General features: G+C 38.2%; 4 protein-coding genes and 1 pseudogene across 7 annotated transcripts; 3 read left to right on the top strand and 2 right to left on the bottom strand.

The window, feature by feature from the left end:
• Positions 1 to 15,243: 15,243 nt before the first annotated feature.
• On the top strand, positions 15,244 to 18,501 carry LOC149847474 (NAD(P)H-quinone oxidoreductase subunit T, chloroplastic-like). 3 transcript variants are annotated; one of them, XR_016430620.1, is made up of 3 exons: positions 15,252 to 15,622; positions 17,732 to 17,877; positions 17,967 to 18,501. XR_016430620.1 is itself a non-coding variant. In XM_089998438.1 (2 exons), exons 1-2 carry the CDS (start codon positions 15,300 to 15,302, stop codon positions 18,385 to 18,387), a joined length of 744 nt encoding a protein of 247 aa, XP_089854564.1. In that variant the 5' UTR covers positions 15,286 to 15,299; the 3' UTR covers positions 18,388 to 18,501. The 3 variants fall into 3 exon arrangements, 1 of the variants encoding a protein (XP_089854564.1); XR_016430619.1 differs by having other exon boundaries at positions 15,244 to 15,622; positions 17,732 to 18,501; XM_089998438.1 differs by lacking the exon at positions 17,732 to 17,877 and having other exon boundaries at positions 15,286 to 15,622.
• Positions 18,502 to 22,801: 4,300 nt separating this feature from the next.
• On the top strand, positions 22,802 to 23,683 carry LOC149847475 (NAD(P)H-quinone oxidoreductase subunit T, chloroplastic-like). Its single transcript, XM_089994110.1, has 2 exons — positions 22,802 to 23,091; positions 23,263 to 23,683. Exons 1-2 carry the CDS (start codon positions 22,802 to 22,804, stop codon positions 23,681 to 23,683), a joined length of 711 nt encoding a protein of 236 aa, XP_089850236.1.
• Positions 23,684 to 42,769: 19,086 nt separating this feature from the next.
• On the bottom strand, positions 42,770 to 52,880 carry LOC149847476 (pyruvate kinase 1, cytosolic-like). 2 transcript variants are annotated; one of them, XM_089997040.1, is made up of 16 exons: positions 52,718 to 52,880; positions 51,089 to 51,185; positions 50,883 to 50,980; positions 49,054 to 49,209; positions 48,844 to 48,921; positions 48,632 to 48,763; positions 46,507 to 46,587; positions 45,558 to 45,626; positions 45,378 to 45,467; positions 44,752 to 44,896; positions 44,570 to 44,658; positions 44,192 to 44,287; positions 44,033 to 44,100; positions 43,839 to 43,938; positions 43,711 to 43,770; positions 42,770 to 43,007 (listed from the first exon to the last, which is right to left on the bottom strand). In XM_089997040.1, exons 1-16 carry the CDS (start codon positions 52,784 to 52,786, stop codon positions 42,855 to 42,857), a joined length of 1,581 nt encoding a protein of 526 aa, XP_089853166.1. In that variant the 5' UTR covers positions 52,787 to 52,880; the 3' UTR covers positions 42,770 to 42,854. The 2 variants fall into 2 exon arrangements, with proteins under 2 accessions (XP_089853166.1, XP_089853165.1); XM_089997039.1 differs by having other exon boundaries at positions 43,711 to 43,788.
• A 7,455-nt stretch (positions 52,881 to 60,335) lies between these two features.
• Positions 60,336 to 62,704, top strand: LOC149847477 (pentatricopeptide repeat-containing protein At5g16860-like). The gene is given in 3 exon segments (XM_089994111.1): positions 60,336 to 61,297; positions 61,299 to 62,051; positions 62,053 to 62,704. Coding segments are annotated over 3 exon segments (2,367 nt in total).
• Positions 62,705 to 64,286: 1,582 nt separating this feature from the next.
• Positions 64,287 to 69,588, bottom strand: LOC149847478 (protein trichome berefringence-like 7; annotated as a pseudogene).
• Between the last annotated feature and the right edge of the window lie 2,501 nt (positions 69,589 to 72,089).

Genomic DNA, 72,089 nt, shown 5'->3' on the forward strand with positions numbered 1-72,089 from the left:
TTAGAATGGTTGACAAATCTTTTTAACAAGATTTGGCGGACAAATAAGATGCCTAATGAGTGGAGAAAGAGTACTTTGGTGCTTCTATATAAGAATAAAGGTGATATACAAGATTGCACAAACTATCGTGGTATAAAACTCATGAGTCATACTATGAAACTTTGGGAGAGGGTGATTGAGTCTAGGTTGAGGAAGATTGTCATGATATCGGAGAATCAATTTGGTTTTATGCCTGAAAGATCAACTATGGAAGCTATACATCTTCTTAGACAACTTATTGAGAGAAATAGAGAGAGGAACAAAGATTTGCATATGGTTTTTATTGATTTGGAGAAGACTTACGATAAAGTACCTAAGGACGTTCTTTGGTGGACAATGATGAAGAAAGGTGTTTCTCTCAAGTACATTAGTATAATTAAAGATATGTATGAAGGAGTAGTAACCAATGTCCGCACTTGTGGAGGGGTGACAACCAATTTTCCTATAACGGTTGGGTTACATCAAGGATCTGCTTTAAGCCCTTTCCTATTTGCTATAGTGATGGATGAGCTTACGAGATCAATTCAAGAAAATGTGCCGTGATGTATGTTGTTTGCTGATGATATTGTTTTGATTGATGAGTCTAGAGCTGGGGTTAATGCTAAGTTAGAATTATGGAGACAAACATTGGAAGTAAGAGGTTTTAAGTTGAGTAAGAGTAAGACAAAATACATGGAATGTCGATTTAGTAAGCAACGAAATAGTGATGAGAGTGTAGTGAAGCTTGGTGAGCATGAAATACCGGTGGATGATTCTTTCAAATATTTGGGATCTATCATTCAAAAGTATGGAGAAATTGATGGAGATGTAAATCATAGGATAAAGGTTGGGTGGATGAAATGGAAGAGTGCAACTGGAGTATTGTGCGATCGTAGAATGCCATTGCGGTTGAAGGGAAAGTTTTATAGGTCGACTATTAGGCCCGCTTTACTATATAGTACGGAATGTTGGGCTGCCAAGAGACATCATATTCAAAAAATGAGTGTAGCTGAGATGCGTATGCTGAGATGGATGTGTGGAAATACAATAAAAGATAAGATTCGGAACGAAGAGATACGTAAGAAGGTAGGCGTTGCACCCATTGAAAATAAGATGAGAGAGAATTGTTTACGGTGGTTTGGACATATTCGACGCAGGCCTAATGATGCTCCAGTTAGAAGGATGGAGAAATGGGAAAATATATTAGTTAAAAGAGGTCGGGGTAGGCCTAGGAAGACATGGATGGAGGTGATAAGAAAGGATATGAATGCTTTGAACCTCACCGAGGACATGACATTGGATAGAAATGAATGGAGGAGAAAGATTCATGTGGAAGACCCATAATGATTTTCTTTGTTGGTTCATATCGCCGACCCCAATTGTTTTGGGATGAAGGCGTAGTTGTTGTTGTTGTTGTTGTTTTATATATATATATATATATATATATATATATATATATATATATATATATATATATATATATATATATATATATATATATATATATATATATATAGGGGTGGCAATCGGGTCGGGTTGGCGGGTTGGCGTGTCAGCATACCTCAACCCGAACCCGACTCGTTTATTAAACGGGTCAGCTGTGGCAAACACGAACCCGACCCGTTTAATAAACGGGTAACCCGACACGACCCGCCAACCCATTTAATAAATGGGTTGGGTCGGGTAAATGGGTTTTCAGGTTCGCGGGTCAGGTTGGCGGGTCGGGTTGGCGGTTGACGGATCGGGTTGGCAGGTAGGCAGGTTGGCGGGTCGGGTTGACGGGTTGACGGGTCGGGTTGGCGGGTTGACGGGTCGGGCAGTCGGGTTGACCCACCCGCCTAACCCGTTTATTAAACGGGTCAGCCGGGTTGGTGGGTTGGCATACCCCCAACCCGAACCCGACCTGTTTAATAAACGGGTTACGCGGGTCGACCCGTTTATTAAACGGGTTGGCTAAAGCCCAACCCGAACCTGCCTAAGAGGCGGGTCGGGTTGGCGGGTCGTGTCAGAAATTGCCACCCCTAATAGTAGACCATAGGTGCTTGAACATTAAGTGCTTGTGATACTTGATGGGGTTTTCAGTTTTTTTGTTTTATTTTTAAATTTTGACCGTACAGATGTGATCTATGTACTTGATTTTATAGGGACCGGGTTCGATTCCCACACATGGGTGAGATTTTATAACGTCCTAAACATCAATGTTCCAAAATATTTTGTAAATTTTTGAGATTCCAAATATCATTTTTTTCTTCAAAAATACATGATCCAGGTGTGGATTCCTGATAAATCTACCATGACCAACACATTTATAAGGTTGGAACTGCAAAAAAATACCAAAAAAGCAGAAAAACCCATTAAGAATGTATCGCAAGCACTTCAAGCACCTCTCTCTCTCTCTCTCTCTCTCTCTCTCTCTATATATATATATATATATATATATATATATATATATATATATATATATATATATATGACACATGAATACAACTTTCAGTTGGGTACATCTCTAGGTCAAACTTTATTTGCATCTATTCCTAAGCAACAATTTATATTTTTGTGCATTTATTTTAATTAATTTTAAGTAAATATTCATGAAAAAGGAGAATTTAGGGGTGTGCATAAGTCTTGTATCCAATGGGAATTTGGGTACATCTTTTGATGTGGATATTAGTACAAAAACGTATATCCTTGGGGTCAAATGAAATAGCTGGATTTTTTTTTTTCATAAGGGAAAATCACTATCAAACTCTATACCTGTGGTGCACCCCTTGACCCTAGAAAGTCGTCTTGCTTCGGCATAAGCAAGGAACCCTGACCACCCACCTAGTAGCCAAGACTCCTCTCACCATGCCAAACCCTACTTCACACTATCATAAAAGAGGGGTTTCAGATTCGAGTCTCGAGGAGGTACTACAACAAAACAGTGGATTAGCGACGACCTAAATTCATCGTTAATCCGCTGCTAATCCGTCACTAACCAACTTAGTGATGACTTAGTGACGGATATCTTCCATCGCAAATTTTTCGACGCTAATGAGCGACGAAATATATCTGTCGCCCATTCTGTCGCTAAGTAGCGACATACTGTATATGTCGCCTGTTCCGTAGCTAAATTACGACGGAATAACGAATGCAACATCCATCGCAAGGCCGTCGTTATTAAACGATGACTTCAGTTTGGCGACAACTTTATAGCCGTCGCTACCTTCAACGATAATATTAAATAGCGACGGATATATCCGTCGCTAATCTGTCGCAAACAAGAAAAAAAATATTAACAAAATATTTGAAAATTAAATATCGAGAAAAAATTTCTCGTGCTACAATTTATATTTTCTGTGAATAAAAAACAAAGTACACATAAAAAACATATAAAAGGAAACTAAAACAATTAATCGTTTCACTTTAAAATTCGCAAGTTTTAATTATTTACAATTCAACATTTATATTTTCGAAACAAAAAGAAAGTAGAACAAATTCAACACATTAATCTAATCATCGCCAAGATTTTATGCGTCTTCTTGTTCATTGCCTTGATCTGTCCCTTCAGCTCCACTACGTTGATTATCGCTAGCAACCTACACAAGAAAAGAAAGGTCACTATTGATAAATAAAATATATTGAAATAAATTATACACTATATGTGATTCTATCATGAATGATATGTGTTCTAAGGCAGTAAAAAAACTCTATATGTGATTATATCATGCTCATATGTGTTCTTAGGCAGTCAAAAAAACTCTATATGTGATTCTACCATGTTCATATGTGCTCTAAGGCAGGCAAAAAGCTGTATATGTGATTCTATCATGCTCATATGTGTTCTAAGGCAGTAAAAAAATGAATATGTAATTATATCATGCTCATATGTGTTCTAAGGCAGTCAAAAAAACTTTATATGTGATTTTATCATGCTCATATGTGCTCTAAGGCAGGCAAAAAACTTTATATGTGATTCTATCATGCTCATATGTGTTCTAAGGCAGACAAAAAACTGTATATGTGATTATATCATGCTCATATGTGTTCTAAAGCAGTCAAAAAAACTGTATATGTGATTCTACCATGCTCATATATGCTCTAAGGCAGGCAAAAAACTCTATATGTGATTCTCTCATGCTCATATGTGTTCTAAGGAAGACAAAAAACTATATATGTGATTATATCATGCTCATATGTGTTTTAAGGCAGTCAAAAAAACTCTATATGTGATTCTACCATGATCATATGTGTTCTAAGGCAGTCAAAAAACTTTATATGTGATTCTATCATGCTCATATGTGTTCTAAGGCAGGCAAAAAACTTATATGTGATTATATCATGCTCATATGTGTTCTAAGACAGTACAAAAAACTGTATATGTGATTCTATCATGCTCATATGTGCTATAAGGCAGTCAAAAAACTTTATATGTGATTCTATCATGCTCATATGTGTTCTAAGGCAGACAAAAAATTGTATACGTGATTTTATCATGCTCATATGTGTTCTAAGGCAGTCAAAAAAATGTATATGTGATTCTATCATGCTCATATGTGTTCTAAGTCAGGCAAAAACATGTATATGTGATTTTACCTTGCTCATATGTGTTCTAAGGCAGTTAAAAAACTTTATATGTGATTCAATCATGCTCATATGTATTCTAAAGGCAGTAAAAAAACTATTTTTGTGATTCTATTATGCTCATCTGTGTTCAAAGGCAGTAAAAAAACTGTATATGTGATTCTATCATGCTCATATGTGTTTTAAGACAATAAAAAAACTATATATGTGATTCTATCGTGCTCATATGTGTTTAAAGACAGTAAAAATATTATACTGAAATATTTTATAAAAGGTCAGTATTGATAAACAAAATATACTAAAATGAATTATATCCAATGCACCTAAGTTAAGGCAATCAAAGTGATATGAAATTTAATGACATGCAATCTATCACATGAAACTTTCATACCTGAGAGGCACCTGCAATCGAAGTTCCCCTGTTCAGCAAAAAACTGTTGAACTCAGCTCGAAGAACGTCGACGATGGTTTCATGGAAGTAGTCACGCATTGTGCCCTTAACGATCTGGCGTACATCATCACCGAAAAAAATAGGATGCTTAGACCTGATATCGACGAGAGAAGTCAGTGAGTCGTGACTGGAGGAAACAACGACATGTGAGGTGTTCATATTACTCCCAAACCCGAACACACGACCCTTTTTTGGTTGACCTGCTGCAATCACCCATGCTGCAGGATCAATTGATGGATGCTGAGTAGAGTCATCGCCATATTGCTCTACATCTGTTGCTCATATGCCTCCTACAAAATAATGTTTACAGTATGCATTAATAATTAAGAATTATAATGTTTATGATAACTTGTATATTACAATGATTATTAATAGAATAAATACATATCGTTGTCGTTCTCGCCTTTTCTGATACGAAGTCTCCCGTGGTCTTCCATTTATTTGTTTCAACAAACACATCTTTGTATGATACAATGCCTCATTTTTCTGCTTCCTACGAAGTTAAATGATAAAAGATTTAATTAACAGGTTTGCAACAATACTTATAAAATTGACAATATATATATTGATGAGTTACTATTTTCTTCAGGTGGCTCCCAAAAGTCTTAGATCCACCTGTGTGTAGATGGGCTTCGGGCATTTTCGCTCGATTTTGTGCAACCTTCGCAAAGCGATTTCAAAATGCATCTCCCACCCACTTGTCGCACATTCCCTTCCAATAATCTCTCTTGATAATAATAGGTCCATGGCCTTTTCACTGTAGTGGATCATCTATTCTGCTAGATGCTTTTTTTGTTGTAGTCTTCATATTGTGCAACATGTCTGCAAATCGATTGGCAGCCACCCTCTGCCACACCTTCTTTGCATCATGTTCCTCTATCGTAGTTGCGAAGCGATTCGAAGCCTATATATATTTTCAGAAAGTTAGTAGACATGACTATAACAAAAAATTAAATCTGAAACACATTAACTGTGACAAATAACTGTATACCGTGAATAAGGACCACAATATGTCTATCACCACTTTTGGATTCTCTTTCCATTGAGCGACCGGTTCTGGTAGATGTTGAAGAAGTGAATTACTAATCTCGTGTACTACTTCTTGTGACTCAAACCTCGTGTTGCACATGAATTGGTACACAGTAAATATCAATATAAAATATTTATAAGATATGCAATAAGTGAAAACAAAATACTTATGGTCGATTATCGATATACACTATTCGAATGAGTCTTCTTGTGCCAGACCGAGAAGACTTTGCATCTTGTGTTGGCTCCTGACTTATATGATCAACCGGTATAGGTGAGTCATGTATAGGCGAAACATCATCTGTAAAAAAATACGTTAGAAATTCTCAGAATGCGCATTTCAACTAATCAAGCATCCAATTAGTTAAATGATATACCTATCACAGGAGCCCGTGAAGATGAAGGCTGGGCCTGGCTACTATTGGATGAACGACCACTGTAAGCTCCATGAACCATATTCTAACAAATAAAAAATGTCATACAATATATTCAAATTGTTTCAAATCATTCACATCAATGCAATACATTTCAATATATTCAAATAATTCAAATCAAGTATTGCAATACATTGAAATCATTGAAATCATTGGAATACCTGCAAATCATTCATATCATTGCAATACATTCAAATATTTACATCAAGTATTGCAATACATTCAAATCATTCACATCAAGTATTACAATACATTCAAATAATTCAAATCATTGAAATACCTGCAAATCATTCACATCATTGCAATACATTCAAATCATTCACATCAAGTATTGCAATACATTCAAATCATTCGCATCAAGTATTACAATACATTCAAATAATTCAAATCATTCATATCAAGTATTGCAATACATTGAAATAGATGTTTGTATTACAAGATTTTGCTCACTAGCTTGAGAATTCTTCCTCATCACTTGTTTGACTTTCATATTCTTCTTCTTCTTCTTCATTGTTTGCCCATCCACTTGGTATATCATTTGGATCACATTCTTCTATGAATGTTTCATCGACCAATGGAGATATGACATGTATATCATGCACAACATCGTGACCATAAGAGAAGTCATAGATATAATCTAATTGATAGTAATCACTGTCTTCAGCTAACTTGTCTTCCTGTAACTGATCATACTCTGGGTATAGTTTGGACTTCACCTTGCAAACTGCCCACCATTTATTTCTATCTGACTTTTTTGTACTCAGATATGAAGTATAATAAACTTGTTAAGCTTACGAGGTTAATATGAATGGTTCATATGTTCCAAATCTTGATTTATGATTTACCTCCATAATGCCTGAGGCTTTGTCGAGTCATATTGCGGTTGGATCAAACGAATGACACTTGAATAAAGTTACCCTAATAGTTATGCCTAAGTAAGTCAACTCCATTATTTCCTCTATAACATCGTAGTAATCATGTTCATTTTCACCGTAGCTGCTACCCTTGACACACACGCCACTATTCATCGTTGATTTGTTTATACCGTAATCTTTTGTATAGAATCGATAACCATTTACGATGTACCCGTTGTAACATTGCACAACTTTGGTTGGACCATTTTGTAAATCACATATTCTTTGATCTTTAACATCACCATGGCGAACCTACACACAAACATAAACAATGATTCTGATCACGACCAATTAAGTAACTTAGTGTTGTTTACAAGTACACAATTTATGTGAGCGTCCTTACCAACTGTTTCAACCACTCCACAAAGTTAGTTTCATGTTCTTTTTGTACTTCTGCATCAATGAGATGTGAAACTTCTCTTTGCAACTCTAGATCAAATCATCTACAAACCACAAATACTTATATTACGAAACCATGTATGCACGTATAGAACATAAAAGGATTTATAATTGTGTTGCATCTACATATACTTACTCGATGTATGGGTCGATTGCTGAGCAATTAAAAAGAATATAGATATGCGTTGTGTCTTGCTCTCGATCTGTCAAGAGTCTTGATTGGCAACTACCAAATACATGCCCAAGTGGTTGAAATATCGCTTGTCAGCTACAGTAAATTGTTCTGTATGATCGTTACGAGGCGGACATGTGTAACATGTTGGAATGTGAGATTCAAACTACATAGATGCGAAATTTGAAATATCTTCTAAAGTGTATGCCTCACAAATAAAGCCTTCTACTCTGGCTTTATTACGAACCTTTTTTTTGAGGTCAAACATGCATCTGTCAAAAATATACATTTCAAATTTGAAATATCTATCATTGAAGAGACAAATATAAGAAAACATATACCTTTCAAATGGGTACATCCATCGATATTGCACAGGGCTACCAACCCTTAGTTCATATGGCAAATGTATGATCAAATGTTCCATAACATCAAAAAATGTTGACAGAAAAATCTTTTCTAGCAGACAAACAGTGGTGATGATAGAGTCCTCAAGATTCTTTACATTAGATACTATGATTTCGAATGCGTACAATGTTCTAAAAATTCCATTCTACTCAGACAATACCCCCCATATAGGTTTGTCTAACATATCATGGAATGCTAGGGGTATCAATCGTTGCATAAAAATATGACAATCATAGCTCTTCAACCCATATAACTGTCCATCGTCAATCTTCACAGCCCGAGCAATGTTAAAGACATATCCATCTGGAAATCTCAACCGTCTCAACCATTGACATACATGCTTTATTTGATCAGGTCCAAGCACGTACTTTGCCTTTGGTTTCAGTACTTTGCCATTATACTCTTTGAGTTCTAATTCTAATCTTTTACATATTACTTTTAAATCCATACGGGCCTTCGGATTATACTTCATTTTCTCTTTAACATTCATTACTATATTAAACACATTATCCAACACAATTTTCTCCACATGCATCACATCCAAATTATGTCATATCAATAGGGTCTGCCAATATGGTAGTTCCCAAAAAATAGATTTTTTTGTCCAATTGTGATCCTTCCCAAATCTAAGGAAGGGTGTCAGACTGTGGGCATCTGTTAATACATCTGAAAAGTATCGCATTCTTCTTAAAATCTCTATGCCAGACAATCTTGTGGATGGACCTTCCATTTCAGTTGTGCTTGCTCTAAACACATTCCTTTGTTGTCGGAACGGATGGTCGTTGGGTAGAAATTGACGATGACACTCAAACCAGCAAGGTTTCCTTTCATGCGTCAATCTAAAAGCTTTGGTATCCTCCATGCAGTACGGACATGCCAACCTCCCATGTGTGCTTCAACCGGATAACATACCATATGCAGGGGAGTCACTGATTGTCCATAGAACAATGACCTTGATATTGAAATTTTATTTTTTGTAGGCATCATACGTGGTAACACCGTCATACCACAATATTTTAAGTTCATCAATCAATAACCTTAAATATATATCAAGATTTTGGCCAGGTGAGGTCGGACCAGGGATCAATAAAGACAAGAAAAGATTTGGATGCTTCATACACAAGCTTGGTGAAAGGTTGTATGGAGTTACAAATACTGGCCGACATGAGTATTGAGTTGATCTACTCCCAAATGGATTAAATACATCTGTACATAGACCGAGTCTAACATTTCTCACTTCTATTGCGAAGTTCTGATGCGTACGATCAAAGTGCTTCCAAGCTTCCACGTCAACAGGATGCGTGATCTTGTCTTCATCATGTCGAACTTTATTTGCATGTCATCTTATGTGTTTAGCTGTCCTTAAAGACATATACAATCATTGCAATCTAGGAGTGATAGGAAAGTAGTGGAGCGACTTGTACGAAACTTCTTTTGATCTCGTGCTACCGTTGTCTCTTGTTTTTGGCTTGAACCGAGGATGCCCCACATGACAGACATGATATGTTGTTTTCCTGATCCTTGAAATACAACATGCAGTGATTTGGACAAACATTTATCTTTTTATACCCCATACCTAGAGCATTGACTATAACCTTTGCACGATAGAAATTTTGTGGCAATTTCTCATCTTTGGGCAACATACCCTTCACAATAATGCACAAACAATCAAAACATGATTGACTCAACTTATACTCAGACTTCAAATTCATTAGTTGAAGATTTGCAGATAAAATAGTGTGACTCTCGCAACCGTTCCAAAGTGGTTCATTAGTATCTCTAAGTAAATCATAAAATCTACTAGTTGCATCGTTTAGTGATTCTTCATCTACTGCAGTTGTTACATCACTAGGACCCATGTCATAACCCAGTTCTATTCCTGCGGCATCAAATATCAAATCCATATATGAATTATCGTGCACAACATTCACCCGTGCATCAAAATTGTTTCTAAATTCTTCACCATGAAACGTTCAATTTTGATAATCGCTCACAAAACCCTTCCTGTATAGGTGATGTCTAACGCCATGAGGTTATACAAATCGATTGTTCTTACAAATCTTGCAAGGACACCTAATCCGACCTGTAGGATCCACTGTACTGACACTTGCTGTTGCAAATTCAATAAAACTTTCAACACCATCCATATATTCATGCGATAACTCATTATCAACTATCCTACGGTACATTCAGTCACGATTTGCAGTCATTTTGTCGTATGATGTTACAAATAGTATCCTAACCAATTAAAAGAGAATAATCAGAATGTTATGATGAAGAAAATATCAAATTTATCATGCAATATATGATGTCATACAATCACAAAAATTATGATGCGCGCATTGATAACTTAATATTTTCATGTGCAAACTATTCATTACACGATACATTCACTTGAATCATGCTTTCATTATACAATTTCACATGTAAGTAATAAACAAATTGAAAGTAACTACATGCAAACATGGATACAATCACATTCAATATTGCAATACATAAAAAACATTCATATCAAAAAAATGTCAAACATGTACCTGCAACAAACACACTCCAATATCCTGCTAACTACTACCATGCCTAGCATGAAATCCGTACTCGAAAAATAAGAACACTTCTATTCTCATATATTTAAACAATGCTTAGCATGATGTCCAAACTCCAACAAAACAGTCCTAGATATCAACAACTAAGTGAGTGTGTGAACAATAAAGTGTTGCATCGAATAAATTAAATAACATGTGATGCGCTTGCATCACGTACTCATCACAGGTATTCACCCAATTTGCATTGATTTTGTAAGTTACTTACCACGGATGGCAGGGCACAAGTGGTATCCGTTGAGAAATTTGCAAGAGACAATGTGTTAAAATGAAGTCACCATCTGCTGAAATGAAAAAATCTTGCATTCGCCTTTTATCTAAAAAATGCGTCCCTTCCAGAAGTCGGGCTTTGGTGCACGTATTAGCTCTAGTTTTACTAGAGTTATCTGAGTAGCAGGAACCATCAAACAAACAATAACTGATTTAATGAGTCATTTGCAGTTTCACAGAACGATGTAGTGCAGTGTGGTCTGCCAAACCGCATGTCAAGCCCTCTGGAAAGATGCACAAGGAACCTTGCAGTTGAGCTGTCAGCACCGAGTAGGGGCACGATTCCGCTATGACAAACGGAAAGCAAACATAGAGATCCCAAAAAGCACACGGCGTGCACACGGGCATGAGCATGATGGAGGCGTTGAGAAGTCGAGCACCCAAGCACCTAGTGGCAAATTAAGGGGGCGACCCCTTGCCGAAAAACCAAGGGGGGCGACCCCCTGTCGGAAATGCATGAGAGCGACCCCCCTGCCGAAAAAACCAAAGAAGAAGGGGGCGCCCCCCATCCGGAAAAGCATTGGGGCACCCCCATGCCGAAAAATCAGGGGGCGACCCCCTGCCGAAAAAAAGGGGGTCAACCCCCCTACCGAAAACGCAGGGGGGCGACCCCTCGGCCGGAAAAACCAAAGAGGCAAGGGGCACTCCCATCCAGAAAGGCATTGGGACGCCCCCCTGCCGGAAAAGAAGGGGGGCGACCCCCTGTCGGAAAACCAGAGGGCAACCCCCCTACTGGAAACGTAGGGGGGTGACCCCCCTGCCGAAAAAACCAAAGAGGCAGGGGGCGCCCCCCATCTAGAAAAGAAGGGGGCGACCCCCTGCCGGAAAACCAGGGGGACGACCCCCTACCGAAAAAGCAGGGGGGCGACCCCCCTACTGGAAATGCAGGGGGGCAACCCCCTGCCGGAAAAACCAAAGAGGCAGGGGCGCCCTCCATCCGGAAAGGCATTGGGGCACCCCCCCTGCTGGAAAAGAAGGGGGGGGGGGGGGGCGACCCCCTGCCGAAAAACCAGGGGGCGACCCCCCTACCAGAAACGCAGGGGGTGACCCCCTGCCGAAAAAATCAAAGAGGCAGGGGGCGCCCCCCATCCGAAAAGGCATTGGGGCGCCCCTCTGCCGGAAAAGAAGGGGGGCGACCCCCTGCCGAAAAACCAGGGGGGCGACCCCCTGCCGGAAAAAGCAAATTTAATATCGATTACCTGAGCGTCACCAGGCGGTGGGCGTCTGACGGGGAGCGGCGGGAGGCTGACGGGGAGCGTCAGCCAACGAGTGGCGGGCGGTGGGGGCCGGGAAGAGGCCAACGAGCGGGATAAGGCGGCGGGAGTGAGAGGGCGGCGGGCGGTAGCAGCAAAACATGAAAGAGAAAGAGGGCTATGATTAGGGATTTACGCGACATTTAGCGACGAATAATTCCATTGCAAAGCCGTCGTAAATCTACATAACTAGTTAGCGACAAAAATATTCCATCGCTAACTGCGTCTCTAGATAGCGTTGACATACTATCCCTCACCAAATAAGTCGCTAAATATTGTGGTTATTACGACAAAACCTTCTGTCGCTAACTAGCGACGGATGGTGCGACAGAAGCTATTTCGTCATTATTTTTGTAAATATTACGGATTTTAGCGACGGATTTGCTTTTCTCATTAATCCGTCGCTAGATAGCGACGGAACAATTCTGTCGCAAACGTCCATCGCTAATTCCCTATTTTCTTGTAGTGAGGTTACCCCTACGCTTGTCTGGTCTATCAAAAGGAAAGAAAAGCAAATCCATAACGTTGAAGAAGGAATGGACATTAGTTCAAAGATCCACAACCTTTAGAAATGGAAATGGGTAAAATATAAATGTGGCCCATATCCAAACAGTTATGAGCCTGTAAAGGAATGGTATAGAACATATAAAAAAAAAAGTGATCGTAATTAGGGCAGGCAGAGCCAGCACAACTTGGTATCAAATTCTAGGGGCAGTTTCTCCGTGCAAATAAAAAAAGAAAAAGAATGTGAAAGGTTGGGCCACCACATATGGAATGTATGGCTTGGGTTAGAAGGTCTGAGATCCAAACAAGAGATATTTTGGACGAGGTTATGCAAAGGTTGCCAAATTGTGAAATGAACGGCTGGGATTAGATTTGACTTTGGCATCGTGACCCATATTTGGTCAGATAAGGCTTGGTGGATGATGATGATGACGACGACGATAATAACAATGACGAGGGAGAAAATAAGAAAATAAAAAACAAAAGAATTACCAATCATGTGCACTTCTTAATGATATTTACAAATAACCCACCATTCCCACAAAAATATTGCTTACTAAACAATGTTGAGCTCCGTTTGCAAATAAATTCAGAAATGCAAGTCCTGTAAAAATGGTTATAAGGGTGTAAATGGGTTGGATACAAGCTGGATTCAGCCAGATTCGAAAAAGTAGATAGAACATGTTAAACATAATTCAAAGGTTAATTTTTTTTCTAGTATTAATTAGATCCTTGTAAATCAAGTGTGTAACACAGTACCACCGAGGTGGTATCTCATGTGGTAAGCAGAGTCCTGTGTCAAGCTGAAGGCTGAAGGCCGAAGATCGAATCCCTCTGCCACATGGGGGCGGCTGTTGTTCTAGTAGGGGTCCCCCTAACCCCAGCTTGCCCTTTCAAAAAAAAGTGTATAACATAGTAAGTTAAGGTGGTTGAGTAGCACATTGTGTGTGCGCCTGTTCCAGTGTAAACTGGAAGCTGTGAACCGGGTTGGGTGCAAGGTCAGATCAGGTGATATGTCAAAAATACACACCACTGTCCCTGGCCTTCATCACTGCCACTCAGTGTACAAACAGTGGGGCTCACCAAAAGTGCTGATGTTATCATTACACAAAGATAAAGACCACGGACGGAACACAAAAGAAATTGTGCTTTGACATCACATGTTATCATTACACAAAGATAAATACCATGGATGGCGATGATGTAACTTTTAATAGGTTTTTGATAAAAGAAAACCTTTACTGTTCAGTGACTCTCTCTCTCTCTGGGCCAACTGTCAGACCAAGGTTGTGGGAACATCTGAACTCCTAGATCATCGGATCCAGGTAAGTTTCTGTCTGTTATGTTTGCAGCCTATGTGAAGCATTTAAGCAAACACTGTGAGATTTTTGGAATAATCTTTTTTTTTACAGTGTGAACATATGCACAATTTAATCGTTTTTTTTATATCATGTACACATATTCAAAGTTCTGTCAAACACATGCCATTCGATCTACTGATGCAGCGACTCTGAGCCAACAACATAGAGGTTTAATAGAAGACTATGAATGGTTTAAAGCTTTCAATCACATATGATTGTAGACTTTATTTGGTCCATGCAATTGAAGACAAGTCTTCTCCAACCTGAAGAGAATAATGTAAAGCAATCAAGGCACAACCGGGGTCCATGAGATTTAAATAGATCAAACTTTATGCTTTGGATATATTTTAGTTTTAGGTCATAGTGTATTGGGATATCAAATTCATATTGGACTCATGAAATGTTTATCAAGATTAGAAACTTATCACAGCTAGGTAGATTTTATATTTACCATTGTAATTCCTCATTTATAAAAAATGAGAGGTCTAAAAGTTGAGTTGGACTTCAAAATTCGTTATTCTGTTTTATTTCAGTTATCTCTCTAGTTAATTTTCAGCAATTTTTTTTATATTTTCTGTTTTAATGTAGATAAATTTGTAGTTGGATGGAATTTTACTATAAACCCATTTTGGTTTTGCATCAATATATATATATATATATATATATATATATAGAGAGAGAGAGAGAGAGAGAGAGAGAGTTCTGAAGTTATTGGCAAATAAATCTTTGAACGCAACCTATGTGTCAATTTTGTGTATGTGAGGACATCTGTAAATATATTTTCTAAAAATGCATATGACATGTAATCTTCACCTAAATAGAAAACAATGGGACTCCCCACAATCTGAAGTTGAACAATTCAAACTCACTACTGTTTCTGCTCTTTCGTGTGTGTATATATATTAGAAGCTGGCTTGAACTCATCCATGCACCGCTTGTTCCTAAACTGTTTCTTTAGCCATATATTCATGGCCTCAACTGCATCCACCACTGCGGTCACCACCTTCCCCATCTGGAAAAACACAAAGGAGAAGTTTTCCAAGTCTTGCCGACCACTGTTTCTCGCGTCAAAGAGCACGATCCAAGCCTGGAATGAACGCAAACCCGGTGTCGACACCAGAATTCATTGGGATAATCCAGATGAAGGGTGGATAGGAGGGAAGCCTCGAGCAGATGATGCTGAGAAGCACGAGAATGTTAGGGAGAAGCTCACTGATCTGATCAGGAACAGCACCAACTCCCATTATGAGTAAGCCTTTGCTGTCAGTTGTTTAGTTTGTTCCTTTTTCTTAACCATGGTTGATAGAGCAAAAAGACATTGATTGTGCTATATATAAACTGGTACAACATCATGTCAGGTGTGGTTACCCATGTGGTCAGCAGTGTCCTGTGTCAAGCTGAAGCTCCAGGGCCAAATCCTGCTGGCCAATTGGGGCTGCCGTTGCTTTATCATGGTTGGGGCACATAAAGCTAGGTGATAGTGTTTACAAACCTGAGTTTTTTTTTTTTAAAGGCAAGCTGGGTTAGGCAGACCCTTCCAGTTATACATTTATACCATTGGGTTTTGAACCTGCAACGTCCCAACACAAGGTGACGTTCATGCACTAACTGCTCCTACCAAACAAGCAGAGCCCCCGTTGATCACAATACAACCCAGAGTTTTACCTTGCAGGGCAGGCCCATTAAGTGACCCGGTTCTCCATGAGGATTTTCCTTCGTCATAAAAAAGACAGCACTTAATTTTGCTAGGTTCAGAAAATTCATGACTTAGAGGTTGTGCACTATAGTTTGGCCAACCACAAGGTCTGGGGCCCACTTGTGAGTTGCATAGGCTCAGCAAGGTGGGCTAGCTCTGACTGATTTGGATGGTGTGGCAGGACTCACCTTGGAATGAGGTACTGCCCCAACCTGTGCCCCATTTGCTAAAGGCTCAGGTTTATTTGACCAACTAAACCAAGTTTGTGTGTGAGTGCGAGCGTGTGTGTGAAATTTCAATTTTATACCAGAAAATTATTAACCAATACCACCTTATAAAATGAGAAATTCTTCATAAAATGATGATAAGTACAACATATTGTCTTTTTCAATAATTTTTTATAATTAGGGGCTTATCTTAGTTATTTTGTTACAATATTTATGTTTATGGTTTTTTATTTATATATACTGAGATATCCTGATATTTTCACACACAAAAAGGAAATTTCCAAGAAAAATCTTGCGAGCTTTCATTTTCTGCCTAGAAAAACCAAGAACAAAATTTGTGACACTGCCATAAATCAATGATTGATGTTTGGCCCTCAAAGATGCATATAGAAACTCCTCAATTAAGTCAATTAATAAATAGTAGCCAGAAATATTTTTGCACAGTTGACCAACACTTGTTTCCATCATAAAAAGTTCAGGAAATTCTTATTGTATGGAAAAGCCTGAAATTTTCTACCCTCTTGGTACTGAAAAATGACTCAGTCAAGGTTTTCTTTGATCCTTTATCTAGATAAACCAGATAAATTGGGATATTCCATGCCCTATCTCTCTAGGTAGTCATGCATGGTCTCTTGCTTGCCCGTCTACGTTTTTAGTTTTTGAGAGAAGCCTACCTTTCTAGTTTTGCAGAAGTATCATGCCTGAGAGAGATGGGGGCACTTAAGTGCCTTTCGTGTAGGACTCTTCTTAAGTTACCATAAAACTCACCCACAGGCTATGTCACAAAGACACGAGGACTTCTAAAGCGGATTCGACTCGAAAGTTCGAAAATCTTTTGGAAAAGCGGACACTAGGACACAGAATTTTAAAAGTTTTAATCAATAAAAAACTAATTTTTGATATTTTAATATTAATAATAAATTTTTTATTGAAATAAGATCTTAAAATGTTAAAATTAATAAAATAATATTAAAATATGGTTCATAGGTGTCGGTGTCCGTGTCCACATGTTCAATCATGTCCACTCGACACACCACCAAAATGGTATGTCCTTGTGATATAGCCCACAAGGGCTCTCACATCTCGTCACTAGTTCAATACACCGGGTGTACATCCCTTATATTATGGCCAAAGTAGCAAGCTTACTGACAGGCAAGGGGAAACGACAGAGGGATTTTAACCAATGTTAGTATCGGCAGAAAATCGATACGCTTCACCCCTGAATCGGTTATTTTTAATAGCTGTAAAAATACTTTAAATTATTATTTTAATAGATTTAACACGTGTCACGTTCTGATTGACACAATATTTTTTTAATTATTTTTTGGCTGATTCAAAATGATTCACTTGAGTATCGGTTTGGGCCGAATTCACCTGAATCGTTGGCCAAACGATACGTGGCTGATACCGATACTGACAACATTGATTTTAACAGCTTAAAGGTGGGCCATATGGCAGACATCAAGGTCTCTGGGGCCCGCCACCTAAACTTGGATTTCCTCTCCATTAAAGAAGAAGAAGAAGAAGAAGAAGAAGAAGAAGAAGAAAGAGAGTTACCATAAAAACTCATATTTATATTATGTAAACATGCAATAAGAAGTGCTGAAATAAGTCCCTATATAGATTTGATTTTTTATTATACTTATTTGGTACATTGAGTGTTTTTCCAGGCTATTGGGTGTATCAGCTCAAGCCGGCTTCGAGGAGATCAAGTCGGCTTACCGGCATCAGTCAAAGGAGTGCCATCCCAACATGACGTCGCTTCCGATAAAGGTGGCTTACAACAAGTTTGTGCATCTGCAGGAGGCTTTTGATGTGTTGGGCAATGAAGCAAGCCGCCGGTCATATGACTGGGGCTTGGTCCGAGAAGCCGCGAGCCGCCAAGCCGAGAGCATGAAGCTGAGACTAGAGGACCCTTATGAACAAGATGTGAGGGATTGGAAGTCGATACCTGACATGGTTGATAGGCTTGGTGGGAAGAACATGAAGCTTAGTGAGCAGATTCTCGCTGCTCTCTCAATTGATTTTGTGGCCATTTTAGTCTCAATTTGTTGTATAATATATGCTCTGTTATTTAAGGAACCCAATTAGATATATAGGCTTCATTACCTTATTAATCAATAGCATGATCATCATCGTGATCATGGTGATAATTGTAATTATAAACTCTTAATAAAAATCAATATATGAATATAAATTCGTCAAGCTTGCCTGCCAAAAGGTACTGCCAGCAGTTGGATCGGAGCTGGTCCTGTTCCTCCATAAGACCCGATCTGCATTGGTGCTTTTGAAATGGTCAAGTGGCATATTTGTCAATTTCAATAATCAGAAGGGCACATCTCCCATAAGCGTGGTATATTTCTGATATTAAAAAGAAAATAACTGGTTACTTTTTTTTTTTTGGCTTTTAATACATATCCAAAATTCAAATTTTAAATAGTGAAAGGATCCAGTCCCGATTCATTTTTCCAGGGAAAACTATTACATGACTCCAAGATCGATGCATCTTTGGATCGGATCCAAATCATTGGGATCCGAGTCCAAACTGGAGATAACCCATGTTTTCGGATATGGGTAGCACATGTTTCAATCTTGTTTGGATTGAATAAATATGGTTGGGTCTCAGTTGGAATCGGGTAAAGAAATATGTTAGGATCTGGGTCGGAATTCGTTTTAAGATGATCAATTTACCTTTTCTGTACGTAAACCAATAAATTTTGCCAATTTTCAGTAGATCCAGTACCACAAGGTCTCATATCATAGCTTGATCCTGGATTGGATCCAATTGCATCAAGCATGACTTGACTGCTGTATCGACCCATTTGCAGCCCTATTGGAAACGAATGGTCCTGACGTGACAAATTTTTGTGGGTCACACTTCTGCCATGATCATGCCCCAATTAAACTACATGGAATATTTCTTTTCATGTTTTTTGGTTAGCCCAAGAGAAATGTGGCCTCTGGTTGGTAGAACCCTTGAGGTCTCCCCAACCTATAGAGGAGTACACCCAGCTTCAGACTTGCGGCAACGGACACCACCCGTTGGTTTTGAACTTGTGACATTCACCAGTCACCTCTTCCAAGTGAGTGGAGTCTTTGCGAACATTTTCTTTTTTAAACATAAAGAACACATCAGGGGTTGCCCGTGTGGCCAGCAGACTGGTTGTGAGGGTGCTTGAAATGAAAGCACCGGATCAAACCCTACTTGCGCACGTGTGTTCATAGCCACGTAAGGCAGGGTGGTTGTGGGGACTCACCCGAGGTTTTTCTAGCTTCATCAAAAAAATGTAAAGATCACAAAGAAATAGAAAATTTATTACAAAAGAAGCCAACATCTAGCGTCCATTTGGGTTAGGACTTGGATCTAAATCAAATATGAATGCTAACTGGATCTGGGTCTTGTTCAAGCATCATGTTAGTTGGGCCTGGATCCAGCTGAGGACACCTAAATTATTAGGTGGGCCCCATTCCCATTGTCTTGGTCTTGTTAAGCGTTGGCTATATTAGGAGAGGGTGGTGTATGTTCGCCCCCGATGATTCACTGAATCCCACGTCTGTGTTTGGGGCTTTGAATGAGCACTACGTATACAAGCACGTGGGGCTCGTATTCCCGTGTATGTTGACATAACTTTGCATCGGACTCTGGTGTTGTTGCAAAGACTTAAGTACCCTTTCTTGCTATTTTTCTCATAAAGTGATGGCTTGAGAAAATAACAAAAATGCCCTTCATTCAAAAAAGAAAAAACAAACAGTTCAAAAAAAGGACAAACATGTCCACCATCCATAAAGTCGAGGATGATGTTGACTCTTCAAAGTCTTCTTCTTTTTTCTCCGTTCAAAAAAAGGACAAACATGTCCTCCATCCAGAAAGTCAAGGATGATGTTGACTCTTCAAAGTCTTCTTCTTCTTTCTCCGTAAAACACTGTAAAACTCTCTCTCTCTCTAGAGAAGAAATCAAGGGAGGCAAAGAGTTCTCCCTGGAGAAGGTCATGAACATCAACCCTCTCACTCTCTCTACTTCTGTGCACATCCAACAGACGATCCTACATTGCTCCATCGCCATCTTCTTCTTCTTTCTTCTCCGTAAAACACTGTAAAACCCTCGCTCTCTCTCTAGAGAAGAAATCAAGGGAGGCAAAGAGTTCTCCCTGGAAAAGGCCATGAACATCAACCCTCTCACTCTCTCTCTTCTCTCTCTACTTCTGTGCACATCCAAGAGACGATCCTACATTGCTCCATCGCCATCTTCTTCTTCCTTCTCCGTAAAACACTGTAAAACTCTCTCTCTCTCTAGAGAAAAAATCAAGGGAGGTAAAGAGTTCCCCCTGGAGAAGGCCATGAAAATCAACTCTCTCACACTCTCTCCCTTCTCTCTCTACTTCTCTGCCTGATTTAGAGTTTTTGCCCTTACAGGAGGGGGGTCCGGGGGCTCCCCCCGGCGCGGGCGGGGGTCCAGGGGGGGCCGCCCCTGGCAGGGGGCTCGGGGGGCAGCGCCCTCCGGACCAAATTTTTTTCGGCCTTCCAACAACGATTTGTAGTATTATCAGGCTTTCCTACAACAATTTGTAGTATTTTCGGGTGATTTGCGGAAGACACTACAAATCGCTATAGCGATTTACGGAAGACACTACAAATTGCAAATCGTTATAGCGATTTATAGTGTCTTCCGTAAATCGCTATAGCGATTTGTAGTGTCTTCCGTAAATCGCTATAGCGATTTGTAGTGTCTTCCGCAAATCGCTATAGCGATTTGTAGATTCTTCCGCAAATCGCTATAGCGATTTGTAGTGTTATTCAGTAAGCAAATCGCTGTAAATCGCTACCCGAATTAGGATAAACTTGTCAGGGCCATATCTCCCTAACCGGAGATCATATTCCAAATCCGTAAAAAGTGGTGTCTTCGTTATTAAGTCTAGTTTATTTCTGTAAATTTTCAGCGATTTCTATTGTCATTTCATTCTTTATTTTAACTAAAAACCAGACCCCTATTATTTTGTGTTATTTGAGTTGCACAACACCATTCTCGCTTGACATCCACATCTTGATTCTGGCATGCTCCTTGTTGGATTTTCCATTGATTTCTTTCAACCTTGCTTGGAACAAAAATATGTCTTTCTCACCACGATACCCTGTGCATTTTTTTACCACGACACCCGGGACCCGTGCCGGGAGAGCCCCCGGACCCCCCTCCTGTAAGGGCAAAAACTCTAAATCAGGCTTCACAACGAATCAAGTTGAACGATGCTACCCACGCTGGGAGGAGCCCCCAAACCTTCCTCCTATAAGGGCAAAAACTCTAAATCAAGCTCCACAATGAATCAAGTTGAACAATGCTATCCAGGCTGGGAGGAGCCCCCAAACCCTTCTCCTATAAGGGCAAAAACTCTGAATCAGACTCCACAACTCATCAAGTTGAATGATGCTACCCACGTTGGGAGGAGCCCCCAAACCCTCCTCCTGTAAGGGTAAAAACTCCGAATCAGGCTCCACAACGAATCAAGTTGAATGATGCTACCCACGCTGAGAGGAGCCCCCAAACCTTCCTCTTATAAGGGCAAAAACTCTAAATCAAGCTCCACAATGAATCAAGTTGAACAATGCTATCCAGGCTGGGAGGAGCCCCCAAACCCTTCTCCTATAAGGGCAAAAACTCTGAATCAGACTCTACAACTCATCAAGTTGAATGATGCTACCCACGTTGGGAGGAGCCCCCAAACCCTCCTCCTGTAAGGGTAAAAACTCTGAATCAGGCTCCACAACGAATCAAGTTGAATGATGCTACCCACACTGGGAGGAGCCCCCAAACCCTCCTCCTGTAAGGGTAAAAACTCTGAATCAGGATCTACAACTCATTTATTTGAATGATGTTACCCACGCTGGGAGGAACCCCCAAACCCTCCTCCTGTAAGGGTAAAAACTCTGAATCAGGCTCCACAACAGTCAATGTGCAGGTCAGCCGGTGCTTGATGGAGCAATGTAAGATCTTCTGTTGGATGTGCATAAAAGCAGAAAGAGAAGAGAGAGAGAGAGAGAGGGTTGATGTTCATGGCCTCCTCCAGGGGAGATTTCTTTCTCAGATAATCCTGCAGTGCAGAGACTGGGTCTTAAATAATCATCTTCGGGGCACTTAAGTCTTTACAATCACTCCTTTTCAAGAATCGTCATTTTTTTTTGCACCAATGGAGGAGAGGGTACTTAAGTCTTTGCAATCGCATCAAACTCCAATGCTAATTAATGCTGACAAACATGGGGATACGAGATGCACATGCTTACATACGTGGTGCTCTTTGGGACCCCCGAACATGAGATGTAGCTAACTGCCCTGTTCGGGGGGGGGGGGGGGGAAACATATAACCTGCTTTGCTATATTAGCTAAAAAAGAAAATAGCTATATTTTAAATGCCATAGATATGTTGGTTTTAGACGCTATTTTTGTGGACGTAGAGCACTCATGTGCAGTTAGTTGCCTATGCTTCACACATTCTTGCTCTTCCTTAGCCAACCATGGCTTCAACTGCACCAACTTCTCTGACCATCCTCTTCCGAATCAGGAAAGGCGCAAAGCAGGCGATTGCAAGGTCTGGCCGACCAGTCATGTTCGCGTCAGAGAGCTCAGAGGAAGAGAACCAACACCGGAAAAGCCGAAAATCGGGCCTTGACACCAGAATTCACTGGGATAATCCTGATGAAGGCTGGGTAGGAGGAGAGTCCAGCACAGTTGCTGCAGAGAAACATGAGAACTTTGGGGAGAAATTCTCTGAACTTCTCAAGAACACCACAGGCTCCTATTATGAGTAAGTCTTTGTTTTTGGTGTTGGTTCTTTTGCTGTCTAAACCAAGAAAAACCTGTATTGGTTAAGGGTGGTCCAGGCCAACCAGTAAATGAGTTGCATGCAGTCTGGTCAAACCGCGTCTATTTGGATCAGTCAGGCTAAGCTTGACAGAATTTGCACTTGAAAATTCAGGTTTTTAGGGGTATCGACTCAAGCCGACTTGGAAGAGATCAAGGCAACTTACAGAAGATTGACAAAGGAATACCATCCTGATACCACATCACTCTCATTAAAGGCAGCTTCAGACAAGTTCATGTGTCTGCCAAAAGCTTATGATGTCTTTAGTAATGAAGAGAGGCGCCGGTTTTACGACTGGAGCTTGGCTCAGGAAGCCGTGAGCCATCAAGCTGAAAGGATGAAGCTAAGACTAGAGGACCCTTATGAACAAGATGTGAAGAACTGGGAATCGGTCCCTGACATGGTTGATAGGCTTGGTGGGAAGAACGTGAAGCTCAGTGATCAGACTCTCACTGCTATCACAATTGATGTTGCAATCATTATATTCTCCATTTGTTGTATAATATATGTGCTCTTCTTTAAGGAACCCAACTAGAAAAAGTTTTCATTCTTTCACTATAATAATGACAAGAATTTTCAACTGATAAAAATAAAGAGGTTTATAATTTAAATACAGATCTCTCTCTCTCTCTCTCTCTCTCTCTCTCTCTCTCTCTCTCCCTCCCTCCCTCCCTGATAAAATTTCAACTGATAAAATTTCCATTCAGTATGTTTAGAATTCAACGATGCCCATTTTTGTCAAATTTCAGTTAACATTCAAAACCTGGTGCACAAAATCTTGGTAGATGTTTATGTTAGAAAAGTTTTAAAATATAAATTCTTGGTGATTTTGTTTACTACCAAAAGTGCCTTGAAAAAGTTTGGTTCCATATCTAAGAGAGATTTTTTTTTCAAGAGGTTTAAATAGAGAGTTTGTTATCTATTCTTTACAAATGGACGTGAAAACAACCTTTTTGAATGGATAATTAGATGAAGAGATATATATGGAGCAACCTGAAGGTTTTGTAGTGCTAGGGCAAGAGCGAAAAGTTTGCAAACTTGAGAAATCCTTATATGGATTAAAGCAAGCCCCTCAGCAATGGTATGAAAAATTTGATAGTGCTCTGGTACATAATGGTTTTAAAATTCATGATGCTGACAAATGTGTCTACAGTAAAGTAGATTGTAACTCAATTATCATTATTTGTTTATATGTTGATGATATACTTATTTTGGATTCCAATAGTGAATGCATAAATCAAACGAATTTTTTTTTATCTTCAGTGTTTTGTTTGAAAGATTTGGGTGTGGGAGATGTTATTTTAGGAATCAAAATTGTAAGAGATAATAATAGCATTGCATTATGTCAATCACATTATATGGAGAAAATTCTTACAAAGTATGGATATATGAATAGTTCACCGGCATGCACACCATATGATCCAAATATGAAATTGACTCCAAATGTTGATGCAAGTGTTCAACAATTAAAATATGTCAGTGTTGTAGGTAGTCTTATGTATGCAATGAATTGCACAAGGCCTGATATTGCCTATGCAATGAATAGTGTGTAGATATACTAATAATCTTGGTCATCAACATTGGAATGCAGTTAACAGGATTCTTAGATATCTTAAGCATACTTTAGACTACGGAATCTACTATACCGAGTTTTCTGCTGTTATTCAAGGGTATAGTAATGCAAGTTGGAATACCGATTTTAAAGATTCTAAGTCTACGGGTGGTTGGGTTTTTACCCTTGGTGGAGGAGCAGTTGCATGGGGGTCTAAGAAACAAACTTGTATGACTCATTTTACAATGGAATCTGAGTTTATTGCTTTGGCATCTGCTTGTAGAGAAGCTGAATGGCTTAAGAATATGCTAGTGGATATTCCACTAGGTGAGAAGCTTATACCTGCTATTTCAATGTTTTGTGATAGCCAATCAGCTATATGTAAAGCAGGTAATATGAAATACAATGTGAAGTCTAGACATATTAGTCTAAGACACAGTTTTATAAGACAAATGACTGATGACAATATTATATCATTAAAATATGTGAAGTCATGTAAAAAATTGGCAGACCCATTTACGAAAGGCCTTTCAAGAGATGTCATCAGTAAAACATCGAGGAGAATGAGAATTAAGCCAATTAAGTCATCACCTAAGGATACCCAATCTAGAGCGCTGGAGATCCCACATGCATAGGTTCAATGAAAAATGAATTGGTGAATGACAGATATTGAACATATTTATGTAAGCCCATTACTGATGTGTACTCATGAGTTGTAACTAATGTGAGGATTGAGCTAATAGCTCTTGATGAGTTTGTAGGCCTTAAGGCTAGGGTGCGTGTTACAGTACACCTAGACAAACTCACCTATATGAGTGTAGAAGTGTGAGCCGTTTCTTATGAGAATTGACAATTCTCTAGAGCACTCATGAATCCAGGGAAGCACAAGGCTCTAAATGTGCTAACATGAAATCCACACAATTGAACTTTTGGAAACCTATGTATGATTGAAAAACTCTGTTAACAATATAAGGAGCTAAGTTCAAGGTAAGTCTACTTAGCACCTTGGTTAATTTAGGTTTTCTTTCAAAAAGTGGGGGTTCAAGTCATGCAGACACTCTCACTGATGCATAAGTTTCTATGCAAGCCAAATATATTTTAAAACTAGTGGGGGATTGTTAGAAAAGTTTTAAAATATAAAATCTTGGTGATTTTGTTTACTACCAAAAGTGCCTTGAAAAAGTTTAGTCCCATATCTAAGAGTGAAAAGTTTTTCAAGATGTTTAAATAGAGAGTTTGTTATCTATTCTTTACTTTGGTAAGCCTTGAGTCTTTAGGTGGATTGCAGACGTTGCTGCGCATCGTGCAACAAGGAATGTGTTGTTCTGACGCACGCACGCGTGTGTGTGTGCGCAAGGGCACTTGAGGCGCACTTTGCACTTCGCACGCTCGCAACGGTGCGAGGTGCATATGATGCGCAAATGTCCGTTTTGACTTTTCGGTTTTGAGGTATTTGGCCGTTTGAAAGGTTTTAATAGCATTTATATTGAGTTTATGGCGCTTTGTGGCTGTTGGACGGTTTTGAAGGCCTTTGATTGACAGTCAAAGGTGGGTGATCATTCAAGGACCTTTTCGTCCTACTTTCAAACCGTCAGGATTATGGTCATTAATCTCATTTATCTCAAAACGTTTTGGCCTTTCTAGCAAGTCTATAAATCTCTTCCTTTTTCATCTTTTGGATCATCAGGATTTCTGACTCTCTAGTTTTCTCCTTTCTTTCTTCCCGGTTTGGCTTGCAAAGTTCATGTGTGGGAGAGGTCATCTGTTCTTGCGAAGCAGTGACTCTCTTGAGGTTCAAGCCTAGTTGTATCCTGGGAACTCAGTCATAACAAAACCCTTTTTCGCATCTTCGGAATTCCCGAAGTGGGGCGATTGAAGTTATAAAGATAGCGATCTTAAGAACGTGCCTCTATGCTTGAGATCTCTTTTCTGAAATCCATTTTATCACAAGGTTGGAATAACAATTTTAGAACTTCAATATGGCCTCTGGTTCAACATCCAACTCGATTAATCTACTTAGCTGTGACCTTGAAAAACTAGATCGATTTGATGGGTCAAACTTCAAGCGGTGGCAATCAAAGGTCTCTTTTTTACTATCTGAGCTGCATATCGACTATGTCGTCAAAAATGCCTGTCCCACTGTCGCTGCTGGAGGAGTTAAGACAGAAGACCAGAAGAAAGAGTGAGAGAAGTGGCATACTAACAACTACCGATACAAAGAGCATATCCTGAACACTTTAGCCGATTCGCTCTTTGACTTGTATTCACCATTGGAGTCGGCTGGAGAGTTGTGGAATGCTTTAAAGATCAAGTACAATGCAGAAGATGCTGGTAACAAACGGTTTATCGTAGATCAGTATGTTAATTTTTCTATTGTTGATGACAAGCGTATACTTGCTCAAATTCATGAGATACAAAATTTGGCTTATAAGATCAAAGGAGAAGGTATGTATCGTGATAATGACTTCCAAGTTGCTGTCATAATTGAGAAACTACCGGATTCCTGGAAAGAATATAGGAATCACCTAAAACATAAAAATGAGAAAATCACTTTAGATGGTCTTCTTAAGGACATCTGAATTGAGGAGGAGACTCGTCTTCATGACAAAAAGAATTCGAGTCCTAAAGAAGGTTATCCTAAAGTGAATTTTGTTAGTAACAAGGTTGGCAAAATCATGAAAACCCAGAAAATAAAAAAGAATCTTGTGAAAGGAAAAAAGCCAACTGATAAAAAGAAAATTAGTTGTTATGTTTGTGTCAAGTTTGACCATTTTGCTAGAGAATGCAGAGAACGGAAGATGACTGGTCCTAAGCCAAATGAGTCAGAAGAGAGGCTTGTTGTTGTAATCTCTGAAACCTTTATGGTAGCTGCAAATAAGAACTGGTACCTGGATACTGGAAGCACTGTTCATGTGGCAAACGACAAAAACTTGTTCAAGTCGTATGAAATAGCGAGGGAGGGATGCAATCTCTTTATGAAAAACTCTTCCTCAACTAAAGTGCTGAGAAAAGGGAGTATAAAAATTAAGTTCACCTCCGGGAAAGTCCTAACACTTGAGAATGTCCACTATGCTCCAGAAGATCGAAAAAATTTAATCTCTGCAGATCTACTGTCAAGAAATGGTTTTAAGATTGTTATTGAGTGTGGGATTGTAAAGAAAAAATCTTTGTAGGAAAAGGGTTTGCCACTGGTGGTATGTTCAAGATTAACATAAATGAAGCTGCTACTTCTGTTTATATGGTTGACTTCTATTTTCTTTGGCATTCACGATTAGGACATATAAATTCTCGTTGTATTCATAATATGAATAACTTTAGCCTTCTTCCTTGTCATGTAAGAATAAAAATAATCATAAGTGTGAGACATGCATTCAAACAAAGCTAACTAGACTCCAGTTTCCTAGTGTAGAAAAGAATTATAAATTGCTTGAATTAGTACATAATGATGTATGTACGATGGATAATGTTTTGAGTCGTGGTGGAAATAGGTACTTTAATACCTTTAAAGATGATTACTCGAAATTATGTTATATTTATTTGATGAAACATAAATCAGAAGCATTTTCCAAACTTCTTCTTTATCTTGCTAAAGTACAAAATAGGTTTAAAACAAAGATTGTACATTTAAGAACATATAGAGGAGGTGAATACTTATGAGGAGAATTTGATAAATTATGTGGAGATAATGATATTATCCATCAAACATCAGCTCCTAGAACTCCTGAGCAGAATGGAGTAGTAGAAAGGAAAAACAGAACACTTGTAGAAATGATGAATGCTATGCTTTTTAATACAGGTTTGCATTCCAACTTATGAGGAGAGGCTATACTTTCTGCTTGTTATATTCTTAACCGAGTTCCTTATTCTAAATTTGAAAAATTACCTTATAAATTATGTTTTGGTAAGAAACCTAATCTTAGTTATTTTCGTATTTGGGGTTGTTCATCATGTTAAAATTCGAGAAAATAAAAGGAAGAAGGTTGAACCTAAAGCATTTAAATGTGCATTTGTTGGGTATGCTTAACATAGTAAATCATATAGATTTCTGGACATTGTTAATGATGTTATTGTAGAATCTAGAGATGCATCTTTCATAAAACATAAAAATGCATTTGATTCTCTTCTTGATGGCAGTTATATTATAGTAGATAACATCCTGTTAATGACATGATTGAATATTCGAATGATTGTACTGATGAACCAAAAATTGAAGTTAGACACAGTAAACGCATTAGAAAACCAACTAGTTTTGGTTCTGACTTTTATACATTTCTAATTAAGAATGATCGTGTGTCTTTTCAAGATTCGATGTCTTCTCAAGATGCTGCCTTTTGAAGAGAAGCTATTAATGATGAAATTAAATCAATTATGTCTAATAATGTTTGGAAATTAGTGGATTTACTTGTTGGTTGCAAAACTATTGGCTGCAAATGGATTTTCAAAAAAATAAATAAAAGTTGATGGAACAATTGATAAATTTAAATCTTGTTTGGTTGCAAAAGGTTTTAAACAAAAAAAAGGTAATGATTATTTTGATACTTTTGCTCCTGTAACCAAAATATCAACTATTAGAATAATGATTGCCATTGCTGCCATATATAAGCTTCAAATCCATCAAATGGACGTGAAAACAACCGTTTTGAATGAAGAATTAGTTGAAGAGATATATATGGAGCAACCTGAAGGTTTTGTAGAGCTAAGGCAAGAGCGCAAAGTTTGCAAACTTGAGAAATCCTTATATGGATTAAAGCGAGCCCCTAAGCAATGGCATGAAAAATTTGATAGTGCTCTGGTACATAATGGTTTTAAAATTCATGATGCTGACAAATGTGTCTACAATAAAGTAGATTGTAGCTCAATTATCATTATTTGTTTATATGTTGATGATATGTTTATTTTGGGTTCCAATAGTGAATGCATAAATCAAACAAAAAGATTTTTATCTTCAGGGTTTTGTATGAAAGACTTGGATGTCACAGATGTTATTTTAGGAATCAAAATTATAAGAGATAATAATAGAATAACATTATGTCAATCACATTATATTGAGAAAATTCTTACAAAGTATGAATATATGAATAGTTCACCGGCATGCACACCATATGATCCAAATATGAAATTGACTCCAAATGTTGGTGCAAGTGTTGAACAATTAAAATATGCTAGTGTTGTAGGTAGTCTTATGTATGCAATAAATTACACAAGGCCTGATATTGCCTATGCAATGAGTAAAGTGTGTAGATATACTAATAATCCTGGTCATCAACTTTGGAATGCAGTTAACATGATATTTAGATATCTTAAGCATACTTTTGACTACGGAGTCTACTATACCGAGTTTCCTGCTATTATTGAAGGGTATAGTGTTGCAAGTTGGAATACCGATTTTGAATATTCTAAGTCTATGAGTGGTTGGGTCTTTACCCTTGGTGGAGGAGCAGTTGCATAGAGGTCTAAGAAACAGACCTATATAACTCATTCTATAATGGAAACTGAGTTTATTCCTTTGGCATCTGCTCGTAGAGAAGCTGAATGACTTAAGAATATGCTAGTTGATATTCCACTAGGTGAGAAGCCTATACCTGCTATTTTAATGTTTCGTGATAGCCAATCAGCTATATGTACAACACGTAATATGAAATACAATGGAAAGTCTAGACATATTAGTCTAAGACATAGTTTTATAAGATAAATGATTGATGACAATATTATATCATTGAAATATGTGAAGTCATGTCAAAATTTGGCAGACCCATTTATGAAAGGCCTTTCGAGAGATGTCATCAGTAAAACACCAAGGGAAATGAGAATTAAGCCAATTAAGTCATCACCTAAGGATACCTAACCTAGAGCGCTAGAGATCTCACATGCATAGGTTCAATTGTAAATGAATTGGTGAATGATAGATATTGAGCATATTTATGTAAGCTCATTACTGATGTGTGCTCATGAGTTGTAACTAATGTGAGGGTTGAGCTAATAGCTCTTAATGAGTTTATTAGGCCTTAAGGCTACGGTGTGTGTTACAGTATACCTAGACAAACTCACTTATATGAGTGTAGAAGTGTGAGTCATTTCTTATGAGAATTGGCAATTCTCTAGAGCACTCATGTATGATTGAAAAACTCCGTTAACAACATAAGGAGGTAAGTTCAAGGTAAGTCCACTTAGCACCTTAGTTAATTTAGGTTTTCTTTCAAAAAGTGGGGGTTCAATTCATGCAGACACTCTCACTGAGGCATAAGTTTTTATGCAAGCCAAATATATTTTAAAACTAGTGGGGGATTGTTAGAAAAGTTTTAAAATATAAAATCTTGGTGATTTTGTTTACTACCAAAAGTGCCTTGAAAAAGTTTAGTCTCATATCTAAGAGGGAAAAGTTTTTCAAGAGGTTTAAATAGAGAGTTTGTTATCTATTCTTTACTTTGGTAAGCCTTGAGTCTTTAGGTGGATTGCGAACGTTGCTGCGCATCGTGCAGTAACAGACGCACCGTTCACGCGCACGCGTGTGTCCGTGTGTGCGCAAGGGTGCTTGAGGCATAATGTTGAATTTTGTTGGTTCACTTTGCACGCTCGCAGCGGTGCAAGGTGCATATGAGGCACAAATATCCGTTTTGACTTTTCAGTTTTGAGATATCTGGCTGTTTAAAAGGTTTTAATGACATTTATATTGAGTTTATGGTGCTTTGTGGTTGTTGGACGGTTTTGAAGGCCTTTGATTGACAGTCAAAGGTGGGTGACCATTCAAGGACCTTTTCATCATATTTTCAAACCGTCAGGATTATGGCCATTAATCTCATTTATCTCAAAATATTTTGCCCTTTCTAGCAAGTCTATAAATTTCTTCCTTTTTCGTCTTTTGGATCATCAGGATTTCTGACTCTCCAGTTTTCTCCTTTCTTTCTTCTCGGTTTGGCTTGCAGAGTTCATGTGTGGGAGGGGTCATCTGTTCTTGCGAAGCAGTGACTTTCTTGAGGTTCAAGCCTAGTTGTATCCTCGGAACTCAATCGTAACAAAACTGTTTTTCGCATCTTCGAAATTCCCGGTGTGGGGCAATTGAAGTTCTAAATATAGCGATCTTAAGAACGTGCCTCTAGTCTTGAGATCTCTTTTCTGAAATTCATGTTATCACAAGGTTGGAATAACAATTTTAGAACTTCAATATGGCCTCTGGTTCAACATCCAACTCCATCAATCTGCTTAGCCGTGACCTTGAAAAACTAGATCGATTTGTTGAGTCAAACTTCAAACGGTGGCAATCAAAAGTCCTTTTTTTTTACTATCCGAGCTGCATATCGACTATGTCTCAAAAAGGCTTGTCCCACTGTCGTTGTTGGAGAAGTTGAGACAAAAGAACAGAAGAAAGAGCGAGAGAAGTGGCATACTGACAACTACCGATGCAAAGGGCATATCCTGAACACTTTAGCCGATTCGCTCTTTGACTTGTATGCACCATTGGAGTCGGCTGAAGAGTTATGGAATGCTCTCGAGATCAAGTACAATGCCGAAGATGCTGGTAACAAAAGGTTTATCGTAGATCAGTATGTTAATTTTTCTATTGTTGATGACAAGCCTTTACTTGCTCAAATTCATGATATGCAATTTTTGGCTTAGAAGATCAAAGGAGAAGGTATGTATCTTGATGATGACTTCCAAGTTGTTGTCATCATTGGAAAACTATCAGATTCCTGAAAAGAATACAAGAATCACCTAAAACATAAAAATGAGAAAATCACTTTAGATGGTCTTCTTAAGGACATTTGAATTGAGGAGGAGGCTCGTCTTCGTGACAAAAAGAATTTGAGTCTTAAAGAAGGTTATCCTAAAATGAATTTTGTTAGTAACAAGGTTGACAAAATCATGAAAACCCAAAAAATAAAAAAGAATCTCGTGAAAGAGAAAAAGCCAACTGATAAAGAGAAAATTAGTTGTTATGTTTGTGACAAGTTTGGCCATTTTTCTAGAGAATGTAGAGAACAGAATAAGACTGGTCCTAAGCCAAATTAGTCAGAAGAGAGGCTTGTTGTTGTAATCTCTGAAACCTTTATGGTGGCTGCAAATAAAGTCTGATACCTGGATACTGGAAGCACTGTTCATGTGGCAAACAACATAAACTTATTCAAGTTGTATGAAGTAGTGGGAGAGGGATGCAATCACTTTATGGGAAACTCTTCCTCAACTAAAGTGCTGAGAAAAGGGAGTGTTGAAATTAAGTTCACATCCGGGAAAGTCCTAACACTTGAGAATGTCCACTATGCTTCCGAAGTTCAAAACAATTTAATCTCTGCAGATCTACTATCATGAAATGGTTTTAAAATTGTTATTGAGTCTGGGATTGTAACTGTGACCAAAGAAAAAATCTTTGTAGGAAAAGGGTTTGCCACTGGTGGTATGTTCAAGATTAGCATAAATGAAGCTACTACTTCTGTTTATATGGTTGACTCCTATTTTCTTTGACATTCACGATTAGAACATATAAAGTCTCATTGTATTCATAATATGAATAACTTTGGTATTCTTCGTTATCATGTTAGAATAGAATATAATCATAAGTGTGACATATATTCAAACAAAGCTAACTAGACTCCCGTTTCCTAGTATAGAAAAGAATTATAAATTGCTTGAATTAGTGCATTCTGATGTGTGTACGATGGATAATGTTTTGAGTCGTAGTGGCAATAGGTACTTTAATACCTTTAAAGATGATTACTCGAAATCAGGTTATATTTATTTGATGAAACATAAATCTGAAGCATTTTCCAAACTTCTTCTTTATCTTGCTAAAGTACAAAATAGGTTTAAAACAAAGATTGTACATTTAAGAACATATAGAGGAGGTGAATACTTATGAGGAGAATTTGATAAATTATGTGGAGATAATGATATTATCCATCAAACATCAGCTCCTAGAACTCCTGAGCAGAATGGAGTAGTAGAAAGGAAAAACAAAACACTTGTAGAAATGATGAATGCTATGCTTTTTAATACAGGTTTGCATTCCAACTTATGGGGAGATGCTATACTTTCTGCTTGTTATATTCTTAACCGAGTTCCTTATTCCAAATCTGAAAAATTACCTTATAAATTATGTTTTGGTAAGAAACCTAATCTTAGTTATTTTCGTGTTTGGGGTTGTTCAGCATGTTAAAATTCCAGAAAATAAAAGGAAGAAGGTTGAACCTAAAGCATTTAAATGTGCATTTGTTGGGTATGCTGAACATAGTAAAGCATATAGATTTCTGGACATTGTTAATGATGTTATTGTAGAATCTAGAGATGCATCTTTCATAAAACATAAAAATGCATTTGATTCTCTTCTTGATGGCAGTTATACTATAGTAGTTGAACATCCTGTTAATGACATGATTGAATATTAGAATGATTGTGCTGATGAACCAGAAATTGAAGTTAGACACAGTAAACGCGTTAGAAAACCAACTAATTTTGGTTCTGACTTTTATACATTTCTAATTAAGAATGATCGTATGTCTTTTTAAGAGGCGATGTCTTCTCAAGATGCTGCCTTTTGGAGAGAAGCTATTAATGATGAAATTAAATCAATTATGTCTAATAATGTTTGGAAATTAGTGAATTTACTTGTTGGTTGCAAAACTATTGGCTGCAAATGGATTTTCAAAAAAATAAATAAAAGTTGATGGTACAATTGATAAATTTAAATCTCGTTTGGTTGCAAAAGGTTTTAAACAAAAAGAAGGTATTGATTATTTTGATACTTTTGCTCCTGTAACCAGAATATCAACTATGAGAATAATGATTGCCATGGCTGCCATATATAAGCTTCAAATCCATCAAATGGACGTGAAAACAACCTTTTTGAATGAAGAATTAGATGAAGAGATATATATGGAGCAACCTGAAGGTTTTGTAGAGCTAAGGCAAGAGCACAAAATTTGCAAACTTGAGAAATCCTTATATGGATTAAAGCGAGCCCCCAAGCAATGGCATGAAAAATTTGATAGTGCTCTGGTACATAATGGTTTTAAAATTCATGATGCTGACAAATGTGTCTACAGTAAAGTAGATTGTAGCTCAATTATCATTATTTGTTTATATGTTGATGATATGCTTATTTTGGGTTCCAATAGTGAATGCATAAATCAAACAAAAAGATTTTTATCTTCAGGGTTTTGTATGAAAGATTTGGGTGTGACAGATGTTATTTTAGGAATCAAAATTGTAAGAGATAATAATAGCATTGCATTATGTCAATCACATTATATTGAGAAAATTCTTACAAAGTATGGATATATGAATAGTTCACCGGCATGCACACCATATGATCCAAATATGAAATTAACTTTAAATGTTGGTGCAAGTGTTGAACAATTAAAATATGCTAGTGTATTAGATAGTCTTATGTATGCAATGAATTGCACAAGGCCTGATATTGCCTATGCAATGAGTAAAGTGTGTAGATATACTAATAATCCTGGTCATCAACTTTGGAATGCAATTAACATGATATTTAGATATCTTAAGCATACTTTTGACTACGGAATCAACTATACCGAGTTTCCTGCTATTATTGAAAGGTATAGTGTTGCAAGTTGGAATACCGATTTTGAAGATTCTAAGTCTATGAGTGGTTGGGTCTTTACCCTTGGTGGAGGAGCAGTTGCATAGAGGTCTAAGAAACATACCTATATAACCCATTCTATAATGGAAACTGAGTTTATTCCTTTGGCATCTGCTCGTAGAGAAGCTGAATGACTTAAGAATATGCTAGTTGATATTCCACTAGGTGAAGCCTATATCTGCTATTTCAATGTTTCTTGATAGCCAATCAACTATATGTACAACAGGTAATATGAAATACAATGAAAAGTCTAGACATATTAGTCTAAGACATAGTTTTATAAGATAAATGATTGATAACAATATTATATCATTGAAATATGTGAAGTCATGTCAAAATTTGGCAGACCCATTTATGAAAGGTCTTTCGAGAGATGTCATCAGTAAAACACCGAGGGGAATGAGAATTAAGCCAATTAAGTCATCACCTGAGGATACCCAACCTAAAGCGCTGGAGATCCCACATGCATAGGTTCAATTGTAAACGAATTGGTGAATGACAAATATTGAGCATATTTATGTAAGCCCATTACTGATGTGTGCTCATGAGCTGTAACTAATGTGAGGGTTGAGCTAATAGCTCTTAATGAGTTTATTAGGCCTTAAGGCTACGGTGTGTGTTACAGTACACCTAGACAAACTCACTTATATGAGTGTAGAAGTGTGAGTCATTTCTTATGAGAATTGGCAATTCTCTAGAGCACTCATGTATGATTGAAAAACTCCGTTAACAATATAAGGAGCTAAGTTCAAGGTAAGTCCACTTAGCACCTTAGTTAATTTAGGTTTTCTTTCAAAAAGTGGGGGTTCAAGTCATGCAGACACTCTCACTGAGGCATAAGTTTTTATGCAAGCCAAATATATTTTAAAACTAGTGGGGGATTGTTAGAAAAGTTTTAAAATATAAAATCTTGGTGATTTTGTTTACTACCAAAAGTGCCTTGAAAAAGTTTAGTCTCATATCTAAGAGGGAAAGGTTTTTCAAGAGGTTTAAATAGAGAGTTTGTTATCTATTCTTTACTTTGGTAAGCTTTGAGTCTTTAGGTGGATTGCGAACGTTGTTGCGCATCGTGCAGCAACAGACGCACCGTTCACGCGCACGCGTGTGTCCGTGTGTGCGCAAGGGTGCTTGAGGCGTAATGTTGCATTTTGTTGGTTCACTTTGCACGCTCGCAGCGGTGCAAGGTGCATATGAGGCGCAAATATCCGTTTTGACTTTTCAGTTTTGAGATATCTGGTTGTTTAAAAGGTTTTAATGGCATTTATATTGAGTTTATGGCGCTTTGTGGCTGTTGGACGGTTTTGAAGGCCTTTGATTGACAGTCAAAGGTGGGTGACCGTTCAAGGACCTTTTCATCATATTTTCAAACCGTCAGGATTATGGCCATTAATCTCATTTATCTCAAAATATTTTGGCCTTTCTAGCAAGTCTATAAATTTCTTCCTTTTTCGTCTTTTGGATCATCAGGATTTCTGACTCTCCAGTTTTCTCCTTTCTTTCTTCTCGGTTTGGCTTGCAGAGTTCATGTGTTGGAGCGGTCATCTGTTCTTGCGAAGCAGTGACTTTCTTGAGGTTCAAGCCTAGTTGTATCCTCGGAACTCAATCGTAACAAAACTGTTTTTCGCATCTTTGAAATTCCCGGTGTGGGGCAATTGAAGTTCTAAATATAGCGATCTTAAGAACGTGCCTCTAGTCTTGAGATCTCTTTTCTGAAATCCATGTTATCACAAGGTTGGAATAACAATTTTAGAACTTCAATATGGCCTCTGGTTCAACATCCAACTCCATCAATCTGCTTAGCCATGACCTTGAAAAACTAGATCGATTTGTTGAGTCAAACTTCAAACGGTGGCAATCAAAAGTCTTTTTTTTACTATCCGAGCTGCATATCGACTTTGTCTCAAAAAGGCCTGTCCCACTGTCGTTGTTGGAGAAGTTGAGACAAAAGAACAGAAGAAAGAGCGAGAGAAGTGGCATACTGACAACTACCGATGCAAAGGGCATATCCTGAACACTTTAGCCGATTCTCTCTTTGACTTGTATGCACCATTGGAGTCGGATGAAGAGTTGTGGAATGCTCTCGAGATCAAGTACAATGCCGAAGATGCTGGTAACAAAAGGTTTATCGTAGATCAGTATGTTAATTTTTCTATTGTTGATGACAAGCCTTTACTTGCTCAAATTCATGATATGCAATTTTTGGCCTAGAAGATCAAAGGAGAAGGTATGTATCTTGCTGATGACTTGCAAGTTGTTGTCATCATTGGGAAACTACCGGATTCCTGGAAAGAATACAGGAATCACCTAAAACATAAAAATGAGAAAATCACTTTAGATGGTCTTCTTAAGGACATCTGAATTGAGGAGGAGACTCGCCTTCGTGACAAAAAGAATTTGAGTCTTAAAGAAGGTTATCTTAAAGTGAATTTTGTTAGTAACAAGGTTGGCAAAATCATGAAAACCCAAAAAATAAAAAAGAATCTCGTGAAAGAGAAAAAGCCAACTGATAAAGAGAAAATTAGTTGCTATGTTTGTGACAAGTTTGGCCATTTTTCTAGAGAATGTAGAGAATAGAATAAGACTAGTCCTAAGCCAAATTAGTCAGAAGAGAGGCTTGTTGTTGTAATCTCTGAAACCTTTATGGTGGCTGTAAATAAAGATTGATACCTGGATACTGGAAGCATTGTTCATGTGGCAAACGACAGAAACTTATTCAAGTTGTATGAAGTAGTGGGGGAGGGATGCAATCACTTTATGAGAAACTTTTCCTCAACTAAAGTGCTGAGAAAAGGGAGTGTGGAAATTAAGTTCACATCCGGGAAAGTCTTAACACTTGAGAATGTCCACTATGCTTCCGAAGTTCAAAACAATTTAATCTCTGCAGATCTACTATCATGAAATGGTTTTAAAATTGTTATTGAGTCTGGGATTGTAACTGTGACCAAAGGAAAAATCTTTGTAGGAAAAGGGTTTGCCACTAGTGGTATGTTCAAGATTAGCATAAATGAAGCTACTACTTCTGTTTATATGGTTGACTCCTATTTTCTTTGACATTCACGATTAAAACATATAAAGTCTCATTGCATTCATAATATGAATAACTTTGGTATTCTTTCTTATCATGTTAGAATAGAACATAATCATAAGTGTGACATATATTCAAACAAAGCTAAGTAGACTTCCGTTTCCTAGTATAGAAAAGAATTATAAATTGCTTGAATTAGTGCATTCTGATGTGTGTACGATGGATAATGTTTTGAGTCGTGGTGGCAATAAGTACTTTATTACCTTTATAGATGATTACTCAAAATTCTGTTATATTTATTTGATGAAACATAAATCTGAAGTATTTTCCAAATTTCTTCATCTTGCTAAAGTACAAAATATGTTTAAAGCAAAGATTGTACATTTAAGAACAGATAGAGGAGGTGAATACTTATGAGGAGAATTTGATAAATTCTGTGGAGATAATGGTATTATCCATCAAACATCAGCTCCTAGAACTTCTGAGTAGAATGAAGTAGTAGAAAGAAAAAACAGAACACTTGTAGAAATGATGAATGCTATGCTTCTTAATACAAGTTTGCATTCCAACTTATGGGGAGAGGCTATACTTTCTGCTTGTTATATTCTTAACCGAGTTCCTTATTCCAAATCTGAAAAATCACCTTATGAATTGTGTTTTGGTAAGAAACCTAATCTTAGTTCTTTTCGTATTTGGGGTTGTTTAGCATATGTTAAAATTCCAGAAAATAAAAGGAAGAAGGTTGGACTCAAAACATTTAAATGTGCATTTGTTGGGTATGCTGAACATAGTAAAGCATATAGATATTTGGACATTGTTAATGATATTTTAGAATCTAGAGATGCATCTTTCATAGAAAATAAAAATGCATTTGATTTTCTTCTTGATGGCAGTCATATTATAGTAGATGAACATCCTGTTAATGACATGATTGAATATTCTAATGATTGTGCTGATGAACCAGAAATTGAAGTTAGACACAGTAAACGCATTAGAAAACCAACTAATTTTGCTTCTGACTTTTATACATTTCTAATTGAGAATGATCGTGTGTCTTTTCAAGAGGCGATGTCTTCTCAAGATGCTGCCGTTTAGAGAGAAGCTATTAATGATGAAATTAAATCAATTATGTCTAATAATGTTTGAAAATTAGTGGATTTACTTGTTGGTTGCAAAACTATTCGCTGCAAATGGATTTTCAAAAAAAAAATAAAAGTTGATGGTACAATTGATAAATTTAAATCTCGTTTGGTTGCAAAAGGTTTTAAACAAAAAGAAGGTAATGATTATTTTGATACTTTTGCTCTTGTAACCAGAATATCAACTATTAGAATTCTAATTGCCATGGTTGTCATATATAAGCTTCAAATCCATCAAATGGACGTGAAAACAACCTTTTTGAATGGAGAATTAGATGAAGAGATATATATGGAGCAACCTGAAGGTTTTGTAGTGCTAGCGCAAGAGCGAAAAGTTTGCAAACTTGAGAAATCGTTATATGGATTAAAGCAAGCCCCTCAGCAATGGTATGAAAAATTTGATAGTGCTCTGGTACATAATGGTTTTAAAATTCATGATGCTGACAAATGTGTCTACAGTAAAGTAGATTGTAACTCAATTATCATTATTTGTTTATATGTTGATGATATACTTATTTTGGGTTCCAATAGTGAATGCATAAATCAAACGAATTTTTTTTTATCTTCAGTGTTTTGTTTGAAAGATTTGGGTGTGGGAGATGTTATTTTAGGAATCAAAATTGTAAGAGATAATAATAGCATTGCATTATGTCAATCACATTATATGGAGAAAATTCTTACAAAGTATGGATATATGAATAGTTCACCGGCATGCACACCATATGATCCAAATATGAAATTGACTCCAAATGTTGATGCAAGTGTTCAACAATTAAAATATGTCAGTGTTGTAGGTAGTCTTATGTATGCAATGAATTGCACAAGGCCTGATATTGCCTATGCAATGAATAAAGTGTGTAGATATACTAATAATCTTGGTCATCAACATTGGAATGCAGTTAACAGGATTCTTAGATATCTTAAGCATACTTTAGACTACGGAATCTACTATACCGAGTTTTCTGCTGTTATTGAAGGGTATAGTAATGCAAGTTGGAATACCGATTTTAAAGATTCTAAGTCTACGGGTGGTTGGGTTTTTACCCTTGGTGGAGGAGCAGTTGCATGGGGGTCTAAGAAACAAACCTGTATGACTCATTTTACAATGGAATCTGAGTTTATTGCTTTGGCATCTGCTTGTAGAGAAGCTGAATGGCTTAAGAATATGCTAGTGGATATTCCACTAGGTGAGAAGCCTATACCTGCTATTTCAATGTTTTGTGATAGCCAATCAGCTATATGTAAAGCAGGTAATATGAAATACAATGTGAAGTCTAGACATATTAGTCTAAGACACAGTTGTATAAAACAAATGACTGATGACAATATTATATCATTAAAATATGTGAAGTCAAGTCAAAAATTGGCAGACCCATTTACGAAAGGCCTTTCAAGAGATGTCATCAGTAAAACATCGAGGAGAATGGGAATTAAGCCAATTAAGTCATCACCTAAGGATACCCAATCTAGAGCGCTGGAGATCCCACATGCATAGGTTCAATGAAAAACGAATTGGTGAATGACAGATATTGAGCATATTTATGTAAGCCCATTACTGATGTGTACTCATGAGTTGTAACTAATGTGAGGATTGAGCTAATAGCTCTTGATGAGTTTGTAGGCCTTAAGGCTAGGGTGCGTGTTACAGTACACCTAGACAAACTCACCTATATGAGTGTAGAAGTGTGAGCCGTTTCTTATGAGAATTGACAATTCTCTAGAACACTCATGAATCCAGGGAAGCACAAGGCTCTAAATGTGCTAACATGAAATCCACACAATTGAACTTTTGGAAACCTATGTATGATTGAAAAACTCTGTTAACAATATAAGGAGCTAAGTTCAAGGTAAGTCTACTTAGCACCTTGGTTAATTTAGGTTTTCTTTCAAAAAGTGGGGGTTCAAGTCATGCAGACACTCTCACTGATGCATAAGTTTCTATGCAAGCCAAATATATTTTAAAACTAGTGGGGGATTGTTAGAAAAGTTTTAAAATATAAAATCTTGGTGATTTTGTTTACTACCAAAAGTGCCTTGAAAAAGTTAAGTCCCATATCTAAGAGTGAAAAGTTTTTCAAGATGTTTAAATAGAGAGTTTGTTATCTATTCTTTACTTTGGTAAGCCTTGAGTCTTTAGGTGGATTGCAGACGTTGCTGCGCATCGTGCAACAACGAATGTGTTGTTCTGACGCACGCACGCGCGTGTGTGTGCGCAAGGGCACTTGAGGCGCACTTTGCACTTCGCACGCTCGCAACGGTGCGAGGTGCATATGATGCGCAAATGTCCGTTTTGACTTTTCGGTTTTGAGGTATTTGGCCGTTTGAAAGGTTTTAATAGCATTTATATTGAGTTTATGGCGCTTTGTGGCTGTTGGACGGTTTTGAAGGCCTTTGATTGACAGTCAAAGGTGGGTGATCGTTCAAGGACCTTTTCGTCCTACTTTCAAACCGTCAGAATTATGGTCATTAATCTCATTTATCTCAAAACGTTTTGGCCTTTCTAGCAAGTCTATAAATCTCTTCCTTTTTTGTCTTTTAGATCATCAGGATTTCTGACTCTCCAGTTTTCTCCTTTCTTTCTTCCTGGTTTGGCTTGCAGAGTTTATGTGTGGGAGAGGTCATCTGTTCTTGCGAAGCAGTGACTCTCTTGAGGTTCAAGCCTAGTTGTATCATGAGAACTCAGTCGTAACAAAACCCTTTTTCGCATCTTCGAAATTCCCGGAGTGGGGCGATTGAAGTTCTAAAGATAGCGATCTTAAGAACGTACCTCTAGGCTTGAAATCTCTTTTCTGAAATCCATTTTATCACAGGAATGGAATAACAATTTATGCGATCTTGCGTATGGCAAAAGCATCTTCCGCTCCCTCCTGCTGATGCTACCTCTCTTTTGCCGCAATCTGGGCAAGCGGCTCTGGCGTGAGCCTGTTTTATCTGTCTGATGTTCTTTTTTTCTTCTGCTTTCTTTATTTGTTTTGGCTTTTGCTCTTGTTCAGTTCATGGGTTCAACATTTTGTTGATCTTCATGAGTGGTAATGTTGAATTTCTTTCGGCTCTCTCTCTCTCTCACAAACACACACACACACACACACAAACCACTTTTTATTGAGTGCAAAGGGGTGGTTGAATTACAAAATGCAGTTTTTCTATTAAAAGAGAATCCATAACTAGTGAACAATCGCATGAAACTTGCAAAAACTTATCAAAACATTAGAAGTATTATCTTAAAGAACCCATGCCTCAGGTTCAGATTTGGACAATACAAAAACTGTTTATACTTCATCAGCTGGGAAAACATCCCATATAAGGAGTTTCTGGAATCCTCAATTTATAATATTTTTTTTTTGCAGGCGTATACAATAGCCATGGCATTTTTTTCGAAATTCATCACTCGTCCTAGTCCTCAACCTCGATAATTTTGACCACAGATGAATCACCAATTTTCTCAAACACGACAATCCGGTCATGTGGCTTAACTAATCCAACCTTCTTTCCATGTTCAAGTGCGAGAGCGAGCCCAGACTCTTCTGTGGAGATGGCAGGACCATCCTGCAACACGAAATAAGCTAGAATGAAGGAAAACCCCATATATATGAGCTATGTGCATTGACTAATCTTTAGCAGAATTTGTTCCTTTGGCCAGCAGCATAAATTTTTAAGTGCAATAAAGTCACCCTTCTACTTCATTTGCATTACTGTAATTCCATCCAAACTCGTATACATTAAGTATACCTAAAACATAAAGTAAAAGCTAACCGAAAGAAGCAACATATTAAGTACTTCAAAGTTAGATCACATTTAACAAATATGTGATGATTCTCATGGCAGATAAATAAGAAATTTATACTATTCACTGACACGATCATTATTCAGACTCAAAACTTGAAAGTAAAAAGGCTTTAAAATATAGCCCACAGGAAGGGGGGAGTTAATGTCATCTGCTAATGATAAGAGCAGTGATACTCGCAATCTATGTCACATGGATACAGCTGCGGATACGGGGGTAGGGCCAGTTTTATGAAGTGTCCAGTATGACTTGCATATAAAGGGATACAGAACAGCAGTCAAAATGGAGTATCCGTCTGACATAGCTTGCAATGTTAAAAACTTGTAAGCTTTTAGAGAGGTTACAAAAACATACTGAACTAGAGCAGTAACCTATACGAACTTTTCTTTATTTCAGTTGAAATTCTACCATCTATAAAATTTAAAACCTAAAAGTGAGGAAAAAGTTTGCACTTCAAAATATTACCAAACAAGCTGGAGTGGCAAGAATGGGATGGACGCCTCTCAGTGACAGACACTGCCTTGCCTGCATCAAGAGTGAAGTCTTAAAAGTGTGAAAAGCCCATTACGTGGAACTTCAATTCGAAATTATACCTGAGTTGAACCAGAAAAGGTCCATTTCAGTGAATTAGTCATGAGCGTTGGAATAACAACAGCCAACACAGGCATGCCAGGCCTATACTTTGCAATCAACCTGCAGTGGAGAATGTTTAAAGAGTCAGTCCACTAGAACATCCCTTTTGTTTTTGTGAACATCGCATTTCTAGACGAAAAGGCTTATAAAAGACCTTGCAGCTCTCCCGGATGATGTGAATACAACAATTACAGCTGCTTTAACTTTGATTGCAGTACGGACCTTTTTTATAACAAAAAAGAATTGGTAGGTTAAATAAAACACCAATTATGTCACAGCATAGATATTATAAAAAAAATGGTACTGAATATACCGCTGATGAGGCAACTGATTCCTCATCCGACATTAGCTCACCAACATGTTTGACTATTCGCTTGAAAAGAAGAGATTGATTACAAACAACTTCAGCCTGCAAAACAGATAGTCTCCATCGTATATAACAAAAGACCTCTGAAATCTATTTGCAAATTACAAATATCTAAATGAGGAAAAATATCATGTTTTATGTTTTCCTTCAATTGTCATGTCTAGAAAAGTAGTACTAAGCCATTATCCATTGCACTGAGAAACTAGTACAGCTGCCAGGCATTCGCCGAAAATGAAACAAGAAGCATTATTTATCCTGTGTGCAAAGTAAAATTAAGTAAATAATATAATTCTACTGTAAAAATATGCAGATCCAGTGGCATACTTCAGCACATATTCTACCCACAGTTCTAATTGTCTCGACCGGGTAGAGGCCCCTCAGGGTTTCTGCACCTAACAAAATACCATCAGTTCCTGCACAATAGAAAGACACCCAGACTTTAAGACACAGAAGACAAAGGATGACAGAGATATAAAGGATCTGCAAGAATTCCAGGCAATACAAACCATCAAGGACAGCATTTGCCACATCAGTGGCCTCAGCACGCGTTGGACGTAGATTATTAGTCATGCTATCCACAACTCGAGTAATAATCGCAGGTTTTCCTGCAATATTGCATTTGTGAACAGCAGACTTCTGGAACAAGAAAACCTGCAATACAATCTCTGAGTCTTCAGATGAAGCTAGACCAGAGCAGAAACTTGCACTGATAAAGCAATCTCAAAACTGCCAAGTCATGAGGGGCAGATGCTTCAGATCTACCATGCACTAAGTGTAATGAACTAGGGAAGATGATCAAATACAATAAATCCAAGATTTTCCATGAAAAGAAATGAGTATAGGTGACTATACCAAATGTTCAAACGCCTCAATACCTGGATTTTGACCTAGATTATTGGATTTTGCTTAAACCACATGGTTGGATGTCTATATCAAAAAATATCCTGTGAACATTTTCTATTTTAAATAGATTTTTACTTATGTGAAATTAGATCCAGACATCAATTTCCACATGCATTGTGTCATTGGAGGTCTTTGTTCACCTCAGAATAATGGAAAAAAACTTGGATGATAGGATAGGGGTAGTGCATCGCTATATTACAATACAGTGCCTCTACATGTATAAGCCAACCTTCTCTGGTGGAAGGTCAATTCCTAAATTCCCACGTGAGAGGATAACTCCATCTGCTGCTTCAAGGATATCGTCAAAATGCTTTAAACCCTGGGAAGTTATAAGCAACAAATATTACAAGGAATGAAATAGTTAAAAAGCAGAATTTGGCAAAATTTCAACGAGAAAAGATTGGCTTACCTCAACATTTTCCACTTTTGCAAATATCTGTGCATGATGCAGATTTTGCTTTTGCAGAAAATCTCTAAGCTGTAAAATGTAGGACAAAACTTTCGTCATCAACTCATGACAAAACGAAGATACCATCGCTTAATTACAATGTAATTCAAGCTCAATTCTCAAGAACTATATTACTAAAGCACCAACTCAGGAAAAAAAATTAATCCTTCATATTGTGCACCTTAAAAACAAGACTTTTTTAACTTGACTTTCTTTTTTTTCCAGTAAGAAAAAACACAACTTTGAAAGAACATGAGTCGTCTTCTCTAGAGGCAAATATATTTGAATGTTTACCAACAAAATTTGAAATTTCAACAGTATTTAGTGGAAAGATACAAGCTTGTACAGCACAGCTTGGTATTTTTGAGACTGGCACAGAAACGCTATCCACCTGCCCAGAATATACCCATCAGGTGCTTTGCCCTTTATATTTATCAATAATTTATTCAGCACAAGGTGACTGAAACTGGTACTCGATAAGGAATCCTCAATCATCTTGACTCTAAAGAATGATATACATAGCATTACTTCCACGGAGAAAGAATACAGGCTAAAATAAACAATTATTTGGATGTTTGCTTTAGTCACAAGTGGGAAAGTTCAAGCTGTTATCGTCAGTCACATGATCAATCTTGTGACGAACTTTCACCAGATTCGAGGCAGGAAAATCACAGCTGGTAATCACAAATCAAAACTTGTACTTTCTTATGTTTCACCAACTTTGAGAAAGTGTTTTGATTGTAAATTACAATTACAGGATCTTGAGAAAATCCAAGAATCACAGGGCATTGCAAACACGCCCTATGTATAGGGTACATCAGCCACTGCTATAAATACATTATTGCAAATTTCACAAGCCTGTGAATACATGCCCATAAACATCCTTGAGGATCCTTAAAACTTAAAATACCTCTCTCACATCCTCTGCATGACGTGTATATGAAAGAGAAATAATATCAACATTGTTGTGGACCCCCCATGTTGAAATAATCTGACAATAAATAAACAAAAATTAATACAAGAGGATACATGCCCAGTATTGCAAAGATCAACGCATCAAATGATACAACAAGTTGAAAATACAAAACATAAAAGAAAAATGGTGTCAATGTAATACAAGTTAAAACTAAAAATCATTCATATATCAAGCACAAAATTTCCTTGTTTCGATCTGTTTGCATTCAGTGGAAACTGCCACAGACTGCTATGTCTTTCATTATGATGCTCATGAACCATATGTTATCTAGTTAAATAAAAAAATAGTTAATTTACTATTTGGGAATACCTATTTATTGAACCTGGTACATCACAAACACTAAACTTTGGCATGTCATGCTAAAAAAGGATAAAAGTTCAAGACAATTAAGAAGGGAAAGACAACGAAAATCCTAATACAGTGGAATGATGGCATAAATCAAGACCAAGCCTCACTGGTCAACAGAACCCAAGTACATTGCTCGCCCACTCAAAGATGAGCAAGTTTAGAACAACTAGTTACTTGTTGATTTGACAGAAGCTTGTCGGAGCACATGTATGCAATAAGAGTTGATACATAATCAAATTGGATCGTATGGTCATAAATTTCTATTCAAAGCAAGAAATAGAGCCATAAAGTTATGGAACCAGACTTCGTCATTGGATGAAAAATTGGCTGCAGCTTTGATGTCAGACAAGATAATCAACAAAACTGTGCATTTTACTGAGGCGCACGATGAAAGATAAAGGTGCAATGAAGGTCTTGTTCACTGCCAACTACCAGTTCTTTGTAACTTTGGCATTTTGCCCAAAGCAATGGTGTATCATTACTATGGGCAAATTTAGGGATTTATATCAAGGTAGAAATCAGGCTCCACACTCCAACAAAGATGGCATTAGATGATCCACCATGGCAATGGGGCAATCAAGTAATGAGTGAAAATCGATTGAAAAGCGAGTGCAATTATTGTCTTAATATTTTTGTTGATGTAATATGAAAGTATGAGTCTTGTGGCATGTTCTTAATTGCAAGATATTTAATATTTTGCATTGTTCTTCAAAGATAGTTGATGTTTGATGATGTCTCATGGAGCTCATAGAGACATAAATGTTTCATATGTGATTTTATGGTTGTATTTTATGCAATTCATCATTGTTTCATGTGTTATGATTTAAAATATATATATATATATATATATAATTTTTCTGATTTTTTGAAAAAAAATATTAAAAAATTATGAATTTTTATGACAATCTTGGCCCAAAGTACAATTTGATTCCCACTTGGCTAGGTGGGTCGGCTTAAGGCATTCAAGCCGAAGGACACTGCCACTTTGCTGCATGGTGTGTATATCCCTTGCCATAAGGATGAAGAGATGGGGAAAATTTTCCAATGGGGAGGGGGAACCCGATGAGCTTTACACTGCAAACTCTTAAACAGAGCCACTGTCAACATCGCACCTCTCAGCTTGTATCGTGGATGTACAAACCAAAAATCATAATGGGATGGTTTCTCCTCAAATAATAAGTACAATTTTATTAAAAATTATAACGTTTGAGACATTTCAAGTATTCTCAAATAGGCAGTCTGCTATTTGACTCCATTACTATGTTATTTTTCTAGCTTAAAGATCTGGTGGCTCTTTTCTAAGAGAATTGACATGCTGAGTACACTAAGATCAAATAAGACTATTAGTGAAAAGAAAAATAGAAGAATGTAATGTATTTGTCCTGATTTAAAAGCTCACTGTCCAAGTCAGTATTCATATGGCCCAGAAATTGGATAAAAGATCAAGAAAATGGCAAAGATTTATAATAGCCTAGACAAACTAAATTTCCGTAGGAACTACATAAGCTGGTTATTTTACAAGTTATTTAGTTAATGAGATTGCAACCAAAAGGAATACTCAATTTGCAAGAAATTGAAAGTAAAACACATGCACCATGTAACCTTGACAGACATCATACAGCTCTAGGCAACCTTAACTGATATGCCATAATACACAGGCAAGTGAATGAGAAACTACAAATACCAGGATGAAAAGCTAAAATCAAGTTGCCTGCTTATCAAAATCAGAAAGGGTGGGCAAATTGATATGAACTTGAGAGACGTGCATTGTGAAGATGAAACCTGCAAGTGTAGCACTATTCTTTACAATACAGACAACTTCTAAACCATTTGTCTCTAAGACCTGCACAAAACATACACCACACTCAATATATAGCTGTCTCAATATAATATAATTTAAACAAGCACGAGAACCATGTTCACCTCAAGCCACACAGAGGTGGTTTCACTTCCAGTGAAAAGATATTGTCCTATGAAGATAGTATCACCCTTCTTCACAGACTGTGTCCAATATAAAAGGAGAAACATCACTTATAAATTACATGAAAACACGCACACATAGAGGGGGAGGTTGAACAAGATCATCCCAGCTCATTCCATCAAGAACCTTTTTGAAACATATGATGTAAATACCTCTGGAAGCCCAGAATAATTAACTGGCAAAACCATGGCAGAGGGTTCTCTAGTGAGGTCTGGAGTGAGAATGACGTGGTTATCAGCTTTCAAGTCGATTGGGTTTCCGGTCTTGTTATGCACCTGCAACTCTGGTCCCACTGTGTCTAACATGACCTAATAAAATAGAAAGATAATGCAGTTAAACCATAAATACTAAAAGCAGATGTTGAATAGGAATAAAAACCCTTATCCGAATGTAAATATGCATCAATGCATGTATGTGCACAGAAAACTTTACTCCATGAAGCTAACATTGATTTTTATTCCAAATCAATGGAATATGATGAAGGCTATACAAAATGTATTTCCAAGCAAAGGAAAGAAAAAAATCATAGATCAAACTCCAAAAATGGTTCTTTTATTGTACAATCCCTACTTCTAAATATTGATATCTTTAACAAGGAGAAGTTTTTGGCATAGTTAATTAGATAAATGTATAGTATTTGAGAAATCATATCCATACTTGCACCCTTTGCTTGTGCACTAATACAAATGGAAATTGAAAACAAAGGACTTCTTACTTAATGGACGAACTTGGTCTCTAAGAGGATGAAAACCAAGGAATTCCTATAATGTTTAGCCCATGACTCATTAATGGACTAAAATTTTTTATCCCTAAAAGAAAATGCTACTAACACATCTGCAGACAAAGACTGGAAATGGTACCTCAAGTTAATCCTAGAATCCTTTTTCATCTTTTTTTTTTTTTGAAGTCATCAATCCTAAAACATTAAGCACTGGTCTGAAGAAAAGTTCATCAGAATGATATTAAATATTCTAGGTAGACCAACAAATCAAAAAGAACTAGTTCAGAAGCGAAAAGTAGAAAAGAAGCGATGTGGAGAACCAGTTCAGTAGCAATATAGGATATGCATATGAAGTGGTAGGGAAGTGAAAAAACTAGCAAAAAACAGTTACTAAAGGTAAACAAGACTTCCCTATACCACTTTGTTTAAATGACCAACACAAAAACGCGCATCTATCATTCAAAACAACAATTATGTATGTGATATGTGCCAATATCTTAAAAATAGAAATGAAAATCTACGCAACAATTGGCGTGTATTCTCTAGTGCTTATTAACACATATAGATGCAGACTATAATATATGAATGCTTTAAGAATCTCGATTCATGTATCTAGGAATAATGATTCTTTAATCCCAGAAATTTTGATTCCTGAATATGGAAATAAGGACTCCCAACAGTAGGAAGACATTCCTGATGTGTTCCATCTCAAAATTGAAGGAAAGGCTTTTAGGTTCTTTTTTCTTACTCATTAATTTTATTTTTTACTCTTAATATTTTTATGCTTTCAATTTTGATTACATTTAGCAAATATGATTGTACTCTTGGAAACATTTTGACAGCGTTTAAGATGGTCAACTATAGTTGACCAAGTTGGACACCACCATGCTGCATGGTATTTCATGTTGGATACATATTAATGATGACATACAAAATGTGTGGAAAAATCATGCTCTTGTGACATAAAAATGCCATAAGCTGAAAATATAGAAATAGTTGGTGAGTATAGTTAAAGCTATAAACTGCACTATAGCTCCAATATGAATGACTAAAGTCCAACTATTTCATTTATATTCCATATGCTTAGTTTCATGTACAAGAAGCACTAACACTTTTAATACTTCTCACCATTTAATCCCAGAAGAATTTAACGCAATATGACATATCAAAGTTTTCACAAGTTTTTCACGGTCCACACTCATTATCTAGTGATCCATAAAAATAAGTAAGCGTAGAGTATTTAGAAGGTTACCAACTTACAGAATACAACATTTTAACATTTTTAGCAGCGGCCATGAGGTTGTCAAGTGATTCCTGATGGTAGTCACTATCTAACCACGAGAAATCAAAACGTGCAACTGCCAAAACCAAGCCGTAAATTCATAAGCTGTTGCAGCATCACATACATGGCTACATAGCCGTCAACTGTAAAAGAAACAGGCAAAGAAATATGAATAAAAGTTTACCTGACATTCCTGCCCTCAGACAAGCTTCAATAACCTCAACAGATCGCGTCTTTGGTCCAAGCGTGCCAACAATTTTGGTCAATGATGGAAAAAAGCTCTGCACATCCACAAAGAATTTGGAAGATATTTAAGTGAAAATGGTCAACGTCTCTCTTTTTTTCTTATTGCTGTAAATTTCATGATAGCCGGACAAGGGGAGTTGCGCTATCTTAACAGCTATGATACCGGGACATGCCATTTCACCCTCAGTGCCCGTGTCGACACAGGGGCGGGTACCTGGACATGCCATCTCAATTCTATAAAATATTTATGTGATAAATTATGTTAAATTAATTTATGAATTTGATTCTTTGAATTTATTTTGTATTTATATGATATTTAATTTAGTATGTTATTAGTTAGGTTAAATTAATTTATGAGTTTGATTTTTTGAATTTATTTTGTATTTATGTGATATTTAATATATATAGCCGTGTCCCGTTCCCACATTTTTTGGAATTGGCATGTTGTACCCTCCTTACCGGCATAACAGGGGGTCTCAGGTTCAAACTCTCATTGAGGTCTATGATCTATATCCCCAGATTGGCTATCAGAAAGAAAAAGAAAACTGCGAAAATGACAAGGGCATCACCACATAGAAATCAATGTGAAACCTGAAAACAAAAATTCATTGGTAGCCAATCAATCAACATGCAGAGTAACAGTGAGACCCTCTGAAATCCCAGAAAGTTCTGAAGATCAAGAGAACTATGAAATCCTCACCCATTAGACGGGATAAGTGCAGTTAGGCGTTTCTTTCTCTAGACTCCACTCTTAACAGACTTTTTTTCTTATGACAGAACCCACGTTGAAGCGAGAAAAACCCCAGATGGGGCCATGACCACCCTGCCTTACGCGGCACACCTCTAAAAGCTAGAGACACACCCGTGCGCCAGTGTGGTTCGATCAGGTGCCTTCATCTTAGCACCCTCACAACCATTCCATTGGTCACACGGGCGACCACCCCAGTGGTCTATAAACAGACTTCTTTTTTATGACGAGGAACCCCGAGTAGGCCCCACGACCACCATACCTTAAGTGGCCCACCACTAAAAGCTACGGACACACCGTGCGCCAGCAGGGTTTCATCCCGTGACTTCGTAAACACGTTTCTTCCTATCCTGTAACTCTAGATAAAAGAAATGAGCCCCTTTTTCTTGTTCACCCCCAGGAGAAACTGAAGGAATCTTGATTCCACGATTGAAAAAAGAAAAAGCAGCGGTCATGAGCAATCCAAAACAGAGCACGCAGTAAATAAAAACCAAGAATTCGGAATACAATAGCACGGAATATTCCAAAGAAAAGAAAAGGAATTCGAGAATAAGGAGGCAAATTTCTTATCCAAAACACTCGCCCTGCTTGGAAAAAAAAAGAAAGAAAGAAAAAGAAAGCAGCATTTCCGCATAAGCACAAAAGAAGACGAGCAAAAGCAAAGATAGAAACTCAAAAAACATCCCTTAGATAGCAATTTCGAGCACACGCTGCCCACGTCTCGTAACGAAAGAATCAAACAGAAACATACTGAGGAAAATAATCGCTCGGAGCACCAAAAAATTCCAGAAAAATCTCAAAAAAATGGGAATATCTTACTTGTTCTGAAGGAGTAAGAACGGAGACGAGCCGGAGCGGCTCCTCCATGATCAACTGCCCTCCTTGCATTGCGTGATACGACGGCAACGATCGATCAACCAACGATGAGAGACAAAAATTAGGATTTTCAGACGAGAGAAAGAGAAGGAGGAGGAACAGGAGAAACTCGAGGGAGGAAGGAAAGCGCGGAGTATTTATAGGAGGAAGGAGAGGACGCGTTGAAAAGAAAAGAAAGATTCTATCATATGTTATATGATACGGAAGCACCCTACGTCTATCTAGCCGTCCAACCAACATATCAGCCGTCCAACTAACACATCTGGATGGCTATGATTAGTCCAAAATGTGGACTAATCGTAGCCGTAGGTTAGACCTCTAAGAAGGATGGATGTCATCACATGTTGTATTATGGTGAAGGGCGCTAGAGTAGTTGATTGACGGTCGTTACTCTCCTTGTCTTTATTCTTCGTTTTAGTAAATGACGGTGCTGCCCCCCATAAAAGTTTAAATGTCACGAGCGTCCGTTCAACTTTGGGATGGTATGCATGGCCTTGGTGTTGTATCAATGTTGGGTCTTTGGATTAGTGAGCTTGGCTAGGTCATGGGCTAAATGGACCCATTTTGGTTCGTTTCTGGTGTGGGTGCAGGTGGGTCCATGAGCAGTTCATCGGTGAGGTGGTTATAGTTTAGTTCTTTGAGAATCTCTATAAGATAGCAAAACAAAATCAGGATAGTGTTTATTTTGAATACATCAATGCTGTTGCAAATTTGTTAATTTTTTTGGAGTTTTTATATTTTGATATTTTTATGCCTATTTCCTTACTCTTGTAGTATATGCAGTTTTTTCTTCGGAAATCTTCTCGAAAAGCTAAAAATTTCAATTCATTGCTATATTTTCCTTGATTATGAAAATCCCTAAAACAAGATTTATGACTACGAGTTGTGGCTAACTCTAAATTTTTGAATATTCCATAGCTAACATTGGCAATATTAGGATTCATTGCATTAATTCATGGATCAAGAAGTTTTTAAACTGTGAATGCATGATCAAGTGTTTTTATTGAACTTGATTTTGGAAATTAAGAAAGGCGTCAAAGCTCTTCGCGAGTCTTTGATGACTAGAGACTTGATTAGCTTGAGTTGATTATGTTTTTTCAAATATAAAGTTGAAATTTCTTGAATGTTGTCCTTTCTTTGAAGCCCCATCTGATGCTACAAGCAGATGAGGTTGAGGACTAACCAAGGTTTTGTCTAAAATGAAACCCGCCATTAAAATCCCAGATTTTTTTTTTGCTTGGTACATGAAATCAAAATCTCTCGAAAACTAGTTTGGTTTGGGTTTGATCATTAAATAGCAATATCGACCAATTAAGCACTTAAATTATGGATTAGTCATCCCGTTAATCAAGCCTGCACACAATCCATGAATCTAGGCCAAGGTGCCCTAGACTAACGAGCTCCCCAAGTCCATATCGAGCCGTCAACTTGATTGAAGGCAATAGGGACTCGTCGGTCATTTGTTTATTTTAAGAGGATAGTTTGGACTTTGGAGAATATGCCACGGCGTCAAGTCCCCGCGGTGGTGCCTCGGTGACACAAAAGAAGACACATCTAACCTTTTGTCAAAAATGACATTCTCCTTTGACGTTGACTTTTGATCGAATAAAATAAAAAGATATTCTCAATTAAGGGTAACCTTTTACCGTTAAATTTGAAAAATAACCTCATATATCTGAATTTCTTGATAGGTCCTCTAATATTTCAAAATTTATCAAATAAAAGATTTTTTTTTTACCGCTCCCTCCCCCCCAACCCCAAAATCACTGAGTGCACATCGGCTGACCTCCTATTGGTTACCCTTGAGATCTGTCCCACCCTGCCTAACAGAGACTACACCCAGGTTCGACTTTGCAGCAAGCGATGCTAGCCATATGTTTCAAACTCATCACACTCACAAGTCGCACTTACTAGATGAGTGGAGCCCTTGTAGGTAGGGATGGCAGTGGGGCGGGGCGGGGGACAAGGTCTCCACCCCTGCCCTGCCTCAAGATTTTATCCTCCATCCCCGGCGGGGAATGGATTTTATCCTCCATCCCCGCCTTCATCCCCGTTTCATGTCCTCCATCCCCGGTTCAAACGGGGATGAGGCGGGGCGGGGCAAGGATATTGCGGGGAAAAGTGGTCGGGGATGGATTTTAACCTTCGTCCCCGCCTCCATCCCCGTTTCGTACCCTTCATCCCCGGTCCAAACGGGGCGAGGCGGGGCCCCGCTTTCCCCCAGTCCACTGCCATCCCTACTTGTAGGCAAGGTTTTTTTCCTTTGCAGAGAAATGGACTGTTTTTATTACTGATGGCGAACAATGACATAGATGGCACTAACTTTTGGCATAATAGTGTAACTGTTCATGAACTATATATATATATATATTTGATATAGTTTTGCACTGTTATTGCTTGAGAAATCATAAACCTGCATAATTTTCAGATGAAGTCACTTGTTTCTTTTAACCAAAAACTTAGAAAAGTGGGTTTGATCAATCTGCTTAGTTTTTTAGATCATAAGAAGGTAAAAATTGTTTTTAAAAAACCAAATAGCCGGCCAATCTCAATATTGTGCTCAAAAGCTAGTGCCATCTACGGCTTTATCCTTAATGACTATTAGCTCAGGTTAAATCTCAAATCTAATTATGATGCCACCTATTATAATTGTTAGAGGAGCTGGATCCAATCCAATCCACCATGAGCAAGGAAAGAAAAAAGAAAATAAAATAGGAAACTACCCTCAATTTGTTAAGGAGTAGAACTCTGCATGTAACGAAGGTTTTCATTCATATATATATATATATATATATATATATAAAGGAATCTCCTCTCTCTAAAAATCGGTGATAGGGAGAGGTGAGAAACTTGTTCTCGAATAGTAGGTCTAACCTGTCGAACCACGTTAAATCATTGTGCATGCATTTTCAAAGATCAAGTTTTCAAAGTGTTTACTTTTTTTTCCTTTCTATAAGAATAAATGAGGCTTTTCAATCCTATAGGACATTATGAAATCCTCAAAAATCACATTTTGTTAGATAACAGGTCTGTATTTTGACTGTTTTCAGTAAGCCTGCGGCACGATATCAAAATTAAAAAAAAAAGTTAAGGCTTATTTTTGTAATTAGGTACAAAGTGATGACAGCTAAATGAAAAATTCTTAGAATAAAAGTACAAAGTTGGGGGAATGCAATCCTACGAATGCAGTGACGTCATAGTGCTTAAAAAAAAAAGTAAACTAATAAATGCCTGAAGTGTCGGGCGCACTATCACGCATTAGTATGGCAGTGGACCGGGGCGGGGGCGAAGGACAAGTTTTCCACACACCATATATGTTGTAACGGTGTGCCCCAATGAGGTGAATTTCTCATGACAACTAAAAATAAATTTTTTATTTTGTTTTTTTAATAAAAAAAATTTTTTGCTAAGTCAAGGGAAACCCTCATAGTGAATCTATGTTTTCAGTATCGGTGCTTATCGCCCGTATCATATCGTAAGAAAACTGATACGATACTGACCTTAATCGGTTATTTTTTAATAAATACAAAAAATACTTAAAAAAAATTTTTTAATAATATTTTAATATTATTTTAACATGTATCTCGTTATGATTGACATGAAATATTTTATTATTATTTTTTAGCCGATTTATAATGATTCACATGAGAATCGGTATCGACCGATTCACCTAAATCATTGGCCAAACAATTCAGGGCAGAGTCCCGATACTGACAACATTGCAGTGAACCCTCATAGAAACACCAGTGAAGCCCCTTAAACGAGGATTTCAAAACCTAAAAACACCTCGATCAATGAAACCTCAGTTTTTTTTTGTCAGAGATATGAGGTAATCAAACGCACCCCAAGTGAGACCTTTGAGGTGCTTGAGGTCAGGACAAGCTTTGGCTTGGGCACGAGCGCACACACTGAAATTGGGCATGTTTGTTTTGTTCACAAGTTTGTGTAAAAGTTTTGCCCATGTGAAAGTGATTTATGTGATTCACATTCTCAAGCATTAATTTTCTCATGTTTTGCAGAATTTGCCTTCTGTGAAAATCTATCATGTAAGAATGTGGCATGTCATGTTCTGTCATGATTCTAACACATTCATAGCTCAACACTAATGCCAGTGAAAGTTTTATACTGTCAACTTGTGTAAAAGACTTTCACAAGTTTTGAGACTTTAACATTAAGATAAGGGAATCACATTCAGGGGTTGCATGTTTGCAATGCCGCTGTGAAAGTTCCAAAACGAGATTCAGAATCACAAGATACCTATGAAAGTTACAAAATCACTGGTGTTGCAAACATGTGGTATGCACTACCTCCGGCAATGTAACAAAATTTAAAAATTTCAAGTCAACAAATACAAAGCATAAAATTTCGAAAATAAAATGAACAGTTAATGGGTAGGTGCTAAATGATTTTGTTTTATTTTTAAATTCTGACTATACAGGTGTGATCTATGCACTTGATTTTATAGGAATCAGCTCTTGCAATGTTCAATTCTGACACATGGGTTTTTTTGCTCTTTTGGTGTGGATTCCTCTTAAATCGACCATGCCCAACACATTTTTTTATTAAACTATTTGCAAATCACATCTGCAGGGTCTGACTGAAGAAAAAAAATAATAGAAATACTAAAAGCTTGTGATTTTTACTCAAATATTTTCATACCTTTATTAGTAGCAAATATTCCTCAACCCTAAATCAATGGGGGCTCCACTTGTCTGGTAGGAGCAGCTAGTGCAGGTTACTTTGTGTTGGGATCGATGTTGCAAGTTCAAATCCCAATGGTATCATTGTATAACTGTTAGCGTCTGCCTAACCCCGTTTGCCTTTGGAAAAAATATAAATATATATTCCTCAAAATGAGGTTTTTTTATTTAAACAAGCCAACTCTTTTGGAATCTGAACGAAATATGAAAGGAATCCTCTGATACAACTGATACTCGGTTTAATAGGTGAATCGGTTTCTTAAAAAAACCATAAGAATCAAATGGAACCAAATCTTTTTTAATCGACAAATTGTTACCATTAGATGACACTTGACATAAAAAAAATAATATGAAATAATGTTTTTTAACCACATTAAAAAATATTAAAGAAATGAATTGAATCGGCCCCTTTTGAATTGCCATTGCACCTGATTTAGGCCGATTTTAAAAACATTGGTCCAAATACAAACTCAAGCTAAGTGCAGGTTCAATTGTGAGAACAATATCCAACACTAATTTGTCGGATTTGTATCAGATGTATAATCCGAATCTGCTCCACTTGCACCCTAAACATTTTAGACCCGAATTTTATATGATAATACTGGATCAGATAGAAAGGTTGGAAAGAAGGAACCTGAATTGCTAATCCAGACCCAAATACCAACCAAACAAAAACTATGGATCTGAATCAAGTTCCAAATATGTAAAAAATCCCCACCAAATAAATTTGAATCCGATCTGAATACATGCTGGGATCTTATTTCGAGATCCATATCAGGGGATTTAAGGTGTCACTTTCGGGTCGGATTTCCAACCAAACCGGGTCCGTTTGCAGCCCTACTTTAAATTCACTGGATCCGCCAACGTGATAGGGAGGCGCTGGATTGGAGGCAGAAGAGAAGCAACGCCAGTGAGACCAAACTGGTAATTTTCTTGCCCCTCTTCCACCACCAACCTTTTGTTGTTGGCTTTTCGGCGACCGGAAACCGGATTTTCCGGTCGATTTTTAGCGAAGTCAAGGTGCTGGGTGTGAAGAAAAAGAATCGGGCACCAAGTGTTTGTTATTATGCCTCACCGGGCATGTGAGCTTAATTTTCTGACGGAACTGTGAATCTCAGTCATGAAGGCTCTAACTAGTATTAATGCAATCTGGGGTAGTTGAATTGGTAGTCTGATATTCAGGCCCCAAGATTGTGGCCGACTTGTGTGCATGTGAGAAGTGCGCCCCAAGTGCTTCACTTGATTATGGGAACACGCACTTTAACTGTTTGTTGAAATATCACAAAGAACCACTTAGCATTATGTTAACATTATTTTTCAATGTCCATAAGATTCACTATTTGTTTTCATATTATATATATATATATATATATATATATATATATATATATATATATATATATATATATATATATATATATATGGAGAGAGAGAGAGAGATGGGAACCTGCTAAATGGGTTTCCCTACTAAACGTGCTAAATCAACTAGAATCATCTGATCGTGTTTTGATTTTAACCATAGTTAGAGGTTCGCAATATATTTATGCGAATGAGAAGAGGTTCACACAAATGTGTTTTGAATCTCCTCGGTGATTTTAACCATAGTTGGAGGTTCCTAACATATTTATACGAACATGAGGAAGTTCACACAAATATGTTGCGAATCTCTCCTGTGATTTTAACCATAGTCGGTTCACAACATATTTGTGTGAACGTGAGGAGGTTCACACAAATATGTTAGTGAATCCCCTTAGTTTGATTTTCACCATATTTGGAGGTTGGATGATTCAAGATGCAATTCTTATAAATCCAAGCATGCAGATCACATCAGTACGGTTAGATTCAAGAGAAAAGAATAAAAAATCCATGAAAATAGTGGTTCACACATTAGTTCTCATATTTCCAGTGATTCTCTCTCTCTCTCTCTCTCTCTCTCTATATATATATATATATATATATATATATATATATATATATATATATATATATATATTGATGACGAAAGAACCCTCACCAAAAACCAGGTTACTTAAAGGGCCTGACTCCGTACGAGGTAAAACTCTGGGTTGAGGACACAACCACCCAGCCTTACGTGCCCCAACTGTGATAAAACAACAGCAGCCTCCATGCGCCAGCGGGAGTTGATACTTGGTCTTCAGCTTGACACATGACCTCGCTGACTATTTGGGACTAAAAGTATATTGTTAGTGCACGTGCTATTTGAACAATATTTCTTACCAGAACACCATTTCCTTTATTTTTTGGTCCTTTCTGTTTGGGAAATTCATGACTCTTATTCATTATCTCTTCTTGGAAACTATTGTGAATGTAGATATATTGAAAGGCTATACGTGATCAGGGTAGTCAAGTGCAAGGAGTCCTCTGGCGATCAAAACAAGAGTTTGCATGATTGCTGTTAATATTATACTGAGTTATTATGCAAATTATGTTCATTGTTACAGAGACACTATGGATGCAGAGTGTCCTGCATTTAAGACAGGTTCAAACTAGCCAACACTGTCTCTGTTTTGTAGGTCCGTCGCTTCAGCAGGCCTAGAACATGGACAGGAGTTGGCATGATAATACAATCATTCAGCTGGGTGAAAAAGCGACCGTTCTTTTTCCCCTCCTGCTACTGTCGTAGCCATTTATGGCGGGAGAATTCTTCATCCTCTTGTCAGTATTTATGTTCTGTGGAGGACAATGTGAAGGAAGTTGGAGCAAATATAGAAGGGTACATGATATCTCTCTTGAAGGAATGCATCAGAAGCAAGTGTTTGTCTCATGGGAGACAAATCCATCAACAAATACTGGATCTAGGCATACAACCCAATCCTGCAATCCAAAGTTGTTTGGTAGATATGTACTTGAAATGTGGCAGTCTATCAGAAGCTCGCTCTGTTGTGTTGAGTTGTCAGTTTTCCTCGCAATCTTTATCTGTTTTCTGGTGGAATACTACTATCAAGGAACATGTCAGACATGGCCTCTTTGCAGATGCACTCAGCCTTTACAAACGCATGCTAAAGGTTTGGATAAAGTCAGATAATTTCACCTTTCCTTTTGTCCTGAAAGCATGTGGTGAATTATCCTCCTTAGATGATGGAAAAGACTTTCACCGTTGCGTTTCTAGTGATGGCTTTGTGGCAAATGTATTTGTCTATAATGCTCTGATTGCCATGTATGCAAGGTGTGGATGCATCAAGGATGCTTATGATGTGTTCAGTGAAATACCAGCTAATCAAAGGGATGTTGTCTCATGGAACTCTATTATAGCAGCTTATGTTCAAGCTGGTAATCCAGAGACTGGTATATTGATGTTCTCGAGGATGCAAGAGAATAATAAAAGAAGTATGGGCAGTAACAAAATTATGCCAGATAGGATAAGTCTTGTCAATGTTCTTCCTGCATGTGCTTCTCTGAGATATGCTCTAGGTGGGAAACAGATACATGGTTATGCTGTAGTTAGGGGGCTCTCTTCTGATCTTTTTGTGAACAATGCAATTATTGATATGTATTGCAAATGTGGGCGGATGCAAGAAACTGTCAAGGTTTTCAATAGGATGCCAACAAGGGATGTGGTTTCTTGGAATGCGATGGTCACTGGTTATTCTCAGAATGGAGATTGTGAGAGTGCACTCGAGCTATTCAATGAGATGCAGACAAATAACATAGCACTCAACGTTGTAACTTGGAGTGCAGTAATTGCTGGTTATGCACAGAGAGGACAAGGGAATGAGGCCTTGATGATTTTCCGGAAGATGCAGCTTTCAGGTGCAAAGGCCAATGCTATCACACTCATATCACTTCTCTCAACATGTGCTTCTTGGAGCTTTGGTTCAAGGGAAGGAAGTGCACGGTCATATTGTCAAATGTTATCCAACTAGTGGCAGCCAACAAGAAAATGCCATGCTGAACAATGCTCTTATCGACATGTATGCCAAGTACAAACATATGGAGCCTGCAGAAATTTTGTTCGCCTCAACAGGGATTTCTAGCTCTTCATTGGACAGGAATGTGGTTACATGGACTGTCATGATTGGCGGTCATGCTCAAAATGGTAATGCCAACAATGCTCTAAGACTCTTCTCTCATATGGTGCATTCTCAAGCCAAGCCCAATTCATTTACTATATCATGCGCTTTGATGGCTTGCACTGATTTATCAGCACTGCGTGAAGACAAACAGATCCATGCATTTGTTTTCCGAAATAGTGGTCATCCAGTTTTGTTTGTTTCTAACTGCCTCATAGATATCTATTTGAAATGTGGGACCATAGAAACAGCAAGGAAAGTGCTTGACAAGATGCCTGAAAGAAATGCAGTATCTTGGACAACGATGATGACTGGATATGGAGTGCACAGTCATGGCAGTGAAGCCATTGCCATATTTCATAAGATGCAAGGAGACGGCTTTGTGCCTGATGATGTAACCTTTGTTGTGCTGCTTTATGCGTGTAGCCACTCAGGACTGTTGGATCAAGGGCGCAGGTATTTCGAAAGCATGACTCGGGATTATGGGGTGGTTGCTGGAGTTGAACACTATGCTTGCATGGTTGACCTACTTGGATGAGGTACAAGAGCTTATAGCAAGCATGCCCATGGAACCTAGCTATGTTATGTGGGTGGCATTGCTCAGTGCATGCAGGATTCACAAAAATGTTGAACTTGGGGAATATGCTGCACAGCGGCTGTTAGAATTAGACTCGGATGGAAATGATGGATCATTTACACTGCTGTCTAACATATACGCCAATGCTGGCCGCTGGAAAGATGTGGCAAGAATTAGGGGCCTGATGAAGTCTTCAGGGATCAAAAAGAGACCTGGTTGCAGCTGGGTACAAGGCAAGAGTGGTACCATTACCTTCTTTGTTGGAGACAGGTCGCACCCTCGATCAGTTGTAATATACATGATGCTTAATGACTTGCTCCAAAGGATCAAAGAGATTGGTTATGTTCCAGAAACCAGCTTTGCCCTCCATGATGTGGATGATGAAGAGAAGGATTCACTTCTCTCTGAACATAGTGAGAACCTTGCACTTGCTTTTGCACTCCTCGAAGCAGTACCTGGAGCACCAATTAGGATTACCAAGAATCTTCGGGTTTGTGTCGACTATCATTCTGCCATGGGATTTATTTCTCAAATTGTTGACCATGAGATTATTGTTCGAGATTCAAGTCGGTTCCATCATTTCTACGAGGGATCCTGCTCATGCAGAGGTTTTGGTGAGTAATGGTGTGTGTTTTTTTACCGTCTCAAAGCTATTCCGTGGATGCAATGGTTAGGCGAATTAAATGACTGGGGAAAAGGAAGTCATCAGAAAAATTATGTTATGGTCAGTTTCATACCAGTATCTGGTATTGATATGCCTGTGGTAAGATCCATCATGCCTAGGTCAATAAAACCGGAACCGCTGACCTGCTTTTAAGAGTGGGAAAAACAACATTGATAAAGGGACCTGGCTAGCGTTTGAGAACAGTTAAGATCTGGATTCTTGACTTTGCATATAGATGAATGGAAAAAGGTCAGGTTTATTGGGAGCCGGATTGAAGCGGGCCTATTAGCTAAGACTTTTTGAGAGTGAGTTCCACCAAATAATCCAGTATCAACCAATTAGTTAAATGGGAGCCCTGAAGTTAATCATGAAACCCTTAAAATTGTAAACCAATCATGTATCCAGGTGGACTGTTTCAGTGGAATAATATGCCTGACAGTACCAAAACGATTGCGTAGTGGCTTTCCTTAGACAACAAAAGCTGAGAACATTTATTCACTTGTAGATAAAGGAGATGGAGGATACAATTTTCATGAATAGCAAGAGTTCACATAAACTATCTTTTCTTGTTTATTACACATAAGGACCATAGGCTTAAATAATAAAGGGTACTTATTGGCATCCATGTGTTTCAACTCTTATGCTGAACACGAAGCAGATCATGGCTATGTGAATGATAAGGCCCTTCATGCATGATGACTGACCCTTCACCAGCTTTACCAAGTTTCTCACCCTTCTTTATTTTTTCCTCAATCTTGATGTCCTCCTCCATGGACAATACAATGGTCTGCTCACCATGACGACCAGGGGCTACAGCCTCCTGGATTTTGAAGTGCTCCTCCATGTTGATTATCTCTGACTTTTCCACCCTCTTCTTCCTCTTTTGGATGAAACAACAGAGAGCAAGAGAGAAATGCAAGGAAGAAGAATCCTCCCAAGGAGATGAACACGACTATTCTTCTAAAAATGCTGACTATTCATTATTCAAAATACTAGCAGATGGCTAAAATAAATACAAATTGGATGAACATTAAACCTTCAAAATGTACATAAGCTTTTTTATATATAATATGATATTCCATCAATAACGAAAAAACAAAAAACATTGCCATTATTGACGAATACAACAAAACAAAAACCACCTAGTCATTAATGAACAAAAAAAGACAAAAATAACTTAAACTTGCATGAGAGAGGAGAGCACAAAATTTGTTAAGATTTTTGCTAATACAAGAATAAATAAAGGTTAAAGGAATAACATTAATGTGTTTCTTCATCCACAGATGAAGTCTCCAGCAAGAATGATTGAGGTCTCCATGAGATAGATTTTTGTGCTAATTATGTAAGTTAAACTATTTCTTTTCAGGACCAACTTCAGAATCTTATGACATATAATTTCTACAAGTGTATCATCTAAACTACTACTTTTTAAGGCCAACTTTAGAATCTTATGACATTTTTTCTATGAGTGCATAACCTTTTGTACAAAGCATCAATCACAAACGATAAACGAAGGAACAAGGCCACTCAAGCACAGAACTTACACGTCAAAGATCTTCACTGGGTTCCACCAATGGCCAGAATTGAAGATTAAAAAATCCGAATTGATCCATCTTTTACTGATACTATCCAAACTGTCCAGCCTAAGAGTAGACCGAACTCTCTTTGGCGCATGTCTGGGTGGAAGACCATCTTGAACAAGGAATGGCGCACGATAGAACTCCATTGTAAAGTTAAATGAACTAAATGTCACGCCAAGAAATCTGATCTGTTTTTTTATGCTGTTCCCATTTATTTCATAAACAGAACTCTTATCTGACACACCGTGTAAAATCCAAGGCAAAAAAAAAAGTTGGATCCGGGTCGGATCCGGACCCGACCCGGATCACCCTCCCTCTCTCGTGCATATTTAAAGCAGTGAGGAGGGGAGGGGTTTCACATTCAAAACCCCTTTCCCCTCTCGCTCTCTCGTTCCTCTGTCAGGCCCCCACCCTCTCTCTCACCCTCGCCCAATCCTTTCTCCTGCTCTCGCCTTCTTTCTAGTCGGCAGACCTCCTGTTCGACAGCCCCCTCTCTCTCGCTCGCCAGCGACCTCAGCCCCCTTCCGCGGCTGTTTCAGGTACCCCCCTGACTCCCCTCTCTTTCCTCTGTTGCCTTCTTCTTCCTCCTCATTTTTTCCTCTGGGTGCGCCGGAGAGCCGACATGATGCCAATGGCCCCCTGTTGTGCTTTCCCCCTCCCTCTCGGTGCTTCTTGCGTGTCGGGGAGGGGTCGAGCCCCCCCCCCCCCCCGAACTCTTTTTTTGCAGGGAAGGGGCTGAGCCCTCCCTGTACTCCCTCTGAAGGCAGGGGAGGGGTTGAACCCCTCCCTGCTCCCTTTGTTAGCAAGGGAGGGGTCGAGCCCCCTCCCTGCTCTCTGCACCTTCCAGCAACAGGGAAGGAGCCAAGCCCCCTCCCTGTACCACCCTGTATGCAAGGGAGGGGTCGAGCCCTTTTCCCTGCGTACCCTTTGGCAGGGATGGGGCCAAGCCCTACCCTGTGCCCTAGTTTTGCAGGGGAGGGGCCGAGCCCCCTCCTTGCACCCTTAGTTTGGTGGGGGAGGGGTCGAGTCCCCTCTGTGCGCCTTCTTCTTTTAGTAGGCAGGGGTGAAGACCCCTGCCTCCCCCTCTGTAACCAAACGGGCAGAGGACTCACCCCTGCCTCTTGGCTCCTCCGGCAGGCAGGGGCGAAGCTCTCCTTCCTCCTTGGTTGTCTTTGTTAGGCAGGGGCTTCACCCCTGCCTCTTGGCTCCTCCGGCAGGCAGGGGCGAAGCTCTCCTTCCTCCTTTGTTGTCTTTGTTAGGCAGGGGCTTCACCCCTGCCTCTCTTTCACTTCGTTAAGCAGGGGCACAACCCCTGCCTACTCTCATGTTCGGACGGCAGGAGCGCAACTCCTACCTTTGTCCGATCTCTCGGAAGGTAGGGGTGAAACCCTTGCCTTTGTTTGAACCATCGTGAGGCAGGGGTGCAATCCCCTGCCAACCCATTTTTTTTGCTGACAGTAGGTTAGCAGAGGCTCGCAGCCTCTGCCCTTGCAGTAGGTCTGCAGGGGGGCGTTGCCTCTGCTTCTTTTACAACAGAACAGCGGAAGTGCCCATGTCCTCTCTATTTTTCTAATTGAAATAGCATGTTGACGTCTCGCTTTTGCAGTTTGTACGATGGATCTCGCGCCCCACGGCCCGAGCCCTTCATTACTTACGCACGAAGGTAAACGCAACTTTGAGACTCCCTAAAGTAGGAGAAGATTGCACGGAGAACTTGGATAATTGAATTAAGTTCAATTAATTAACAAGACAATTATATATATATATATATTTATATGAATATGCATTTAGCTAAAGGACACGGTTTCACAATTCTTGTCCTTTACTTTTTGTCATGTCTTTTCTTTGCCGCCGTGCATTGTGACTAGGCTTTGCTTATGCATATTCCTGCTTTTAGTGTTTCCTTTGTCATCGCGCTTTGCGCACAGGCTTTGTGTTTGCACTCTTGCTTTTAGTATTTACTTTGTCGCCACCTAAGCTTTGCTTATGCATTCCTGCTTTAAGTCTTTTCATTGTCACCGTGCTTTGCGCACAAGCTTTGTGTTTGCACTCCTACTTTCAGTATTTACTTTGCCACCGCGCATTGCGCCTAGGCTTTGCTTACGCACTTCTGCTTTCAGACTTTACTTTGTCATCGTGCTTTGCGCCCAGACTCTTGCTTTTGCAAATATGTCACTACCGCCTTGCCATTGCACACGACGCTCATGATTTCGCTTATCGCATGCACTATTAGATGCATCCTCGTGGAGTATGCACAAGCATTTACCACTCTCCCTCTTACGATAAGAGATGAGTCAGAGGCTTAAACGATACATCATCGACTAAGGAGAGAGATCCCTAGCAAGGATCCTGACTTTTCGAGTGAGCAGTCCTGCAAAGTAGGCTTAAGGATTTTTGGGAGTTGCGCTAAAACATTAAAGACTACCCAAATCTACGTATTTGAAAAGAAGGTGTTTGTCTATTTCAGATCGTGCATCTAACACATCTTGGGTAACCCCGAATTGGGGGCTCAAACAAACTTCTTGGCAGGGGTTCTGTTGAGAAACTTGTATCCCGTTCATCAATGTCAGTATCGAGTCATGCGAGGCATGCAGATACTTCGATAACGGATGAGAGATTCTAGAAAATCGCATGTCATATGTTGGCACCAGTTGTCGACTGTTTCGAAAGATAAAGAATGTCAAAAGTAAAGTTTGAGAAACATTACATCTTTGTGAAACACTTCTGTTGAGGCTCCTGTTAATGAACTATATTACTTTCATCATAGAGTACTTGTAGACCTGCACTGCTCATTAGTACTACGATGATCAGATGAGACGGTCATGTGACCTCGAACAGTGTTAATTGTACAATTATGTAATCACATAAAATAGTGATGGATCACCTTCATAGACAAGATGCTTGAATGATTGAAAGACCAGAGCACGTAGAATGGGTCATCGATTAAGCAACACCTGACGCACCCATTCGCCTTTTGTTTCTGTCAAGGAAAATGATGAATCAGTACAAAAACTCCAATGAACATGTTGTTAACAACCACCCCATGGGCAAAGATTCGGCCTCTCCAGTCATTGGAGTTAGGGGAAGGGACTACCAGACATTATCATAGGTGGTAAATCCCATGGACTTCTGCAGAAGTTGGATGCATCTGTTGCCAAGTAACTGCCTTTGGGGGATCCTCTCTTGACCAAAAGTCGTCCCTTTAGGAGTGGACTCAACTAGCTATTCGGGTTATTGAAAATACATAGAATACCAGACGCCTGAACTAATCTCAGTTGTTTCTACGATTCACGTCTGCATGTACTCAGAGGTTAGTTAATATCGAAACATAAGTATGTTAACACTAGTTGATGGGTCATAAGACTTACTAGTTGCTTGGTAGTTCACAACTTACGATTGAATTAATCGTTATGCTGTATTTGACAGTTATATTGCTTATCTGCTTTAACTGCTTATCTGCTTTAAACTGCTTAGCATGCTGAATTAAATGTACTTAATTCAGTTTTCTATCGTTTCACTTGTGCACCTACCAGTTTTTCGCGAAACTGACTATATTTTATGAGCACAGGTGATGAATAGGTTGCGAGACAGGCGATAACGCGATGAAAAGATGATCTCAGGATTCCACTGTTTCTGTTAGCAGCTCGCGTTCTGAACTTTTGAATTTTTGGCTAGGGTTTCCTCATAAAATCCTAATTTTATACTACTTGAAGTTATTTCTAATACAAATAACTTATTAAAATGTTTTCAAGTTATATGTGCTGAAAATGTAGATTTTTACGCTAACGCGTTCAAGGTTGTCAACTTGCCTTTCTTATTCAAAGAAAAAATATTTTCACTGATTTGCTAAAAACTCTAAAAAGAAAAGAGAATTTTCTAGTCCGTTGACCCTTTTGAAAATGTTTATAAGTTTGAAATTTTAGGGCGTTACACACCGGTCATGAGAAGGCATATCATACTCTCCCATTGTGTTCTTCCCATTGAATCACCAACAAAAACAATTCTCAATCCTTGCAGGCTTTGCAAAATACCATGCACATCAAACCTGACATATATAAGGAGTGTTAAATACTAGGCACTCACTTTTGCACAACTATTCATACAAACAAACATAGATACACACAAGCAAGTAATCGACACATGGTTCTTTATTGACATGAGATTATAAAGTAAGGAAAACAGTTTTTTTAAAGACAGATCCATGCAAAAGCATATTTATGTAATAGTGGCTGTAAAATCCCCAGAAAGATCATCGATTTCATAATAAAAGTGAAAGGAAAACAAGAACACTCAAATATTCAGGAGGAAAAAACGTATGTAAAAGATGAAAGAATAGTACATTCATACGTATTTCAAGTAATTATATTGAAAAATGATAGTCAGAAAAAGAAAAACAAAGAGAGAATAATACATGGTATATCAAATATTGTTTTCGAGTCCAGACCAAAAGAAAGAGAAAAAAACTAATGTGCTAGGCATTGATTTCAGACTGTCGATCCCAACCAATTAGTTTTCTACAAATATTAAAAGAACTATAAGTAACACAATAATCGAAGGATGGCGCTCAAGAAAAGAAAAAGACTAATTACCTTGGTATATTGCAATGTTGAGCTTCCACTGTTAGGAAAACCACGAGCAAAAAATAACCAAAAGAAAACAAAGAACAAGAACGATCAAACAAAACACAAGAAGAACACATATTTACGTGAAAAAACCTCCTCAAATCCGAGAGAAAGTAAAAAACCACAGCCTCCCAGAGAGAAATCTTATTACTCTTATCCAACAATTACAAGATGGAGAAAGAAAAGCGAGAATATAAACAAGGCAAGGGCGGCAACCCTAACTCTAACCAAATCGGGTCTGATCCACTGGAAACCGGGTCCCAAACATAAGTCCAAAAAAAAAAATCTTGGGAGGAGGGGGGCACTGCCCCCTATAACCCCCAGTCAGGGGCGCCCCCCTAGACCCCCGCCCGTTGACCGCGCAGCGGGACCCATGCTGAGAGGAGCTCCCATAACCCCTGAATCAGGCTCCACAACTCATCATCCACCTCCATTTTAAATCATCTCTACGCCCATTGCCTTGGCAATTAAAGCCCCTCTCTGTAAATGGACAAAGCTAGCTGTTATATAACGGACAGGAGTCATAATAAACCCACTTCCCTTTAAAAATATCGCACTCCCCAACAAACTCAAGCCCATCAAGAATTGCATATTTATAGCTCTCCGCTCGCTTGGGGATGAAAACATACCAACGTCCCATAACTAAACAGAGGCAACCATCACTACACATAGGACGACTACTGCCTTGAAACTGGAATTAACCAAAACCCAATTCTTCCGATGGTCGACAACTCTAGGGCTCTGAATTTTCCAGCTAAAACTGCCATAATTCGCCAAGTTCGTCCTGAGACTCACTGTATTAACAAACTGACAAACACCTCCACCTTCTTCATAACTGAACAATCAATTCTCTTTTTTTCCGCGCAACAAAGACCAAGAAAAGGAAATTCGACAAAATACATTGTTCTCTAAAACCCTAAAATAAGCCATAAAGAACCCAAAAACACTCAGAAAAGATTTCCCCATCTGTTAACCATCACCAATAATCGATCTACCACACAACCAACACCCAGTAAGAAACAGGGGAAACAAAATCCCAAAGGATGAAACGGCCACCAGTTCAGCAGAATCCGTTATCAGGATATGATATATACAAAATGCACTCAAAAACCCTAATTTCCGAAATTCTTACTCGTCCCCGAACCAAAACCACTGGATCAACCGCAGCTCGAACGGCGAACAGTCCGCCGAGAATCTAAGCGACATCAATCTATCGATCATCTGATTCCATAATTCGGCGCAATCGGGATGGAAATAAGGTTTTTAAGGGTAACTGGGGGCAGCGTTTCTTCGCCGGAAAAACCAGAGATTCGAGGGAAGAAACGGCCAAAGAGATCAACGAAGAAGATGAACCAAAGGATTGGAAGGATGATAAAGGGAAAAATGATGGAGATGAATGAATTAGGGTTTTGGGTAATAAAAAGGGGGCAATGTAACAGGAATCCCTAGATCGAGAAAAGGAGAGCTGCATAGCGTTGCAGAGAGAAAAGGAGGGAGAAAGGGAGAACGGAGAAGAACGTGTGGGGCTTTATATGGGAAGAGAAAATGACCATGATACCCTCGATTCAGTCTAGATTACCATTGTACCCCTATGATGAGGGTTGGTTGTTTCTTGTTGAGACCTGAGTCCCTTTCACTTGGGTTTGGGTTGGATATCCGATCGAGTCCGAATCCGTTTAACCGAATTCGGTAAAAGAAATCAAATCCCATTGGTAATTGGATTCGATTCAATTTTAAATGATTGTAGTGGATCTCTATCTGAATGATTTGACATTCGACCTGGATTAGGTTATGACTTTTTTCATCTGAATATGAATTCACTTAGTTGGACACGATTCTATTGGATTGAAAAATGCTACATACAAAATGAACCCACACTAACCTAACCCCGCTGGCTCAGCCTGCAGTACTTAACGGTAGCTGTCCTGTTAGCATAAAACTCTGAGGGTTTATTCCTGGACCCAAGGGAATCACCAAGCTTTGGGGTGACACCCATAGGATTTGAAACAGTCTAGGCCCCACCCCACTAGGCCAAGCCCTTTGAGTTTAAACGAACCCATAGTTACCTGAAGCTTCTAATTACGTGAGGAAGCTCAGTTCTCTATAAACTCGTTTCAGAAATAAAAGAGACTCATTGATTCCTAAATCCATTTTCTTGCAAGAGGGGGAGCCAGAAATCCAAGTTAGGTAGATGCACAAGCACACACTTATATATATAGAGAGAGAATTGAACATATTAGGCCCAATTTCTCATTCTACATTCTTCCCTATAGGTTTTAAGTGTTTTATGATATATCTGAACCATTAGGTGCGTTTTAGCATGATCGATTTTAGTAGAAATCGACTAAGAAAAAACATGCTTTTATGAGCCGGTAAAAACTGGTACCTTCATGACCATTGATTTTGGATGACCAAAAAAACCTATATACAAGTCAGATTTTGACGATCGAAAAGCCGATTCCCACTAAATAAAACCTATAGATCACATCTACAGTATTAGACCTGAGAAAAAAATACTTAAAACTACAATTTTTGAAAAGTCCTAATGAGACCTTACAAAAAAGGGGGCCTAAGGAACACATCTCACACTCTCACTCTCTCTCTCTTTATTTATATATATATATATATATATATATATATATATATATATATATATATATATATATATATATATATATATATATAAGGGACAACTTAACATATTAGGCCTCAATAGACTCTTGGATCATATTTTTTCGATGAAAAAACATGTTTTTATGAGTTGAGAAAAATAAGTACCTTCATAGCCATTGATTTTGGATCACCAGAAAATTGTATACACATTAGATTTCGGTGATCCAAAAGCTGGTTTCCACTAAACAAAACCTATAAATCACATATATGGTATTGGATGTGAGAAAAAATGCCAAAAAATATAATTTTGAAGGGGCAAAACAATAAAGTGGTTAGAACCAGCGTCTCTCTCTCTCTCTCTCTCTCTCTCTCTCTCTCTCTCTATATATATATATATATATATATATATATATATATATATATATATATATATATATATATATATATATATATATAAAGAGAGAGAGAGAGATAACATTCGGGTGAGGGCGCTTTATTGGGGATTTTTAGGTCAAGTGCCCATGTGGC

This window comes from Nuphar pumila, chromosome 2 (genome assembly GCF_984573655.1).
Source record: "Nuphar pumila chromosome 2, dmNupPumi1.hap1.1, whole genome shotgun sequence".
NCBI lineage: Eukaryota > Viridiplantae > Streptophyta > Magnoliopsida > Nymphaeales > Nymphaeaceae > Nuphar > Nuphar pumila.

What these genes read in the sequence shown, in the direction of transcription:
- LOC149847476 (XM_089997039.1), bottom strand. Translation starts at nt 52,786, where the DNA reads ATGCAAGGAGGGCAGTTGATCATGGAGGAGCCGCTCCGGCTCGTCTCC. An exon ending in ATGTTAAAATGTTGTATTCT is followed by an intron (nt 49,210 to 50,882) that starts GTAAGTTGGTAA and finishes CTATTTTATTAG; the next exon opens with GTCATGTTAGACACAGTGGG. An exon ending in GGCAAATGCTGTCCTTGATG is followed by an intron (nt 44,659 to 44,751) that starts GTTTGTATTGCC and finishes TCTATTGTGCAG; the next exon opens with GAACTGATGGTATTTTGTTA.
- LOC149847474 (XM_089998438.1), top strand. Translation starts at nt 15,300, where the DNA reads ATGCACCGCTTGTTCCTAAACTGTTTCTTTAGCCATATATTCATGGCC. An exon ending in AGCACCAACTCCCATTATGA is followed by an intron (nt 15,623 to 17,966) that starts GTAAGCCTTTGC and finishes GTGTTTTTCCAG; the next exon opens with GCTATTGGGTGTATCAGCTC.
- LOC149847475 (XM_089994110.1), top strand. Translation starts at nt 22,802, where the DNA reads ATGGCTTCAACTGCACCAACTTCTCTGACCATCCTCTTCCGAATCAGG. An exon ending in ACCACAGGCTCCTATTATGA is followed by an intron (nt 23,092 to 23,262) that starts GTAAGTCTTTGT and finishes TTGAAAATTCAG; the next exon opens with GTTTTTAGGGGTATCGACTC.